The sequence below is a fragment of the Brassica napus genome, chromosome C8, assembly GCF_020379485.1.
Source record: "Brassica napus cultivar Da-Ae chromosome C8, Da-Ae, whole genome shotgun sequence".
NCBI classification, from domain to species: domain Eukaryota; kingdom Viridiplantae; phylum Streptophyta; class Magnoliopsida; order Brassicales; family Brassicaceae; genus Brassica; species Brassica napus.
Genome location: NC_063451.1, coordinates 38,166,667 through 38,234,803, shown reverse-complemented (window position 1 = coordinate 38,234,803; position 68,137 = coordinate 38,166,667). Strand labels below are relative to the sequence as shown.

At 35.9% G+C, this 68,137-nt stretch overlaps 12 protein-coding genes and 2 pseudogenes across 15 annotated transcripts; 8 read left to right on the top strand and 6 right to left on the bottom strand.

Annotated features, from left to right (window-relative positions):
- Positions 1-2,803: 2,803 nt before the first annotated feature.
- On the bottom strand, positions 2,804-3,352 carry LOC111209040 (uncharacterized protein At4g02000-like). The gene has a single exon (XM_022708766.1). It carries the CDS (start codon positions 3,350-3,352, stop codon positions 2,804-2,806), a length of 549 nt encoding a protein of 182 aa, XP_022564487.1.
- Positions 3,353-5,380: 2,028 nt separating this feature from the next.
- On the top strand, positions 5,381-7,007 carry LOC111208740 (peptidyl-prolyl cis-trans isomerase CYP19-3). Its single transcript, XM_022708110.2, has 2 exons — positions 5,381-5,688; positions 6,252-7,007. The coding sequence occupies exon 2, from the start codon at positions 6,282-6,284 to the stop codon at positions 6,813-6,815; it is 534 nt and encodes a 177-aa protein (XP_022563831.1). The 5' UTR covers positions 5,381-5,688; positions 6,252-6,281; the 3' UTR covers positions 6,816-7,007.
- Positions 7,008-14,719: 7,712 nt separating this feature from the next.
- Positions 14,720-18,642, top strand: LOC106360820 (annotated as a pseudogene).
- Positions 18,643-22,855: 4,213 nt separating this feature from the next.
- Positions 22,856-26,233, top strand: LOC106360817 (protein HOTHEAD-like). Of its 2 annotated transcripts, none has more exons than XM_013800487.3 (5): positions 22,856-23,133; positions 23,229-23,873; positions 24,936-25,339; positions 25,422-25,960; positions 26,039-26,233. In XM_013800487.3, the coding sequence occupies exons 1-5, from the start codon at positions 23,052-23,054 to the stop codon at positions 26,100-26,102; spliced, it is 1,734 nt and encodes a 577-aa protein (XP_013655941.1). In that variant the 5' UTR covers positions 22,856-23,051; the 3' UTR covers positions 26,103-26,233. The 2 variants fall into 2 exon arrangements, with proteins under 2 accessions (XP_013655941.1, XP_048620640.1); XM_048764683.1 differs by having other exon boundaries at positions 22,896-23,133; positions 23,242-23,873.
- A 200-nt stretch (positions 26,234-26,433) lies between these two features.
- On the top strand, positions 26,434-30,474 carry LOC106360819 (protein HOTHEAD-like). The gene is made up of 5 exons (XM_048764684.1): positions 26,434-26,649; positions 26,747-27,388; positions 29,168-29,571; positions 29,651-30,189; positions 30,267-30,474. Exons 1-5 carry the CDS (start codon positions 26,568-26,570, stop codon positions 30,328-30,330), a joined length of 1,731 nt encoding a protein of 576 aa, XP_048620641.1. The 5' UTR covers positions 26,434-26,567; the 3' UTR covers positions 30,331-30,474.
- Positions 30,475-32,766: 2,292 nt separating this feature from the next.
- LOC106360816 (probable inactive receptor-like protein kinase At3g56050) lies at positions 32,767-35,736 on the top strand. The gene is made up of 6 exons (XM_013800486.3): positions 32,767-33,190; positions 33,282-33,327; positions 33,935-34,347; positions 34,444-34,634; positions 34,717-34,849; positions 34,921-35,736. The coding sequence occupies exons 1-6, from the start codon at positions 33,082-33,084 to the stop codon at positions 35,514-35,516; spliced, it is 1,488 nt and encodes a 495-aa protein (XP_013655940.1). The 5' UTR covers positions 32,767-33,081; the 3' UTR covers positions 35,517-35,736.
- Positions 35,737-36,354: 618 nt separating this feature from the next.
- On the top strand, positions 36,355-41,640 carry LOC106360814 (UTP--glucose-1-phosphate uridylyltransferase 3, chloroplastic). 2 transcript variants are annotated; one of them, XM_013800484.3, is made up of 17 exons: positions 36,355-37,218; positions 37,654-37,831; positions 37,914-38,063; positions 38,226-38,387; positions 38,487-38,659; positions 38,752-38,818; positions 39,078-39,244; positions 39,385-39,543; positions 39,770-39,861; positions 39,946-40,040; positions 40,160-40,237; positions 40,382-40,477; positions 40,604-40,678; positions 40,770-40,861; positions 40,939-41,101; positions 41,188-41,251; positions 41,343-41,640. In XM_013800484.3, the coding sequence occupies exons 1-17, from the start codon at positions 36,530-36,532 to the stop codon at positions 41,462-41,464; spliced, it is 2,622 nt and encodes an 873-aa protein (XP_013655938.1). In that variant the 5' UTR covers positions 36,355-36,529; the 3' UTR covers positions 41,465-41,640. The 2 variants fall into 2 exon arrangements, with proteins under 2 accessions (XP_013655938.1, XP_013655937.1); XM_013800483.3 differs by having other exon boundaries at positions 36,356-37,218; positions 41,337-41,640.
- LOC106360815 (pentatricopeptide repeat-containing protein At3g56030, mitochondrial) lies at positions 41,402-42,687 on the bottom strand. The gene has a single exon (XM_013800485.3). The coding sequence runs from the start codon at positions 42,685-42,687 to the stop codon at positions 41,680-41,682; it is 1,008 nt and encodes a 335-aa protein (XP_013655939.1). The 3' UTR covers positions 41,402-41,679.
- A 1,091-nt stretch (positions 42,688-43,778) lies between these two features.
- Positions 43,779-44,879, bottom strand: BNAC08G26940D. The gene is made up of 2 exons (XM_013800482.3): positions 44,648-44,879; positions 43,779-44,501 (listed from the first exon to the last, which is right to left on the bottom strand). Exons 1-2 carry the CDS (start codon positions 44,681-44,683, stop codon positions 43,914-43,916), a joined length of 624 nt encoding a protein of 207 aa, XP_013655936.1. The 5' UTR covers positions 44,684-44,879; the 3' UTR covers positions 43,779-43,913.
- A 742-nt stretch (positions 44,880-45,621) lies between these two features.
- Positions 45,622-48,260, top strand: LOC106359637 (probable glucomannan 4-beta-mannosyltransferase 14). 2 transcript variants are annotated; one of them, XM_013799300.3, is made up of 8 exons: positions 45,622-46,311; positions 46,399-46,497; positions 46,587-46,839; positions 46,928-47,038; positions 47,128-47,264; positions 47,350-47,463; positions 47,546-47,928; positions 48,003-48,260. In XM_013799300.3, exons 1-8 carry the CDS (start codon positions 45,997-45,999, stop codon positions 48,160-48,162), a joined length of 1,572 nt encoding a protein of 523 aa, XP_013654754.1. In that variant the 5' UTR covers positions 45,622-45,996; the 3' UTR covers positions 48,163-48,260. The 2 variants fall into 2 exon arrangements, with proteins under 2 accessions (XP_013654754.1, XP_022564164.1); XM_022708443.2 differs by having other exon boundaries at positions 46,105-46,311; positions 46,399-46,492.
- A 936-nt stretch (positions 48,261-49,196) lies between these two features.
- LOC106360812 (xylan O-acetyltransferase 1) lies at positions 49,197-51,995 on the bottom strand. The gene is made up of 5 exons (XM_013800481.3): positions 51,284-51,995; positions 51,019-51,190; positions 50,707-50,906; positions 50,464-50,622; positions 49,197-49,706 (listed from the first exon to the last, which is right to left on the bottom strand). The coding sequence occupies exons 1-5, from the start codon at positions 51,880-51,882 to the stop codon at positions 49,358-49,360; spliced, it is 1,479 nt and encodes a 492-aa protein (XP_013655935.2). The 5' UTR covers positions 51,883-51,995; the 3' UTR covers positions 49,197-49,357.
- An 8,069-nt stretch (positions 51,996-60,064) lies between these two features.
- On the bottom strand, positions 60,065-62,424 carry LOC106360811 (zinc finger CCCH domain-containing protein 47). The gene is made up of 2 exons (XM_013800479.3): positions 62,206-62,424; positions 60,065-61,931 (listed from the first exon to the last, which is right to left on the bottom strand). Exon 2 carries the CDS (start codon positions 61,889-61,891, stop codon positions 60,266-60,268), a length of 1,626 nt encoding a protein of 541 aa, XP_013655933.1. The 5' UTR covers positions 61,892-61,931; positions 62,206-62,424; the 3' UTR covers positions 60,065-60,265.
- A 2,720-nt stretch (positions 62,425-65,144) lies between these two features.
- On the top strand, positions 65,145-66,000 carry LOC111208490. Its single transcript, XM_022707527.2, has 2 exons — positions 65,145-65,657; positions 65,733-66,000. Exons 1-2 carry the CDS (start codon positions 65,265-65,267, stop codon positions 65,898-65,900), a joined length of 561 nt encoding a protein of 186 aa, XP_022563248.1. The 5' UTR covers positions 65,145-65,264; the 3' UTR covers positions 65,901-66,000.
- Positions 66,001-66,118: 118 nt separating this feature from the next.
- Positions 66,119-66,890, bottom strand: LOC106360810 (annotated as a pseudogene).
- Positions 66,891-68,137: the final 1,247 nt, after the last annotated feature.

Here is a 68,137-nt window from a genome sequence, read left to right as displayed (position 1 = left end):
ACTACTTGATCTGATTCAGTAGTTGTTTGATATGACCGCGTGTAGGTTTGGCATAGGTGGACATCAGAGTTGTCCAGACGCTAGCAGAGGTTGATGCCATGGAGACCAGCGGTTGAATGTTTGGAGAGATAGCACCAAGGAGCGCACTGAATATCAGTTTATCTTGTCTTTTCCAGAGAAGAAAGGTTGGATTTGGTGCAGTTACGCCTTCTGTGGTGATGGTTGCATCAGGAACAGGCGCAGATTCATCAAGAAAATGAGCAAGTTCATACCCATCAAGAAGAGCATGAAATTGTCTACTCCAAACAAGGTAGTTGGAAGCAGTAAGCTTAACGATGTTTGCCACGTTAATGTTGAGCAGCGAGGTGGTATTGGGCACAATGGTTTCTGCAATCAAAGTTGCAGTCGGGAACGTAGAACTGTTGTTTGAGGTAGACATGGTGAAAAGAAATAGAGGAGAAGTGAAGAAGCAAGAAGATGACGGCAGAAAAAAAAATATGTTTAGGTTAAAACCTGCTCTGATACCATAAAAGATGTAAAGGATGATTTGTATTGATACCTTTCTGTACATATTTATACAAGACAGATGAGCTATTCTAGGACATGATTTATATGATTGATACACAATGATGTACGAGAATATATGATAATAATGAGATGATATTGTTTCCTTAATATTAACATGCCTTTAAACACAGTCCCTTGACCACCTCGGCCAAGCACCCTCCCCAAACTGAAGCCTTCTGTCGCTTTCTCTAACTCTTTTGAAGTGAATACCATAGTATTCTCTACAGAGTCTTCTCGACTAAGTCATCTCCGTTCGCTAATGGTCTCGGAAGATCGATTTGGACCGCACCTCCTTGCTGATCCTGGGCAGAAACGGGACGAAATTCTTGCATTTGACCTCGTACCAATCATTGTTTCCAATTCCGAAGGGATACGGTATAGCAATCTTTCCACAGTTCCTTTGACAAGAACTTGAAACGGTGATTTCTGCTGAAAAAGATTTCAGTACAAGTAGCAGAAACAAGTGACAGAGTATACACCTCATTTTCTCTCTCTCTCTCTCGTCTGTTATGTGTTTTATTTCTTTTCATATTCACTCTTCTTCTTCGTGATATATACATCATGAGTGCAGGGGTTAGTGAGATGTCAGTAATACCTCTATAGCATGTCCATATTTCTACTCCACATTTAATCTGCATGGGAAGAAAAAAATGACCCGGCCTCGCGAGACAAACCACAAGATCACTCATTACTGCTGCAATATGGCATCTTCAGACCTGCATGATCCATGTTCTTTAATCCACATGCTAGCCTTTTGAATTTCTTTAAGCTAGGTGTAGAGTTTTAAAATGGTTAATTAATTGATTTTATAACTTCTCGTGACTTTTCAGTTTGATGTATGATGACTATGATGCAGATTATAGTCCGACTCAACCACACGCAACAAGAACAATTTACAAAAACTTTATTTGAGACTATAAACTTAGGATTTTTGCAAAAATGACTCGAAACTCAAAATCAAACACAAAACTAACTTATGAATTTTTTGGAGTTTTCATTTGTCTTGTTTATCCCAAAGTATTAGATTACTCACGAAAATGCATTACTTTTTGTTTGTTATTTTTCTTCTAAAATGAACATTTTATTTTATCATCCTCATCTTCAAGTATTTACGATATTGTTTGTGCCATCAATGCACCAACCACCATGAACACAACCAAACTAAAGCTCTTAATGCACCTAAAAATCGATTTTCACTCTTCCTATATTATTTCTTAGGCACTAAACAACATCTCTTTCACTTTCTCTCTTTATACATCCAAAAAACCCAAGATTTCGATTCTAAACTTTTAAAGGTTCATAGAGCCATTCAAGCTCAAGATTCTTGGTCATTAACAAGTGGGTCGCTTTCGCGTTGAAATTCTGTGTGCTTGGAAAAGCTAAACAAGTTATCTCTTTGGTTGAATGTATGAAATCAATTTTTTCCAGATCTGTTTGCCAGAAAACTTCCGTATAAGTCTAGAAGATTTTTACATAAGTCTTCTGGTCAATGCATAAGTTAGTTTTGCAGTTGAATTTATGTTTGTTTCTTAGAGACGACTTCCTTGGAAGTCTTCCAACTTTTCTTTGTTAACAAAAAAATCTCGAAAATATCTGAGAAGACTTACGTGTAAGTCTTCTCGGATAAGCAAATTAGTTTTGCAATTGACTGAATTGTGTCAGAAATTTGACTTTTTCTAGAAGAGTTACATGGAAGTCTTCCACCAAAATACTTCCGGGAAAGTCTTCTCAACTATCGGTGAAAGTCTTCTCACCGTAAAAAATTTCTGGTTATAGTTTTCTCTGAGATCATAGGATAATATGCTTTCCACGAGCATAGGTTGTTCCAAAATATTTGGAGACGATGAAGCTGGAGATACCTTCATGTTTTTGCCAACCGCTCTTATCTTCCAAGATGGGGGCTGTTTCCTTTGAGCTTTGCTTGTGCCCATGTTCCCGGTGACTCGCACTTCCGAAAAAGGGCCAAGCTGAAAATCCGTCAGAACCACTGGGGCAGTGCAAATCGACAACATTGGACCAGAGGACTCTACTTCCTCATCACTCTTTTCATTACGTTGAATAAGAAGCATACTGTGAATCTGAGTTAACGCTCCTCCTTGATGCATATTAGAAGGATCATTGTAGGAAAAGACATGACCTTTCCCTTTATCTAACTCTTTTGTGATCTGACTACTTTTGTGATACGAGTCAGATGAACATAAGCTGCTGCCATGTTCTTTTCTATTCCTTGTTTGACTCATTCAATACGAGCCAATCTCTCAGTTTCATAAGAATGAGAAATGTATAACAAAGCCATCTTACGATCCTCATTAGTCAGTTCAGGAAAAAGTATTGGAAACCCCGGTGGACCATCTAATCTCTCAGTTAGCACCGGATAGCCATGTGGTAGTATTGGAGTTTCAATTGTCTTTAGCTCTTTGTTACCTCCTCTTCTAAGTAACGGACATTTCATCTTCTCATGAGTAAGCCTTAGACAATGGAAGCATCCCTTATGAATCTTCCCATATTCAAATTCAATTGTAACAGTCCCGCCTTTTATAGTGAGTTTCCGAGATGCTTTGGCCAGATTGTTAGTATTGAAAGTAACCAACGATCTTATGTAAAACTTGGTGTGGGACACTTGAGGATCATAGGCAATTTCCTCCACCTTACCCACTTCAGAAGCAAGATGATGCATAGTTTCAGCGGTAAAGAAATTGAACGGATTATGGCGTATGCGAATCCAAATCTCTATGTTTTGGAGGAAGTATTCCGGTGGGTTAGTTGTCCACCTTTCTAGAACCATCGCCCAATGATTGTAAGACCAAGGCCAACACTGTCTGAAGATCCTCCTCACATTGGAAAACATACTAGAACTTGTCACGGGATAACATGATTCCTCTCACCCTCCCGTACACTCTCCATACCGTAGGAATGTAGTCTGTCATCTTTGCCATAGATTGGCAATCAGGGTTTAGCAGGCGACCCAGCAGACTTGTCTCGTTCTCATCAAAAACTCGAAATCTTGGGCTATCTGGAAGGGTTAGAGATTCATCCTCTTCAAGTGACATTGACTGGATCGCTTTCTGGAGAAATTCAGCTATGGATTCACGACAGTTGAAATTTCCGACGGCGAAGTCACATAAATGTTGCAAAATCTTAAGTAAAGATCAAGCGTGATTGTAGTAAGCTTCCTTGTATAACACAAAATTATGTCATAATTTTTTGTGATATCATTCGTAAAAAGAAAGCTTGTGGAGACATAAATTAGATGGGAAATAAACAAAAAGTAAAGAAAAATGAAAAAACATGAAAAAGAGGAAACGAGAGTAAAGATTGAAATTTTGACTTTCTTAAAAAGAGACACTGTGGCCTATGCTGGTAATTGGAATCCACTCACGGTGAGGGAATATATATTTTTTTTCCAGAAAAGGCAATATACTTCTTAATGAACCATACGAAAAATCTCTTCCATACTCTTGCATTTCATTCCTTAGTTTAGTTTGGGTTTTTAGTGATTTAAACTTCCAACTATTTTTAGATCGGATGAAAAACCCCCAACTAAAAAATTATGTTTTTAAACCCCCAACTATTAAACCGTTAATGCCATTAACTCTCCGTCAACAGAGTCATCTTTTCTGGACGGAGATCCGTTAAATTGAAACGAGGAGTTTCATTTAATCACAAAACGACATGAAATACGTAAAACCCCTTTGGTTTTTAGTGATTTAAACCTCCAACTACTTTTATATCATATGATAAACCCCCAACTAAAGTTTTATGTTTTTAAACTCTCAACTATTGAAACGTTAATGCATGTAACCCTCCATCAATGGTGTCGTCTATTCTGAAAAAAAATCTGCTAAATTGAAACACATCATTTCATTTAAGCACATAAACGACATGAGAAGTTTTAAAACAACACCATCGGAGCAAAAAACGGCTCGATTCTTTGAATCCCCAAATCAGTATGAATAAAGGTCTTTTCTCTGGTAAATCAAACTTTTATCTTTCGAATTAGGCTGAATCAAAAGAACTATCCACCTGAAGTCTCTTCTATTCAACTACAAATCCACATAACCTCTCGAAACTCTCAGAATTAGAAGTTTTTTTCGCAATGAGGGTTACTGATTTGGAGATTTCTTAGAGTTATGTCACATGAGGGGATTTAAAATCGGATTTAAAAAATCATGTCGTTTTGACACATCGTGTTGTTTTAAAACATCGCATGTCGTTTTTGTACTTAAATGATTTTTCACGGGATAACGTGATTCCTCTCACACTCACGTATACTCTCCGTGCGGTAGGCGTGTATCCTATCTTTTTTGTCATAGATTGGCAATCAAGGTTTAGCAGGCGACCCAACAGACGTGTCTCGTTCTCATCAAACACTCGGAATCTTGGGCTATCTGGAAGGATTAGAGGTTCTTCCTCTTCAAATGACATTGATTGGATCACCTTTTTGGAGAAAGTCAACCATGGAATCACAACAGTTGAAATTTCCGACACAGAGATATTGCAAAATCTTGGGTAAAAGATCAAGCTTGATTGTAGTAAGCTTCTTTGTATAACACAAAATTTATCATAATTTTTATGATATCATTTGTAAAAAAAAAAAGTTTGTAGCGACAGAAATTCGCTAGAAAAAAAAAAATAAAGGAAAGTGGAGAGACGTAAAAAGAGAAAAAAAGAACGGGAGTAAAGATTAAAATTTTGAAAGGAACACTGTGGCCTAGGCCGGTAATTGGAATCCACTCACAGAGAGAGAAAGTACAACTTTTTTTTAGAAAAGGCAATATAATTCACAATGAAGCATACCGAAAATCTCTTCCATACTATTCCATTTCATTCATTAGTTTAAGTTTTTGAGATAAAAAGGGGGAAAATCATTGTCCATTGCCAAACTCAAGTTTTCTTAGATGGTAATTTTGGCGGTGGGCCTAAATCATATAATGGGCCTTTTAGATGAGCCTATCAACTGATGTGAAAATAAATCTCTGTCTCAATCTGTGAAAAGCCCTAGTAAAACCCTAGCTCCCAATTCCCTCAGTCCACTGAGCCGTTATATAACTGTTCACCTGCATCATTGAAAGCCAAAATCAACAGACCCGTGTTGAGAAGACGACTTTCATCTGCAAAAAGGTACTCCCTTTCAACAGTATTGAATTTTCTGTACTTCAATCCGATCCACTGTTAGTTTATATCTCTGTAACTTGCGTAAAAGCACATATCGAAGGCTTGTAGATAACGTATAGTTTAAATCGCCTGCGAGCTCAATATTTGTGCGAAATCTTAAAACCATTCATTGAGACCAAAAAGTCTCTGTGTTATAAGAATCTCTCTCTTTCTTATCGACAATTCTAATGATTGGGACATTTCTTTCACTGTTCTGTATGTTTTTAACTAACTGATTAGAATCTGAATAGATCTGGTCTGAATAATTGAATCCCTAGTGACAATACTCTACTTTAAACTGTTCGCTAAGTTATATATAGCTCCAAAAAATTTGTTGTTGTTTGAACAGTTTGGGACATTGGTTGGATGGTTCGATTATGTATTTTTGAAGTGTTCGGTTAAATTATAGTTCCACAAGTTTTGTTATTTGAACTGTTTGGGACATTAGGTTGATGAATCTTAGATTGCTGAGTTCAAATGTGTAGTTTTATGCCTTGACTTTGCTTAATCGTACACATTGTTATTGGCAGGATTTGGAGTGAAGAGATCTGTGAGGAAAAATGGCAAACCCGAAGGTCTTCTTTGACATCTTGATAGGAAAGATGAAGGCGGGTCGTGTTGTGATGGAGCTATTCGCAGATGTGACACCGAGAACAGCTGATAACTTCCGTGCTCTGTGCACAGGAGAGAAGGGTATTGGGCAAGCAGGGAAGGCACTACACTACAAAGGCTCAGCCTTTCACCGTATCATCCCAGGGTTCATGTGCCAAGGAGGAGACTTCACCCGCGGGAATGGAACCGGTGGAGAATCGATTTACGGGGCTAAGTTTCAGGACGAGAACTTCAAGTTGAAGCACACTGGTCCGGGGATTTTGTCTATGGCTAATTCAGGCCCCAACACGAACGGTTCTCAGTTCTTTATCTGCACTGATAAGACAGCTTGGCTCGATGGGAAGCACGTGGTGTTTGGGAAAGTCGTTGATGGGTACGATGTGGTGAAGGCGATGGAGAATGTTGGGTCTGAGAGGGGAGCTACTTCTGAACCAGTTGTGATTGAAGATTGTGGTGAGCTCAAGAACCAAACTTCAGAATAAGTTTCAAACAAGGAATAGAGTTCATAAACCTCGATCATTATGCTGTGAAGATCGTTGAGATCAAAACGTTGGGGTTTGACATTATTATCTTATGAAGTGGCCAAACCTTCTGAGTTTATTTTTTTATTTTCAAAAACTCCATGTAAAAGAGTAGGATGGATAATAAAATAATGGCAAAACTCCTTTGTTTCATGGCCCCTTTCAACTTCATTGGACTAAGATGGGAACTAAACTAATGCGAGAACTTTTCAATTTATCATGCTTTTGTCTAATGTGGTACTCCAAATGATATATAGAAACCATACGTGGATCGTGAGAAACAATATGTATCATCAATAGTCAACGGTATTTTTGTATACAATAGACCTTTGTTAAAGAAATAGGCCCGTTTGCCTTTTAATTTAATAAATAGATTTTGACCCGTTTGAAATTGATTTTTAGATTAAAAATGTTAGTTGGTATTAAATATTATTTTTAAAATTTTAATTTACATAGTTATGTTATTAAAATGAATTATATATTTGTCAATAATTTTATTCAGTTTTCCATACCCGATCCGGATCCGCAGTTAAACAGGTAAACCTAAAGATTTGCATGAAAAATAGATGGATCGGTCAAATATGAATGAGTGCTAATTTTTGGAATAGTATTAATATATAATCCAATATTCAAACGATATACAATTTTTGGACCAGATATTTACGAACCATCGATAGTACAAAGAATGGAATATCTATTCTATTAAAAGAGAATCATTCTGAAAAAAACTATTTATGAAAGGTTGTTAGACCATTTCATTTACTAGCAATATATTTGGTCTTACCATAATATTTGATTAACAATATCTAACCTAAAATTTCTCTAACAATAATTTATTACACCACATCTTTTTGAACATGACAAAATTATACAACAAATAAAATTTTATTTATTAGACCATATCACACGACAATGATATACACAATATAGTTTTTATACTTTATTATACTCTTTTCTAAACATACAATATAGTTTATATACTTTATTACACTATTTTCTAAACATCTATATAGTTCCAAAAATTTACAAAATCAAATTTAATACAAACACTTTAACAAACCATATGTAAAAAAATAAAACTATATATTTTACGTTAAATTATTTTTTTATAGTTTAAAATAAAATTTGTTATTTAATACAAGATTAAAAATTATTAAAAAATTTACAAATCTATACTACTAAATTAACCAAAATCAACCAAGTAAATCTTAAGGCTCACAAGTTCAACAAATGTAACTCTTATAAAATGCACACAAAATATAACGTGAGAGAGTAGGTATGGGCATCGGGTCTTCTGGTTGGGTAAGGATCGGTTCCTTTCGATCTAAGTATTTAAAATTTTCTGGTTCGGATTCGGGTCGATTTCTTTGGGATCAAGGTCAATAATTCAAATACCTACAAAATACCTATAGTTTTTGGGTATGTAACGGTCCAAATTGGCTTGGGGTTTTTAGGACTCGAAAAATATTCGAAGTACCCAAAAATTAAAAAAATACTGAAACACAAAAAAATCCGAAAACACAAATAAATACCTGAAAAATATTTAAATTCCTAAAAAAACCCAAAGTTTACGGTAAATATGACATGAGGAACCTAAGATACCTAAAAACATTTCTTCATACCCAAAAAAAATTGAATTTTACCCGAAACTATAATCGGAAATCTGGATCCGAAACTTAAAAAAATATTCATAATACTGAAAACACATTCGAAATACCAAATACATATATGAAAAAATCAAATATACCTAATATACTTAAAACATTTAATATACTTTGAATACCCAACTGGGTCTCGGATAGGACTAGGAATCAAATAAAGACCGCAAGTCGACGAAAAAATCAAATATGTACTTTGCCCTAAATCCAAACCCAAACCACAACTATATTTCTTGATTGATTTTGGTTTGGTTTTTCGGATCCGGTGAAATATCTAAGACTAAAAAGAATTATATAATAGTCTACATACAAATATTATATAAACTAATATATTTTGAATACCCAACTGGATCTCGGATAGGACTAGGAATCGAACAAAGACCGCAAGTCGGAGAAAAAATCAAATATGTACTTTGCCCTAGATCAAAACCCAAACCACAACTATATTTCTTGGTTGATTTTGGTTTGGTTTTTCGGATCCGGAGAAATATCTAAGACTAAAAATAGTTATATAATAGTGTACATACAAAATATTATATAAACAAATTCACAAATTATATAATTTTAAACAAGTGCCATTCTTCGATATAATGACTTTGTAAGAGAATAATGTACGCCAATTCTAAAATACTAATTCACAAATTTTGTTTATAATCCAAAGAAGAACCCGCGCTTTCGAACCGCAGATCAAAATCTAGTTAATGTTTTATAAGGAATGGAGTATAATGTTGTATAAGTAAAATAGTGGTTACTAAGCAATAGTATAAGGGAAGAAGTATTAATACTTTCGGATGAGTTTAATTTTATAATAGAAGGTTGTATTTAATTTTAAAACTAACAAAAAAAGTTGGATCCAGCAAAATATTTCTGTTTTAATAAGCGAAATTAGATCATGATCTGCAGGATAGCACATATTTTATTTTAAATTGTCTGGTGTTAAGAGAAGTTTTAGATGTGTAATATTTATTTATGTGGCTTAATTAACATTATTATAATTATTTTGTGTAATTTATATTGCTAATAATTTGGTTCATACTAATCAGTTTAATTTTTTTCTTTATAATTAATGTTAAGCACTTAACTTCAGATAATATATTTTGAAAAAAATTATAATTATTTTTGTTATTATATATATTGTACAATGTAGTTATTTTCAATGTATAATGTATATATATATATATATATATATATTATATGTAGTGGCTATTATTGAATTCTTATATTACTTAAATAAACTATATAATATTAATTACGTTTCATGTACATACTCTTATGCTCTATATACTTTTTTGCTCTATATATTTTAATTATAAAATAAAATTAAAATTTTTAATTGATTAAAATGTATGTAAATTTTACTCAATTAACTATATAATATTCTTTAACGTTATTTTCGTATATATTTATTTTATGAAATCATTCATTCTGATTTGTTTGAAAGAAATTGACCCAACAAAAAACAGATATGTAAATAAATAGAGATTTGGCCTAACAGATTTTGTAATTATCCATTTCTAAATTGAAGATATCATCTAACAGCCTTACGTGAAGAAAGAAAAACAAATAAACATATGTATAATCATTTTATGTTTTTTTTTTCTTGGACATGCACAACCATGCAGATTATTTGTTGTTTCAATATAAACTGTTTTTATAGATTTTTAAAGTGGGAGAATATTTTTTAGGAAAATATAATTTACAAAATCCAAATTTTTTACATTTTATTTTAGTGTATATGAATATTTATATACATAATTATATTATTTGTATTTATTAAGTATGAAATTATATAAGATATTCTTTAATTTAATTTTTAAATTATTTCAACTCTTTTTTTATGAATCTTTAATAATTTATTTGTAATTTATTTGAATAATTGTATGACATGTTTTGATAAATTTTTTATTATAGAATTTAAATAAACTTTCATATAAAATTAAATAATTTATATAAATAAAATGCAATAAAATCAAATCAAATAAATCTTATGACTAAAAATTTATTTGGTTTCATTTTATTGCATTTTATTTATATAAATTATTTATTTTAATATGAAAGTTTATTTAAATTTAAATGACTTTAATTTTTTTATGAAAATATAAATAGAATAATCTATTAATTTAATTGATTTTATATTGATTGAATTATTTTTTAGTATCTAAACCTGCAAAATAAGTTATACTTGTTTATCAATTTTACATAAATTATAATATTTTATATATTTTGAACACAAAATTAATTATTATGTTGTTTGGAAACATAAATAACAGTATAATATTGTTTCCATAATTACTTTATAATATAAATATGTATTTAATTTAAAATTCTATAATAAATATTAGGTACAAGAAAACATTTTTGTTTGAATAAGAGAGATGCATTTATAGCAAAAAAAAACTAGCCAATTATTTGGTATAACTTAATCGTTATTCAATATTTAACCATTATTTTAACATTGGTTTTGTTTTCATTATTATTCAATCCATGAACCAGTTGTCATTGAAGATTGTTTTTGAACTCAAGAAACAAAATACATTAATCTTTGTAATCTATCATGTGTTAGAGAGCCGAGACATATAGTTGTGGACGTTTGATGGACTGATTCATGTTTTGGTTTTAGTTTTACTATTAATTTGTATGCAAAACTATGAAGTGTTGAATATTCGAAACACTACAAGAAAATGATCTTACCATTAATTTGTGACGGTTAGAGACTATATTTCAGTGGTAATCTAGAGACGGAATTAGCACGTTGTGATAGTCACAAAATATGACAAATTTGTTATGTTAATTGTAGTTGGTAATTGTAACATTTTTATTACTTTTATATATGGTTGCTATTTGTGACGGAATAATTACTATATGTAATGGTCGTAACATTCTAACGGTTTTTGTTACCAAAAAAATTTGTGACGACTGAATTGATAACACAAATATGTCACAATATTTTTATTGTGACGAATTGTGTTTTATTGTGACAAATAATTTGGTCACAATATAACTATTTTTTTTGTAGTGAAATGGGAAGATCATCTGCAAAACTATACATACTTTCTAATCATATGGGGATTATATATCATATAGTTATTGTTTCCTTCTTTTACCATGTGAGTATTTTCATCATCAGTATACAACAATATCCAACAACATTTTTACAGGTCTCTTATAGGATCTCCAACTACCAGCTTGCCCTTGCAATTAAAAGTGTACCAAACTTTTTGCAGTATAGCTTCAGTATTAAATACATTCAATTATATCAGCGACATTTTTGAGACGGGTTTACCGGAGGTGACAACACATAGTTAATATATATGACATTAAGACAGACTACAATATTTTATTTTCTGATCTTTAACATTAGTCACCATTAAAAATGATATAAGATTCATCTTCACAACCACAAACGGAAGACCTGCCGTCCTCTACCATCTCAATACGATTTTTTTTGGTTTTATCTAACATATTGATAAATTATGTGTAATCGCCAGTTATCTTTACTTTATAATGTATATTTACTGTAGCGTGTTCATTAAAATATATAAGTAGGAATAAATTGATACAAATGATAGTAATTGTATGTTAGAAATATAAAATATCTAAATTGTGAAATAAATATTGCAAGAAAATCACAACTAAAAAGAGAAAAATCACAACTTGAAACAGGAGTACAATTATTATAAAGTTGATAAATGTAAAGTATATATATATATCATATATATTTACCAAAAAATATATATTCTTTCTGTTTCATTTTAAGTGTTATTTTGGATTTGTGCATACAGATTAAAAAAATAATTAATTATGTAATTTTTATATAAAAACACAATTACTTATATACATAACCATATCTCAACCAATATAAAAATAAATTGTTGATTAAAATTAATAAATTTTGCATTGAAAGTCGAACGACACTTATTTTATAACGAAATTTTTTTGTACAACGACACTTAATATGAAACATAAGGAGTATTATATATATGAAACATAAGGAGTATTATATATATATATATATATATATGTTTCTCAAACCAATCACTCTTCTGGATATAGTAAAATATATCCAGCTATTCATCCTAATTAGTTAATTGTCTTCATAACTATGAAGTATGAACAACGTGTTGTAATTAACTGACAGTGTACACAACGTTTTTTTTTTAAGATAAAATATATAGAAATAGCGAACAAGTTTGTTTATGGTCAATTTAATTTAATGTTACATATGTAATATTTGCATTATAAAAGTAAGTTGAACTCTTGAAACTTACGTTTTACAATTTTAATATTCTGTTAATGTCTTCACGTGTTCATGCAAACGATGATTTTTAATCTGGCCAACCAGAGTAGATTAGATAGATAATCTGTGAAAAGCATGTTTCACAAAAATGTGAAAATCCCCGACTAATAAAATATCAATAGTCTGTCAATTAGCAAATTTTGAACATGTGATACTTTCATGCAATGTGCTATCTTATTATACAAAATGGACAATTTATCAAATAAATGTCCTGAAAAGCAAATCTTATATCCCAAACCATGATCAATATCCTTAATTTAGTAAATTAAAATTCCATGTAAGATTGAAATAATTAGACAAATCATGACTCCCTTGACATCATTGTTGTTTCTAAAAATATGTCCGCATACTTATATATACATATTAACATATTTGTGTAGACGAGAAAACGTGCATAGTAACGCTGACTATTATCACTATATTAATTAGCGAAAACAAAAGTTATCCAACAGTGGAAGATATAGACAGGTTTGTGATATCTTGTGAATTTACATGTTTTTAACTTCTTATTCTTGCATGGTTTGGTCATTTAGAGCATCATTTAGGCACATTTAGGTTGCATATCATTGCATTTGTACATATCAGGTGTTGGAGAGCACCATGGATGAATTAGAGGACCATTGGTGGGATTTTGAGTGCGATTGGAGTCCAAAAGAAATGTTAAAAGTGATCATTGGGCGAGCACCTTACCAGAGCGACCAGCTGGGAGCGACACCGTCAAGTCGCTCTGATCTCCCTATCAGAGCGACCTTACTAGAGCGACAGGGAAGAGTCGCTCGCGTATTGATCACCCGGAGACAACGAATCCGGAGCGACCTCTCGCAGCGACACAGCGAGGTCGCTCCCGAATCCGGAGAGTGAAAGATGAACACGGATGAAAGCCTTAAAGATCTTTTCTGAAGCTCAAAATTTGTGGAGACACTGGAAATTGAGTTAGCTTTCCAATGGAAGTGGTTTCAAGTCATTTGGAGCTGTATTGGATAAGTTATAATCGATTTACTACAGGTGTATCAACCCTTGCCGGGGACCACTGGAAAGTTGATGGGATTAACCAACTTCCCACTTTCTTCCACCCACCTTTCCTTTGCACGATTTTTCCTACTTTTATGTATAATATCTGCTTTCTTTTTATCAGGAAGGGTGGGCAAGAAACATCATGATCCAACTTTGTAATAATTTAACTTGTCAAAACTCTCTCTCTTTGAAATATCATTGTTCTTAGTGTTCTTGAGCTGTTCTTCAATTGTTCATCATCTGTTCTTGAGTCTTAATTTCGTTTTGCTTGTTTAATCCTTGTTTATCTTTATTCTCTGTTGTATCTACTTGAATATGCTTCAATCTATTATGAGATTAAGTGTTTTCATGGAGATTAGTGAGTAGTTTCCTTAAGAATTCATGGGTTAGGGAGATTAGAGTAACTTAGTGAAGATCTATGGTGTTATTGTATTAGATCTTTGTATGAACTTGCTTGTTGAGTATTTTTAATGCTTGTTTAGTCTTGATCACTCTAAACCTGATTTCTAAACACTTCTCATCAGACATGATTATATGAAGTGTTTGAATCAACTCAACTAAGCTCTAGTGAGATTAGCCAAGGACACTTGATGTTAAAATTGCTAGATAGTTATTAAACTTGAACTTAAAGATTGCTTGATTGAATTAAGCCAAAGACATTTGATGTTTAATGATTTCTAAGCAAATGGACATTTACCTAGACATAGGACTTGTCTAAAATTGTGTTTAGACTTAAGAGATTACTTTGATTGAAAGCTTGTCACCTAGATTGGATCTTAGTTACTTGAAGTCAATTCCCTTAGCCCATGGATTCACTTGTCTAAATTGATTAAAATCTTGTTGTATTGCTCTGTTTGCTATTGTTACTTGTCACACACTCACAACTATTGAATCTGCTTAGCTTAAGAAATGACTTGTATTCTCACTGATTCACATCACTAGGACTGGTTCGACATTCACCCCTCTACACTACAACATTTGCAATAGGCAGAAAAACCTATTATCAGTTTGACAAGAAGAAACCATGTTGCACAACTAGAAGAAGAAACCAAAAGTCCAAAGCCACCATCGTTGGGTCCGTGGTCGGTATCCATGGGGTTAATATAAAGGATCTTTACATTTCCCCCATTATTTCGGTGAACCCTAGTCTTGGTTTGCAAACCAAGATCTTACAGTATAATGGATCTATACATTTCCCCATTATTTCGGTTAATTCTCGTCGCAACTTTCATCTTCCACGACTCGTGTTCTTCAGATAAAGGTACGATTATTATTTCCTCTACCAACCCATTTAGTTTATGCATATTAGGACACCATTAGTATACAAACTCAACCTTTGTTGAAATGTTGTTGTTGGTGAAGCTGGTTATTATAGTTTTCTGAAAGATGCTACATCGGCACCAACGTTATCTCACTTTGACTACATAATCATCGGAGGAGGAACCACCGGATCTGCACTAGCCGCAACACTCTCTCAAAACGCCACCGTTTTAGTTCTCGAACGCGGCGGGTCCCCTTACGACAACCCGGCAGCCACGGACATCGGAAACTTCGCAAACACACTCATAAACATAACCGACCTAAACTCATGGTCGCAGCTTTTCATCTCCGAAGACGGCGTTTTCAACACACGCGCACAAATGCTAGGAGGAGGAACGATGCTAAACGCTGGATTCTATTCACGTGCGGAAGATGAGTTCGTGGCGGAAACTGGTTGGTTAAGAGAAGAGGTCGAAGCTGCTTACGAGTGGGTCGAGAAGAAGTTGGTGTTCGAACCACAGATTAAGGGATGGCAAACGGCGTTTATAGATGGTCTTTTGGAGGTTGGAGTGACTCCCTACAATGGTTTCACCTACGAACATGTTCATGGGACCAAAGTTGGTGGTACGACATTTGATACGGATGGTCATAGACACACGGCGGCTGATTTGTTGGAATATGCTAATCCGAATACGATTGTTGTCTACTTGCACGCTTCTGTCCATAAAATCCTCTTCACCACTAAAGGTATAATATTGATTTGTATTCATTGCATGCATGCGATGTCAAACTAAAATTAATGCATGTCTTCGTGATTTATGACTCTGACGGGATGTCTCGTGACTCGTGAGGGTTAGGAAGGGCGAGAGAGATGGCGTAGGATACACGTAACTAATCTTCTGTTTAATTATGATACAACTTGTGTTTGTAGTTGACATGTTCCTTTCAGAATAAAAATATCTAGTCGGAAAGAAAAAACAAATTATAGAAAACAAATATTTTTTTTAACACTTCCTTAATTTATTAACTTTTAATTTATTCATTAGTTAGATTTTAGATATGCTAATAATGTATCATTATATTTAATGAGAACATATATTGTTGAAAAATATTGTAGCATGAAAATGTTATATAATATTATATTTTTAAGCAATAAACTAAAGAATAATCTATACTATTAAAACTGGAATACATTTTTTGACATTCTCTTGATTTTCTTCTAATATTACAAGTATGTCATTGCCATTTAATTTAATTAATGAAATAATTTATTTAAATTAAGGAAACAAATATTCTCATATTATTCTTATTAACTTTTTGCATTAAAATATCCTACCAAAAAGATATATTGACAATTTTATTAACAACTTAAAGGTCGGACTAAGTTATCATACGAAATTGACATGTTCAAGATAACTTCATAAGTGGACTTGACTCTATAAATTAAGAATGCGAGTATTACATAAATCGCACACCGTCATGATATTTTTTGTACTAGGTTCTAGCATATATTTTGTATGAAGATGGGTTCATTCTTAAACTTTTCTTATTTTCTAGCTTGCATAGAAAATATAGAATAGCAAAAGCTGCAAAACTATATATGCTAGACGCAAAATATTTCATATTTAATAACTCTTTAACTAAAAATGCAAAAAACATAAATAAACGAAAAATTCCCAATTGTACATTGATATAAAGCGTATTTAAGATTTCCTTCAAAACTATATCTTTAATCTTTTTTTTGAGCAACTACTATATCTTTAATCAAAACGTTATCAGCAGGATGTCATTCTAGACAAAAACGTTCATATCTAAACAACTTTTAACGATGTTTGCTTATTTTAATATCTAATTTTTTTTTTCTGTTTTTAAAAAATAAAAATAAAACTTTTAAATAATACCCGTAGAGAAGTTTTGCTTGATCGCGAATTATTTATCCTAAACATTTGTGCATCTATGTATTTTGTAGATTTTAATCTTAAAAAATGGTTCAAATCTATTTTATAGAACCTATACTTATTAAAAAAATAGGTACAAATTTTAAACTAACTGTGTTCTTACGTACTATATACAAATTATATCCATTTTAATAATTGATATACTATTATTTAGCATAAATAAATAAAATAAAATTATATCTTAAAGTTAAATAAAATGTTATATCAAACAGAGATGAAGACATGATAAATAACTAAACAAACTTAAATTTTACAAAAGAAACTTCTTTTTATAATACTAAATCTCAATTCAGATCGAAATCGCGACTTTCAATTATTACTAGCTTTGTTGTTGACTTGTTTCTAAGTTATAACGTATCATTTTATTATTGCAGCCATTCTCTGTTGAACATGACCATAAATTCTTATCTATCATCATTTGGATGTGAATATTTTTGTTTTACAGGGAACTCAAGGCCCAAGGCATATGGGGTGATATTTCAAGATGCAAATGGAGTGTTCCACACAGCTGAACATACGGTACAAGACGCAAGGAGTGAGGTGATCTTATCAGCGGGCGCCATCGCAAGTCCACAACTATTGATGCTGAGTGGTGTAGGCCCTGCAGCCCATCTTGCAGTCCATGGGGTGAATCCTATCATCTTAGACCACCCAATGTTGGACAAGGGATGGGTGATAACCCAATGCACCCGGTCTTCATCCCTTCTCCTAAACCCGTAGAGGTATCCCTTGTCCAAGTCGTTGGGATACCTAACTTTGCTAGTTACATTGAAGGTGGAAGTAGCTTAAGTCTCTCCATTAGTTTGACTCGTACCTTCTTCAATGGCGTTTTAGATCTTCTTAATAAGGTAAGTAATTAATTAGGTTATAGAGATTTCATATAACCTAATTATTATAAATTTGGTTTAACACATACTATTTTTTTTTATTATGTAGCTAAAATTCCCTAGCCAATCCATCTCAAACCTTTTGAAATCGCTGGATCTTGGATTAAACGTGACGACACAAGCGGGTGTGATTATTCAGAAAGTGTCTGGACCTCTCTCTCGAGGTCACTTGGAGCTGCGGAACACAAATCCAGATGATAACCCTTCGGTGACATTCAACTACTACCAAGACCCAGAGGATTTGAATAACTGTGTTAAAGGACTTAGTGCTATCATAAATGTGATAGATTCGAAGGGATATTCCAGTTACAAGTACCCTGGAGTAAACGGGCGTGGACTATTAAATCTCATTCTTGCTCTTCCTATCAATCTGAGGCCAAGGCACATAACTTCTACGTTTGATTTGAAGCAGTATTGTATGGATACGACGATGACTATTTATCATTACCATGGAGGTTGTCAAGTTGGAAAAGTGGTTGATAATGATTACAAAGTATTAGGGATCGATGCTTTGAAGGTCATCGATGCATCCACGTTTCTCAAGTCTCCAGGGACTAATCTTCAAGCCACAATCATGATGCTCGGAAGGTAAATACATGCATAAACCTAATGAAACAAACTTATTCAATATAAGATGTGATTGTTGGAGAGTTATAAAATGTGTAGGTATATGGGACAGAAGATTCTTCGAGAGAGGGAGGCTTTCTGAGAAAGTAAAAAGAAAAACATGAGATTTTAATGATTGTCAAAAGTCTGGAGAATGAGAACACTCCTCTTCGACGTCTGAAGAATAAGAGATTTCTGATGGCATCAATTTAGTGTATAATGTTGTTTTTGAACAGGAAAGATGTGAAGGTATTTTGTTCATGAACAAAGTGATTACTTATGTTGTTTTTTTTTTTTGTCATCAATTACTGATGTTGTTAATTATTAGTAATCTTGACCAGAAAATGATATGCAGTTGCTGATTATTTTTTTGTCTACATCGTATATTTTGTTATGTATGAACCTAAATAATTTAAAAGATCACCATTTAGAAGTTAAAGACGAATGTGTATAATGACCACAGAGGCACTGACACATATTCTGGACCAGCATACCTCGTCACAATCCCCATAATTGGCTTTGGTCAGTTCATCATTATTTTATTTTATTGTGAACAAGTTCCATCATCATTTTATATGGAATGTATCTCTAAGATAAATATAATTTTTTAAAATTTTTTAATATAAATATTTATTAACCCATCCAAGAATCGGGATAAAACATAAATTTAGTTAAAGAAAAAGATAAAAATAGAAATTACTCCGATTCTTATGTTTATTACTCCCTCCGTATCATTTTAAGTGATGGTTAACAATATTTATTTTGTTTCATAATAAGTGATATTCTTATAATTCTAGATAAAATTTAATATCATTTGAAACTTGTGACCAATTACAAAATACTACATTTTTTTATTGGTTGAATTGATTGTATTTAATGTTATTTTATATGATCAAGATAAAGTACATAAGATTTTGTACTTTTTTAATATTTGTGCAAAAACCTTAAAATTACTTAAAGTGATACATAGTAGAAATTTTGTTTTGCACTTCTGATGCAACTATTGCATAACATTTTTGAATCTATACTTGCAGTTATTGGTAGGTGAAATAGTTCACAACTAATGAAAAAAGGTCTCTACCAAAAAAAGAAAAAACCGCGTGAACGTGTAAAACATGTAGGATGTAGCATTGTGAAATGGATGGATAAACATTGACAATAACCCTTGTATATGACATGTATCATTAATATAATAGTTTCTAGATTTTAAAAAAAAAATAAATTGGTTTATCTACGTATACTATATTTTTTACAAAATTAATCATAAAATTAATTAAAATCTATAAAATATTTTTTTTCTCCGTAGATAAAAGTTACGGAATTATCTAATGTGATTAAAATATTTATAAATAATAGTTTTAAATAATAAAGATTTGATAATAGTTTGTGTATTTTTTTTTCATTTTTGTTTACTTTATATTTTTGTTTAATTTTATATTATTAAAATAAAGTAGACAATCACGTTAACAATATAATAAAAGTGATTATAAATTACAAAAACTGTAGTTCTATACTGAATTTTTTTTGTTATAACAAGATACAAAAATTATCATAAAATTAAATAAATAGAAATCTTATTTAATATATATTCAAATTAAAAAAATTATTTACTTTAGTATCATTTAAATTAAAATATACGCCATATAATAATATGCTAATTTCAAAATTTTAGAAATATGTATCATACTTGAATTGACAAAATTAATTTTTTTTTTTGATATTTGAATTTGATCAAATGAATAAACTATAGGGGAAAAGACTCTTGTACCCTTGTTCATAAGAGACAAAAAGATTCTTATACATTTGTCTTTATATATATAATAAATAATTATTTAAATAAATAACAAAAAAATATATATATAAAAAATTATGTTTTCGAATTATACTTTTTCAAATTCTAAATTTTTATAATTTTTTTTCGAAATAATTTTTTCAAATTTGTTTTTCAAAATTTGTTTTTGAAACTAATTTTTTAAACATTTTTTAAGTATTTATTTATATATTTATTAGAATACTAAATTTCACATTTCAAAAACCCTACTCACTTCTCAACTCTAAACCCTAAGTTTATATTAGTTTATCGATTTATGGTATTATGAATGTCATATTTTTGGCAAAATCTATTTTATTATCTTATTGATTGCGTCATATTTTGTACCAGTCTAACTTAGGATCAAAAAATTTATTAATTTACCATGTTTATTAACTTATCGAGTATTAATTTATGGATTTTGTATTGTATATGTTAACAAAATATAGTATTAACTAATTTAATTTAGCTACATATCAACATTTCAAAAATATTAAATTTCAAACAAAAGTTCAGATAAAATTAGTAATAATTCATATAAAATTAATGCATAGAAAAAAATTCTAATATAATGTTACATTTTTAAATAAACAAACTAACAAAGAAACAACACAAGTGGTTAATATATGAATAGTACACTTTTACTAAAAACAAATTTCACCAAATATAAAAGTTTTAAACTTATATACAAAATTTACTTTTATAAGTTATATTATATAAAAACTAAAACCAATATAAAATATACACTCTTATAACTTATCTTATATTTAAAATATTATTAAAAAAATAAAGATATCTACGCGGATACGCGGATTCAACTCTAGTTACTAGTTTAATCATAGCGGTAACATCCCACTTTTATGATATCATTTTTTATCTTTACCACCACTAAAGGAACATTTTCAAAAATATCTTCTTCATTAAGTGGCAAAAAACTCTTATACCGTTGTTCTCTAAATATATAATAAATCATTATTTAAATAAATAAATAAAATTTAAAAAATAAAAAATAAAAAATAATAAAAATAAAATGTTTATGTTTTCGAATTATTATTATTATTTTTTAATAATAATAATAATTCAAAAACATAAAAAACATTATATTTTTACTTAAAAAATAATAAAAGATAATAAAAATATTGTTTTTTTATGTTTTCGAATTATTTATTTTTCTATATGTTTTCGAATTATACTTTTTCAAATTTGAACTTTTTATATTTTTTTAAGTATTTATTTATATATTTATTAGAATCCTAAATTTCACATTCAAAAAACCCTACCTCACCCCTTAACTCGAAACCCTTGTGTTTAGTGTAAAGATGAAAAGTGATACTATGAATGTGATACTTGTGAGAATTTGCCCACATTTGAGAAGTGATTTGACACATGTCATCTCTACAATCACTTTCTCTAAAAAAAATGACTTGACATGTTAGAATTAATAACATGACTTATGATAAATATGATTTGGAAATTACATTTAATGTAAATTTATATTTTGGTAAACTTTAGAATACGGTAATAACTCATAAATTTACATTAAAATAAATATATTCAAATATGTCATTAAATAATATAATAATAGAAATATAAATATTTTACAAATTTCAAAATATTATTTTAGTATATTTTTATAATCATATAATTTTTATTATTAACAAGATTTTCCAAATTTTATACAATATTGTAAAAAAACTATAAATTTTAATCCTAATATCATTTTTTCTTTTTGATATCTACCAATTTTAGAGATTCTATTTAGTTTTATATTTTGATAATTATAAAAAAATATCTTTTTTTAATTTATACAAGTTTATTTAATATATTTTAACCAAAAAATAGATAAAAAATCTATATAAATATAATTTTAAATAAATCATATTATTCATTTTATTATAATTTTATGTTCAAATAAAATATTAATATTATAATATTGGTATAAAAATAAGAAAATCTAAAACATTAAGAAAATTTTATTTTTAAATTTAAATTTTTTTCGCTGCACAAAATTGAGGAAAATACCCAGTCGACCATATATTACTAATCATAAAACAAAAATCTTACACGGAAATTTACTTACCAAACTGATCTGAAACGGACAAGTTGAGTATGTGGACTAAATTAATCGTGTCAGAATTTAAAAAAAAAGTCTAAATATTAGAAGAAGACAAAACCACTGTAACAGATCATGATTGTTGGAGGATTCTTAGAATAAAGATTTTAGCAGAATATAAGAACTCGTCTCTTAACTTTTAACTAAAAAAGTTAAGAACCGGCTCTTAAAACTTTTATTTAAAAACCGGTTCTTAGCTTTTTTAATTAAAAATTAAAAAATAAATTCTTATATTCCGATAAAAATCTCACCCTAAAAACCTCCAATAATAATGCTATGACTTTGTTCATGCTAGTTTTTCAAAGAAGACAAAGGGTGGGTTTGTAAAAACCACATAAAAACAAAAAACACAAAAAATTTAAATATTGCAAAAAATAGTTCAAAAAAAAAAGAGTAGTTCGCTCGAAAAATAATAAAAGGCAGTTATGCTACATTTTTGTTTCTTTAACTTAAATATATTATTATATTAGTAATTTATTGATGAATTTTTCATTGAGGAGAAACTCTAGTTAACGTTGATAATTAATATACACTTCACCATTATATAAAGCGCATGAAATCTGGTCTTCTGATGCCAAAAAGATATACAACATAATGGATTTTCATATATTCCGATTATTTCGTTTGATTAGCGTCGCAGTTTTCATCTTACATGGCTCGTGTTATTCCGACAAAGGTACGATTATTACCTCCTTCACTAATCATTTCTGAATCTTTAGGTGGTTATTTGTGTATACTTTAAAAAATTAATGAACTTTTGCTATCGTGAAGCTGGTTATTACAGTTTTTCGAAAGATGCTGCTACATCAGCACCAATGTTATCTCACTTCGACTACATAGTCATCGGAGGAGGAACCGCCGGATGTGCACTAGCCGCAACGCTATCCCAAAACGCTACTGTTTTAGTTCTCGAACGTGGTGGGTCCCCTTACGACAATCCCACGGCCACAGACATCGGAAACTTCTTGAACACATTCTTGAACACAACTCCAAACTCGTGGTCTCAGCTATTCATCTCCGAAGACGGCGTTTTCAACTCACGCGCACGCGTGCTCGGAGGAGGAACGGTGCTAAACGCTGGATTCTACTCACGCGCGGAAGATGAGTTCGTGGCGGAAACTGGTTGGGTAAGAGAAGAGGTCGCAGCTGCTTACGAGTGGGTCGAGAAGAAGTTGGTGTTCCAACCACAGATTAAGGGATGGCAAACGGCTTTTATAGATGGTCTTTTGGAGGTTGGAGTGACTCCCTACAATGGTTTCACCTACGAACATGTTCATGGCACCAAAGTTGGTGGTACGATATTTGATCCGGATGGTAGAAGACACACGGCAGCGAATCTGTTGGAGTATGCTGATCCGCAAATGATTACTGTCTACTTGCACGCTTCTGTTCATAAGATCCTCTTCACCACCACAGGTATTTGATTAATAGTAACTAAAGGTCCATTTTAAGGTTTTCCATTATAAGAAGTTCGAGAATGATGAACCAAGAGGATCTTAGACTCAGGGCCAGTTTGAGATTCTGTGGCTGTAGATAATTTAGTAAGGGTTTTAATTTTTCTTTTTTACAAACTTAGGATTTTAATTCTATATAATTTTTTTCAGAACTATTTAGAGACTTTTTGCCAGTAATTTTTTTTTTTTTTTTTGCCAGTAATTTGATTAGTCTATGCCCATGACCGACCATTTGGACTAGCTAGCTTAGTCCTAACTTAAAGACACTCCAAATGTTCTTTCAGTTGAGCCTTTGAAAGAGAAACAAATGTTTTCCCATTTGGGAGAGATGTTGGTGTTTTAATTCAATGTGAAAACGTAGGAATTTTGGTCTAGCTAGAAATGCTCGATTAATAATTAAAAATGTTATTATTGAAGAAGGAGACGACATGACTGTAAGGTGTGGAAGATATAGATAGTCTTATCTTATCTTACATGTAATCAGATTATGGCTCTAGAAAAAAACAAAGAGAAAATTGTCGGAACTTGTTTTTTAGTTAGCAATTTTCTTTTTTTTCTTGACCAAGATAAATAAGAAAAAAAACTAAGTGCGCTACTGCTAATTATGATTTTTTATGTTTATTTACTGGATGTCTTAAGAGTATATGCTAATTATAACATGTTTTGTGATACATAATTAAAACAAACTCAAGATTCAAATTATAAACTAAGTGTGCTACTGCTAATTATGATTTTTTAATGTTTATTTACTAGATGTCTTAAGAGTATATGCTAATAAGTAATAACATGTTTTGTGATACATAATTAAAACAAACCCAAGATTCAAATTATAAACTTCGTCTTTGCCCTAAATCTTCATTTTAAACGGTGACTTTCAATTGCTCGCGTTGGTGTTTGTAAGGAAAATGTAATTATTGTTATCATTTTGGTTGTTGTCATTTGTCATCCGTCACAGTCATTCGTCGTTCACCATACAAACTATATTTCCACGGTTCAGATAAGATTTTCTTACGCTTTTTTACAGGAAATATGAGGCCCAAGGCAAATGGGGTGATCTTCCGGGATACCAATGGAGTGTTTCACACGGCAAAACTAGCGGCACATAGCGCACTGAATGAGGTGATCTTATCAGCCGGGGCCATCGCTAGCCCTCAGCTACTGATGTTGAGTGGTGTTGGCCCTGCGTCTCATCTAGCAGACCATGGAGTGGAACCGGTCATCCTAGATCAACCCATGGTGGGACAAGGAATGTGTGATAATCCGATGAATGCTGTCCTCATCCCTTCTCCTGAACCCGTAGAAGTGTCACTTGCCCAAGTCGCTGGAATCCCTCATTTTGGTAGTTACATTGAAGGTGGGAGTGGGTTAAGTGTCTCTATTAGTTTGTGGCATAGCTTCTTCGGTGCCGTTATAAATCTTCTGAATGAGGTATTTCATATAATATATCTCCATTACTAGTAGAGTTATTTAAAAGACTATATGTTAATTTTTTATATGATGTTTTATGTAGATGAAACTTCCCACCAAAACCCTCTCACGCTTTTTCAAGTTATTGGATCTTCGAGTTAATGTGACAACACAAGCAGGTGCGATGGTTCAGAAAGTTGATTGGCCGATCTCGAGAGGTCATTTGGAGCTGCGGAACACGAATCCAGACGACAATCCTTCAGTGACATTCAACTACTACCAAGAACAAGAAGATTTGAATAACTGTGTTGAAGGACTTAGTACTATAATTAAAGTGATAGATTCGAAGAAATATTCCAAGTACATGTTCCCTGGAGTCACGGGGCGGGGATTGTTGGAATTCATTCTTGGTCTTCCCATCAATCTGAGGCCAAGACACATTAATTCATTGTTCGATTTGAAGCCATATTGTAAAGATACCGTGATGACTATTTATCATTACCATGGAGGTTGTCAAGTTGGAAAGGTGGTCGACAATGATTACAAAGTATTAGGAATTGATGCTTTGAGGGTCATCGATGCATCCACGTTTCTCAAGACCCCAGGGACTAATCCTCAAGCCACGATCATGATGCTTGGAAGGTAAACCCTTGCACATTAATGATCTACACAAAGTTATTAAATATAACATATATAATTCTTGGAGAGTTAAATGTGTAGGTATATGGGGCTGAAGATTCTTCGAGAGAGGGCGGAATTTCTCGAAACTAAAGAAGAACTATGATAATTTAAATATGCTCAAAATTCTTGTTACTAGAGACTGTTCCTTGCAAGATCACATATTGCAAGTGCATTTTCTCTTTTACGTGACGAAATGTTATTTAAGAAAAATTAAAATCTAAAGATGCTAAGTTATTTAAAATCGAACCTAAACCGAAAAGCTAGATCCATTCATCCATATCCGATCTACATCGACCATATATTACTAGGAAAAAACCTAACGTGGAAATTTACTTACCAAAGATCTAAAAAGGAACATAGTTGTGTATATGGACCAAATTAATTGCGTCGGAAATTAAAAAAAGTTTAATTATTAGAAGAAGCCAAAACCACCATCGAATAAGACTTTACCGTGACCTTGATGATATACACTTCACCATTATATAATCGCATGAAACCTAGTTCTTTTTACCCCAAAAAGATATACGTAGAAAGTAGAAAGAAATTTAGAGTATAATCTTACACCAGAATGGATTTCCACATATTCCGATTATTTCGTTGTATTAGCGTCGCCGTTTTCGTCTTCCAAGGCTGGTGTTATTCTGATAAAGGCACGATCATTACCTCCTTCTCTAATCATTTATGAAATTTTACGTTTTTTAGTATATACTTAGTCCAAATTTTTGATGAAAATTTTGTTCTGTGAAGCTGGTTATTATAGTTTTTTAAGAGATGCAACATCAGCACCAACCTTATCTCACTACGACTACATAGTCATCGGAGGAGGAACCGCAGGATGTGCACTAGCCGCAACACTATCCCAAAACGCCACCGTTTTACTTCTTGAACGCGGTGGTTCCCCTTACGACAACCCCTTGGCTACAGACATAGGAAACTTCTTGAACACATTCTTGAACACAACTCCAAACTCCTGGTCTCAGCTTTTCATCTCCGAAGACGGCGTTTTCAACTCACGTGCACGCGTGCTAGGAGGAGGAACGGTGATAAACGCTGGATTCTACTCACGTGCGGAAGCTGACTTCGTGGCGGAGTCTGGTTGGGACATAGAAGAGGTCGAAGCGGCTTACGAGTGGGTCGAGAAGAAGTTGGTGTTCGAACCACAGATTAAGGGATGGCAAACGGCGTTTATAGATGGTCTTTTGGAGGCTGGAGTGACTCCATACAATGGTTTCACGTACAAACATATCTATGGGACGAAAGTTGGCGGTACGATACTTGATCCGGATGGTCGGAGACACACGGCAGCGGATCTATTGGAGTATGCTGATCCAAAAAAGATTACTGTCTACTTGCACGCTTCTGCTCATAAGATCCTCTTCACCACCACAGGTAATTTGATTGATAGTTTCTGTTATGAACAAATGTGAATTAAGCACGATTCAAACAAGAATATTGATAGAAAGAAAACTCGATTGAGGCAAATATTCATTTTAAAATTAGTATATTGATTATGTGAATTAATAATTTACATCCCTTTAGATCCGTATATATACAACTTCTATACCTGATATTCTTTTTCTTCAGAAAACTTCTTTATCTACTAAATGTGGTTTTAACAAGAGTTATTCTTGGGTTCAACCAGTAAGATTTCATTATTTCAAACCCTAAATTCTAATCTCTAAACTTTAAATCCTAAACCATAAACCCTCGGGTAAACCCTAAACCCTTGGATAAATCATAAACTCTAAATCAAAAACACTAAACAGTAAAACCATAAAACCATAAACCCATGAGTGTTTTAGTGTTTAGTGTTTTTTATTTAGAGTTTAAGATTTATCTAAGGGTTTAGGGTTTACCCAAGGGTTTAGGGTTTAGGATTAGGATTTAGGGTTTAATGTTTTGCTGACGACATTAAAAATATTTTTTTTGTAATTACTACTTTTTTTTTTATTTTTTTATTTTTATTCTATTTTTTTAAAAACATAACTTGACAATATTTTGTTTCTTTTTATAAAAGATATCAAATATGAAATAACACAATACTATTGGTTGGTGAATCCAAGAATAAGTCTTTTAACACTGCATCAACTTATTGGTTCACTAAAATTTAAGTAACTGCATAATCAATAGTTAATAGAGGTTTTACTTAGGTTTTCCATTAAAGAAATTTAAGATTGATGAACCAAGTGGATCTTGGACTAGTTGTGAGCTTCCAGACCCTCCAAATGCTCCTTGCGTTGAGCGTTTAGCTTGGTACCCCGTTTGGAAGAGAAACAAAAAACAATCCATGTTTCTTTGAGCTCCTTGATTGATTCCTATTTGGAAAGATATTGAAAGCTTTTAGTTGAATGTGAAAACGTATGGATTTGAGTCTACAAACTCCTCGATTAAGCTTATACAAAATTATGATCGAAGAAGGAGATACCATATGACCGTAAGGTGTGGAAGAGCATGTAATCAAATTACGTGTGGTGGAAAATATTTTATTTTTAGTTAGTAATTATCTATATATTTTTTCAAGACCAAGCTCAAGAAGAAGGGGAAAAAACCTCGTCACTTTGTTTGCTAATTATGATTTTATGTCCATTATTAGACGTCTTTCGAGTACATGCTACTTAGTAACATATTTTGTGATAACATAGTTATAAAAAAAGTTTCACAAAAAAACATAGTTAAAAAAAACTCAAGGTTCAAATTAGAAACTTCTTGTTTTGTCTAAATATTCATTTTAAGCGCTGACGTTCAATTGTTCGCTTTAGTGTTTGTAAGGAATGTATCCAGAGCCGTGCATAGTGAGAGAAACTAGAAACCTTAGTTTATGTCAAAATTATTTGTATGTTTATGTTTCATATTTATAAATTAAACATACACGGTAACTAAAATTATATACTTTCTACCAAAACTTTATTTCAAAATATTTTGATGACTTACCATATAATTTCATCATAAACAATTTTATTTTAAAAAAATTTGGGGGGACATCAAAAATTATTGGCACGACTTTGCATGTATCATATAATTTTTTTATATGATACATTCATGGAAAAAAAAATTATATGACACATGCAGAGCCGTGACAATAATTATGGTGATCATTTTGTTCGTTGTCATCCGTCGTTCACCATACACATTATTTTCCTACGCTTCGGATAAGATTTTTTTTTACAGGAACTATGAGGCCCAAGGCAAATGGAGTGATCTTCCAGGATGCGAATGGAGTGTTCCACACAGCAAAACTAGCGGCACATAACGCACAGAATGAAGTGCTCTTATCAGCGGGTGCCATCGCGAGCCCGCAGCTACTGTTGTTGAGTGGTGTTGGCCCTGCGGCCCATCTAGCAGACCATGGGGTGGATCCGGTCATCCTAGATCACCCCATGGTCGGACAAGGAATGGGTGATAATCCGATGAACGCCGTCGTCATCCCTTCTCCTGAACCCGTAGAAGTTTCCCTTGTCCAAGTCGCTGGAATCCCTCATTTTGGTAGTTACATTGAAGGTTTGAGTGGGTTAAGCCTCTCTATTAGTTTGACGCATAACTTCTTCGATGGTGTTATAAATCTTCTCAATGAGGTATATAATCAATTAACACATTATACAATTTTGCCACTTACAAGACTATATGTTAAAATTGGTATGGTGTTTTATGCAGATAAAACTTCCCACCAAAACCCTCTCAAACTTTTTCAAATTATTGGATCTTCGATTCAACATTACAACACAAGCAGGTGGGATGATTCAGAAAGTGTATGGACCGATCTCGAGAGGTCGCTTGGAGCTGCGGAACACGAATCCAGATGATAACCCTTCAGTGACATTTAACTACTACCAAGAACCAGAGGATTTGAATAACTGTGTTGAAGGACTTAGTACTATAATTAAAGTGATAAATTCGCAGAATTACTCCAAGTACAAGTTCCCTGGAGTGACCGGGCGTGGATTGTTGGATCTCATTCTTGCCCTTCCCATCAATCTGAGGCCAAGACACATAAATTCATTGTTCGATTTGAAGCAATATTGTAAAGATACCGTGATGACTATTTATCATTACCATGGAGGTTGTCAAGTTGGAAAAGTGGTCGACAATGATTACAAAGTATTAGGGGTTGATGCTTTGAGAGTCGTCGATGCATCCACATTTCTCAAGACCCCGGGGACTAATCCTCAAGCGACGATCATGATGCTCGGAAGGTAAACAATTGCGCATAAATGATCCACACAAGTTATTAAATATCACATATATAATTCTTGGAGAGTTAATTGTGTAGGTATGTGGGGCAGAAGATTCTTCGAGAGAGGGCGGATTTTCTCGAAACTAAAGAAGAACTATGATAATTTAAATATGCTTAAAATTCTTGTTACTGGAGACTGTTCCTTGCAAGATCACATATTGCAAGTGCATTTTCTCTTGTACGTGATTTAATGTTATATAAGAAAAACATTATAAAATCTAAAGATGCTAAGTTATTATTTATATTTTTTTTTGTCTAAGATGCTAAATAATTGAAAACAAAGCAATCATCAATGTCAGGTCATACTTTAATTAAAAGTTTAGTGATTAATAATATCAATATTCACTCATGATGCCTAAGTTATTTTGCTCAGGAACATGAGTGAATATTGATGTTATTAATCACTAAAACTTTTAAAGTATGACTAGGAAATGATGACCTGACATTGTTGATTGCTTTGTTTTCAGTAACATACTAGTACTATGTATGGGGTATACTTTTGTTATATGTGATCTTAGAAATCTAAGAATTTTTAGAATTTAGTTTATTTTAATATTTATAAGGTTTTGAAAGAATGCATATCAAATTCCATTCTAGAGCCTAGAGGTACTTAAGAAACAAATAAGATCTGACGTAAGGAAAAACAGCGTAACATGTATATGTACGCTAACGTGTGATTGCAACTTCAATAGTTTATATTATTTTAAAAGAATTATTCAATGTTTTCAGATCTTTGTAACAAACTTTACTATGGTCCGAAAAATATTTTACTATATAGTATCAAATATATTTATATACGACAATGGTTGATGATCCTAGACCATTCAGAGCTCCCATATGCATGGTTTGTAGCACTTAATAAGCCAGTGACAAAATTGATGAATGCATGGCCTTTACAATTTCAACTTTTAAAAAATTTCAAACGCAGTCACTATGAAAGTTCATGTCTTATGCGCATTCACATGGAAGCGAACATGCACTCTTGTTTTTTTTTCTAAATAAACAAAAATAAAAGTTAAAACAAAGTTTAGAGGTCAAAGGGAATCACGAATTAGGTCAACATGTGAACGTAAAGACAGCATATTACGTAAGATGAAGTTAGATTGCCAGGACATGGCGGTGCACTGCAAAACATTATAATATTTATTATGATTTGGTCTCTCTTCACCCAATCAATTCCGATGGCTTTCAGATTACGGCGAACCCGTTAAGTCAACCTTATATACTATACTTGTTATATTTAGATTTATTCCAAAAATTGGTTTTTTTTTTATTTAGTTTTTACTTTTCATATATATGCCCTTGCAAGTAGATGGTCATATAAGATCAAAGTTATATTTGGAGTCTTTTTTGGGTCCTCTTCTATCCACTCTCTCGAACAAGCATATGCATGAAACGTATAGTTGCATTGGATGCATCAAAGACAGTAGTTAAACTGATGAATGTCAAAATGTGGTAAAAGTCTATGCATGAACATATGCGTTTTTGTTTGAAACAATGAATATATACATATTAGTTTTGTAATTGTTGAATATGGTAGTGTTTATGCATAGATTGGTTGTTATCCACTCGCCCGGATTTTTTTTCCTTCCTAGAAGCTGTTTCGGATTACCATTGGTTCGTGTAAAGACTCCAAGAAAACAACATCAAACGAGTAAACATATAAGTCATAGATAGATTTTTTTTTTTTTGACGGCAAGTCATAGATGGATTGTGTGTAAATTTTCCTTTATTTTATTTGGATAAACACCACAAAACGTGGGCGGTGTTGATAACAACAATCATGGGACACTTCTATAAACTACTATTTTGTGTATTAGAAAAACTTCAAATATTGTAGAAAATGGGGGTATTCCCATTACATCCATGACTATACTACCCACATGGCAACGGAGCTGGATTGAAAACGAAGAAACTAACAGCGAAGCAAAAACCTCCACGTTGAATTTGTCAGAAACTCCTCCACGTACTTATTACATTTTTTTTTTTCAAATACTATTATTAATCCACAAGACCATAACAATAACACAATCATTCAACTTCAATCATCCATCACACACCAAAACAAAAAACCACGTGGCACGTAGACCCTACCATCATTTTCGTAATTATATGGTTTTCCCCTCATTTTCTGGTAAACAACATACAGAAAAAGAAAGAAAAAAACATTTCCACAGGCTAACGGCAAAAGTCTTAATCGACGGTGGTGGGGTGGCTTTGGCCTCTTCTTTTGAATCCTTTTTAGCTCTGGCATCTTTTAGGTCCATAGATTCTCCTCTTAATTTTTACATGTTGTCTTGTGTTTGTTTTTATTATACACTAAAAGTTAATATAATATAAACCGTCATTATCCTACACGTTTAAAGAGATGCCGCGAATCAAACATTAATCTTTACAACGATAAATGCTAATCTCATTCTCTATTATCGCTAAACATAATTAAAACAAAAAATCATTTCATGAGAAGAAAAAAAAAGAAATTATTGTTGATTTATTTTATTTATTTTGAGTTGTGTGTTTGTCAACAAGAAGAAGTTATTGCTTACATCCTTTATGGAGTTATTTAATATCGGCCAAACCACGGGGACACGCGCTTTAAAAATACTTTTAATTTTGCCAAAGAAAAAAAAATAAAAATCTTCAAAAGTCGTGTTTGCTGCTGCTGCTGCTCTCTCTCTCTCTCTCTCTCTCTCAAATCAGCCATGCGAACTCAACCTCTTAGCTAGCTTTCTTCTTCTTCTTCTTCAGATCGAGATTCGATTTTCTCAGCTTCCTTAGCTTACTTCGTGCCACTTGATTCCTGTTTCCAGTTGTCTGTCGTCTTCTCGTTTTTTTTTTGGGTGTGACGACGATGAGTACGAACTGGAAATATGTTCGATTAAGGCTCCAAATGCGTACTCTACTGTTTCTTCTAGCGATTTTGAGCTTCGATTCGTGTTTTTCGCTGGGAAACGAAGAAGGTAACAGTCGGTTCTCGTTTCTATTTTTGTTCACCTTGCCTAATAAATCGAGGCGAGTTGCTGATTAAACTTGTTTTCTCTCCTCTTTCAGGTGTGACGAGAGATCTACGGATTGATGATAGAGACGCCTTTGATTTGTAAGTCACAGCAGCTTTTTGGATTTTTTTTTTAATATGTGATTGCTTTCAGTTAAGTTTTAATCTTGAAGGCAAACTCGCTTGTTTTAGTATCTGCCATGTGTTCGTCTGAGTAACACCTTCTATTGATGATGAAGCGTTTTGGTGTTTTATTTTCTGCTAGTCTAAGATCTAGTGTGCACTGAACAAATAATAGTTTGGTTTAGTGGCTAAATCTCTTGGATTAGCTAGGGTATTCGTGTTTGTAGGGGTCTGTTTTCGAAAGAAGAGTTAATTTAACATCGTTTGTGTCTCGCTACTAGCTCAGAACTTCCTAGTTATATAGAAATAAAGAAGATATTACACTGCAACTTGATTGATTTGAATGTGGAAGTTGAAACATGTGTTGAAAAATGAATTCTGGTTGAGCAATCAATATCAATGTAGTTGGTTGGTATAGTAGATCTACAACTTCAACACTATTCTTTTAGATTGTTAGAGAGTGAACTTATACTCTTTCTAAATCTTATATCTTAACTTATGTACAAAAAAAAGTTGTAGTCAATCATTTTGCTATCTCCTCTGTGTTTACTCATTTTACCTTTGGTCTCTTTTTCTTTCTTTCTAGGAGAGACATTAGTTTCCACAGGAAATTACTTGGCCGTTTCCGTAACCCCTACACCCATTTGAACACGCACAAGGACCGTCCTCCTGTGGCAGCTCTTGCACCAGCGTCATCTTCTGTTCCTTCTCACAGAGGTACTACCAGAAAATCTTCAGCATTGCCTCCACCACGGAAAAGTCCACCTGCCCTGCATGTTTCTTCTGCTCCACCTCCGTCTGTGCCTCTTTCAAAAAATCCTAGTGTAAGAAGAAGTTCTTCAAGCAGCATGGTTTCCGTTGTGGCTGGCTGCGTAGGCGGTGCTGTGTTTTTGCTTCTTTTAGCTACTGGTGTCTTCTTTTTCAAAAGTAAGGCTGGCAAATCTGTGAATCCTTGGAGTACAGGTCTTAGTGGACAGCTTCAGAAAGTGTTCATAACTGGTAATCCAATTTGCTTACTCACTTGATACATTATGTAAAGTGGCATTGTTTGTTTTGGAATATTGAAGTTAAACCTTGTCTGATTGTCTTACTCAGGTGTCCCAAAACTGAAACGATCTGAGATTGAAGCTGCTTGTGAAGATTTCAGTAATGTCATTGGATCTTGTCCTATTGGTACATTGTTCAAAGGGACACTATCGACTGGGGTGGAAATAGCAGTGGCTTCTGTTGCTACTGCTTCTGCCAAAGAATGGACTAATAACATTGAAATGCAGTTCAGAAAAAAGGTATTCACTGTCCACCAGTTCCCTTCTATTTTCTAAAAAGGGTCATCGTCTAATCCTTGTTATGTTCTTTTGATAATTTCAGATTGAAATGCTATCCAAGATAAACCACAAGAACTTTGTCAACCTTCTCGGTTACTGTGAAGAAGATGACCCTTTCACTAGGATCTTGGTCTTTGAATATGCATCAAACGGATCTGTCTTTGAACATTTACACTGTAAGCAAAAAAAACTCTTTACTCACATGAAGTGTCTCTTTTCCTTAACAATATTACTTTTTATTTTGCAGATAAAGAATCAGAACACTTGGACTGGATAATGCGGCTTAGAATATCAATGGGTGTAGCGTATTGCCTTGACCATATGCACGGGCTCAAGCCACCTATAGTCCACAGCAATCTTATCTCATCGTCAGTTCAACTCACAGAGGATTACGCAGTCAAAATCGCAGATTTCAATTTCGGTTACCTAAAAGGCCCATCAGAGACAGAAACCAGCACCAATGCACTCATAGACACGCACATCTCAGTCACAACCCAAGAAGACAACGTCTACAGCTTCGGTTTGCTGTTGTTCGAGTTGATGACCGGGAAACTCCCAGAGTCTATTAGAAAAGGTGACTCGGTAGATACCGGTCTAGCTGATTTCTTGAGAGGAATGACTTTGAGGGAGATGGTGGATCCAACGCTGGAATGTTTTGATGAGAAGATTGAGAGTATAGGCGAAGTGATCAAAAGCTGTGTAAGGACAGAGCCGAAACAGAGACCGACGATGAAGGAAGTTACCGGGAGGTTACGAGAGATCACAGGATTGTCACCAGACGATGCTATTCCGAAACTTTCAGCTCTCTGGTGGGCAGAGCTGGAAGTTCTGTCCACTGCGTGAGAAAAAGAGTACTACGTTGCTTCATAACGAATTTGTAAGTATTATTATTAATGTGAAGTTTTTGTGTGTGTTCTTGCATCTCGTTGGAGCTCGTTACTTGTCTTTAGCCCTTATATATAAATCTATGCTAGTTTATATAACGACTCAAAAATTCTGGTGAAGAGAATTCGTGATCACGGTAATACTCGTTTTTGGTAATGCATAATGTTGTGTTATTGTATTTGTGAATTAGTTTTTTTTTCTTAAAATTCCTTAATCAATCAAGTTCCGAAGTACCAATGGGTACTGTACCATAGATAAAACCATCAGAAAGGTTTGGTCGATCAAAAAATATAGCTGATGATGATGCTTGGCATTGATACAGCCTACTAAGTACTACAAAAGATTATTGTGATGCTTGAGACAAAACTAGTACGGCATGTTGGTAATGGACCGTGAGAAACTACAGATAGGGGTTCGGACAGCGAGAGACTGGTTCAAAACGTTCTGATAATTCAAAAAATAAAGGAGAGAAAGAAATACACGAACTGGATTATACCTCTCAATCGATAATTCATGAAGTTTTGAGTGAGTGAAATTGATAATTTTCAATCCTAATACTCACAAGTCATAACCATCTTTAAAAATCACATGCGAAATTTCGTAGCTTATAATCAAGCAACATATATAGGAAAATGTTGATAAAACAAAACAACATCGGAAAATGTTGTTTGTCGGCGTGAACATGGCCCCATCGGCGTAATCCAAAGCAATGGCATGTGGACCGTCAGATTAAAGATTGCACCGCACGACAATCACACATCGTCTACACAATCAGCTCCTTCGCTGCTAATTGGATTACATTCAAAAAAACAAATAAAAAATAAAAAATAAAAAAAAAGGAAGCAAAATCGAAAGAGCTTTGGGGAGGAGGAGAAAGAGTATATGCTTCGAGTATCTCTCCTTATCCCTCCTCCGGGTCCTCTTCAAAAACCCCACACACACTCCTCCTCCTCTGTTACCTCCTCTCCCCCATGGCAAATCCTCAAGCTTCTCCGCTTCTCCACAACCACAATCACCTCTCCTTCTTCCGCTTCCGAACCACACCGTCTCCTCCTCCTTCCTTCACCTCTCCGCATTTCAAAAAGCCTCTGCTCTTTCTCCCTTCTTCGTTTCCCTCGCAGCAATGTAATCACCAGGTGACACGTGTCTCCACCGTACCCGTCGAGTACTCCACGCCGACTCCTCCCGAATCCGACGATTTCTCATCGGAAATCGATCGGCTCAAGGCTCTCTTAGCGAAACTCGACGTTTCCAAGGACCTACGGAGGAAGGAAGCGGTCATCGACTCCGATTCCAGAGTCCGTCGATTCTTCAGCGAGAATCGAGGCGGTTTATCGAAGGTTTTAGGCTCGCTTGGTTTGGATTCGAGAGAGATGTTTCTCGTCAAGTGCGTGATCGCTGCGGGGCAAGAACACGCGCTCTGTGTAGGTTACGAGGAAACATTTGAGGAAGAGGAAGAGGAGGAGTATACAGTGAGAAGCTCCGTGAAGACCGCGCTTTACGCGTTGGTTGAGATGATAGAGCGTTTCGATGTGAACAGTAGTGGCTATAAAGATAGAAGTACAGTTTTAGACGCGGAGAACGTTGCTCACTTTAGAAAGTTCTTGACGTTTCTGGGTGAGATTGAACAGTTCTACGACTGCATTGGAGGAATCATAGGGTACCAATTCTTAACCTCCTCTATTTCAGAAACTTCCACTAGGAGTAGGAAGAATGCTTAGGCCTGGGTGTTTGGGTTTCTGGGTACAACTTCTTAGGCCCCATTTGGATTTTAATACATTTATGGCTGGCTCTGGTTAGTTAATAATATTTCGGATTCGGATCAAGTTTCTGGATACATTAGGCCACCACCATTTGGGGGTTTATATATGTTCGGGTTTGGTTAATACTACTTCGGGCTCAAGTTTTTCATGTACGGATTGGGTTATAACCAAAAAGTACTGTCCTACATGATCCAATTGGGTATTTTTACAGACTGGGTATGGATTTAGGTTTTTCGGTTGGGGTTTGGTTCGGGTTCAGTTACAAATGCTCTTTGAATGCTATTTCTCTCTTTGATGTATTCACTAGTGAGACGTGCATGATTGTTTGTCAGATATCAAGTCATGGTTCTTGAGCTTCTTCACCAATCGACTAAGAGGCATAATACTAACCGGTCACATCTTGTTGAAGAAACTTTGGGTTGCCAGTACTTAGAAATGCATACTCCTAGCGTTCTTGACCTTACTAAAGAGAAAGAATATGCCTCCCAGGCTGCACTTTGGGGAATTGAGGTTAGTATTGGTGCTACTGCTTTCAGTCAACAACATTAATTGTTTTTTGGCTATCTTGGTTATAAGTTGTTATATATATTAGGGATTGCCAGACCTAGGTGAAATATATCCCCTAGGAGGTGCAGCAGACAGATTAGGTTTGGTTGATCCGGAAACAGGAGAATGCCTTCCTGCAGCAATGCTTACTCATTGTGGACGAACTTTGCTGGAGGGGCTTATTAGAGACCTTCAGGTACATGTTCACTAATTACTTGAGTGACTCTTGGTAGGTTTGTTTGTATTTTAGTGAATGAAATGGAAAAAAAAAATTAGCATTCGAGTGATAAACAACTGTATTTGTTCATGTGAGTTAGTAATGTTATTTCTTTATCTCTTTCGTTTTATAATTTTATAGGCTAGAGAGTTCCTTTACTTCAAACTTTATGGAAAGCAATGTGTCACACCTGTTGCCATTATGACGAGTGCTGCAAAGAAGAACCATGAGCATGTTAGTTCGCTTTGTAAAAGGCTCAAATGGTTTGGAAGAGGTGAATCAAATTTCCAACTCTTTGAACAGGTACAAGATTTTTTTTTCACTTTTGATTCATATTACCTTTTGGCAACAACTGTATATATTAAGTATGCTCACGGTTGAAAATTGGCTTTGGATCTCTAGCCTCTCGTCCCAGCTGTCAGCGCTGAAGATGGCCAATGGATAGTATCAAAACCCTTCGTGCCTGTTAGTAAACCTGGTGGTCATGGTGTGATTTGGAAATTGGCTTATGACAAAGGTGTCTTTAAATGGTTTAATGACCATGGAAGAAAAGGAGCAACCGTTCGGCAAGTTAGGTTAGTCACTTGTACTTGTGTAATTGTTCATTAAAGTAAAATCAAAACAACTTGGAACTCTGGATTTAGTGTTGATAGTTGTGATATTGCAGTAATGTTGTCGCTGCCACAGATGTGACTCTCTTGGCCCTCGCTGGGATTGGTTTACGATATAAGAAGGTAGGCTTGCATTCTTCTTTTGTGCACCCAATAGACATAGATTCGAAAGATCAATTATGTCACCAAAAAGGATGAGAATCTGGTGTTTATTGCAAATGGTCCCATGTTCGCTGGGCTTAAAGAAGATTCCTATATCACGTAGTAAAGTTTCTTTAGCGTATATGATGGATAACTTCCTGTAGAAATATGAGCTATGCTTTCCAGACTTGCTTACTAGTTGTCAACAAACCTTGATATATTGTGAATCTTAATATGACAGAAACTTGGGTTTGCATCCTGTAAAAGGAATGCTGGAGCAACCGAAGGAATTAATGTATTGATGGAGAAGAAGAATCTTGATGGAAAGTGGGAGTGTGGTATATCGTGCATTGAGTACACAGAATTTGACAAATTTGGAATCTCCAATAGAACACCAACTTCAAATGGGTATGAGATTTCTATCATCGAGTTTGTACATGCTTAAAAGTGCTTACTCTACTCTTTTGTTGGCTGACGTTAGTTTAGGTGTTCGTTCTTGTTCACTGATTAAATCTAGTTCTTATTATTTTATTTTTTCGCTTCTGAAGTTTGCAGGCTGATTTTCCTGCCAATACAAACATTCTATATGTAGACTTACATTCTGCCGAATCAATTGGGTCGAGCAGTAACGTAAAAAGTTTGCCAAATATGGTTCTCAATACAAAGAAGCGAATTGAGTACATTGATCAGTACGGAGACTATCACAGGTTTGTACATTTAAACACTTACGTTGACTGCTCTTCTGTGTTCCCTTGTTATAGTCACCATTTATCTCGTCATAGTTTGCTTCTAAATAGAAGCTTCGGTCAAATCTAGACTGCTGCCGCTAAAATGGAATCATTCCAGTTCCTCTGGACTCCTAATACCTTTTTCTAAATCCCAGTTACTTTGAACATCGTCAGCAACGTTCTTACTATTTTTCTTCTTGGGCAGCGTTATGGGTGGTAGATTAGAGTGCACGATGCAAAACATAGCAGACAGTTTCTCAAATAAATTTTCATCTAGATGCCAGGGCAGCCTAGAAGGTAGAGTTATTTAAATAAGTTGCGGAGTTTTTACTGTATGCCTGGAAATAGGTGTTGCTTACTCCCTTAATATGATCTTACCAGATAAACTGGATACATATATTGTGTACAACGAACGTAGGAGGGTCACTTCATCAGCTAAGAAGAAGAAACCACACGCAAGTGCTGCATTACACCAGGTTATCTTTCTCTTACCACTTGCGTAGCCCTTCTTTGTCTTATTCTCTTGTATCATTGCGTTAATTTATTTACTCAAATGTAATTGATCTAATTTTCAATTTTATCTTTTTCCTTACAGACTCCAGATGGTGCATTGTTGGATATACTCCGAAATGCATATGACCTCCTTACAGAATGTGATATTAAAATTCCCATGGTTAGTTCATACATACATCTCTCTAGACGAGTTGTTTTTATTATCACCGCTATTTTATTATCATCTCTTTATACGACTTGTTTTACGTGTCTTATCAAAAAGGAATTCAAATCGAGAATTAATTTTGGTATTCTACTTCTCCAGGTTGAACCTAATGATCAATATGTGGATTCCCCACCACCGTATCTAATCCTTCTGCATCCTGCTCTTGGTCCTCTTTGGGAAGTTTCAAGACAGAAAGTAAGTCAATAAGTCGATTCTTGACACTAGAAAGTGCACTCTGCTTTTGTTTTATGCTTTTTGAAAATCGTAGCAAAGCCTTTACTGTAATTGATCTTCTTCTTTTTTTTTTTACCATTGTTGCAGTTCAAGGGAGGGTCAATTTCCAGTTGCTCAGAACTGCAACTAGAGATTGCAGAGTTCTCATGGAACAATGTTGAGGTTCTTAATATTTAATTATCTGCTTACTATATTCAGCATTGCTTTCTTTGTGATGAATTTCTTAAACACTAAATCAGCTTATGTGGCATAGGTTCATGGTAGCCTGATTATCAATGCTGAAAATGCCATGGGTTCAACAACAATTAACGAAAAGGCTGAACCAATATTACAATACGGACTAAGGTTAGATCAGTTGTTGATAACATTCTTGTACTTGCATTCTGAACTCGCAAGAAACTCTTTTTTTTTTTTTTTGGTAGGTGTGGGAAATGCAAACTGCATAACGTCAAAGTCGTGAACAGAGGAATCGATTGGAACAGTAAATCAAATGTTTACTGGAGAAACGATGTGAACCGGCTCGAGACTTGTAAAATCATATTGCACGGAAATGCAGAGTTCGAAGCCAGCAATGTAACTATAGAGGTACAGTAACTCGAATGTGCAAAACAGAGATTAGAGTCTCAACTCTAAATGAAGTTATATATACTCTCTCTTGGTGGATGATACAGGGAAACCATGTTTTTGAAGTACCTGATGGCCACAGACTGAAGATCACACGAGGAAGAAGTCCAGGTCAGTGAACTCTATTTAAAAAAAAGGCAATGATACATAAGAAACCAGGCAAAGCTGACACTAGTATTGATTGATTTGGTGATAGATTCAGGTTTAAGCATCAATCTGGAAGCAATAGAAGAAGAGGTGATGGAAACAGGAAGCTGGTACTGGAACTACAAACTCAATGGATCTCACATTCGACTTGAACAAGTACATGTTTCTCGAAACTAACTCTATCCAACAATCTAAGCCTCCCAGAGTAGAAAGTTTCATGTAATACAGCACATATGCTGCAAATAAACAGTAGGTAGTGTCTGCCTTTAATGTAAATGTTGCTGCTTCCCTTGTAAATTAAACACCAATCGTTCCACCATTCTATATCCAATGTGTTCCGCTCTGTTTCTTAACTGTTAAGTGACAAGCTTGTGCATGTTTTGCCCTTTGAATCAATCACATTGTTTCTCATAAAACTCACGCAAAGCAGTTCCCATCCTCAACCCTCTCACACTCATCTCCTTCAAAACCAACTTGGCTTCCTTAAACCTCTTCCTCTTCACAAGCTTACTAGCCAAACTCCCCATACTCTCCTCATCCAATCTCTGATCTTTCCCTGCGTACGCCATCACGAACTCCACACCCTGCGCATAATAACCACACTCCACCATCTCCCCTATAACGTGCGCATGAGTAGCGTACAAAACCGGCAACCCTTCCTCCTCCATCCTCCTCAAGATCGCCATCGCCGCCTCCACTTTCCCCGACTTACACGCGCCCAACACAAGCGCGTCGTAAGTACGCGTGTCACCTTCCATCCCTTCCCCCTCCATCTTCCTCAACACCTCGCTCGCCTCCGCCACGTCACCGTCGTAACAGTGCGAAGTCAAAAAGTAATTATACGCCGTCACGTCCATCGGAACCGCGTGAGATCTCATAACTTCCACCACGCGCCAAGCTTCCTCGATCTTGCTCTTCTTCGTGAGCGCGTTCAGGATCGGATGGAACGTGCACGACGAGAGACCGAATCTCCCAACTGCCATATCGTTGATCAGGACCAGCGCGTCGTCGATGCGTCCGAGTTTGCAGAGACGAGCGATGAGCGTTTCGTAGGCGTGCCTCCGCGTGTAGCCGACGTCGGTCTGAGGTAAAACGCGGCGGAGATCCTCGAGCGAGGAGGCGTAAGAAGCGGTGTTGGTTAGGAATTTGAAAGTTGCGGTGGTGTTGAAACAGGCGTTCACGACGCGGGTGTTTAGGAGACGGCGTACGGCTTCGAAGTCGCCGGAGTTTCCTGCTTCGTAGATGAGGTTATCGAACTCAGTGGTGGTACGGCGACGAGGAGGAGGAGGAGGAGGAGCAATTGGATTGGTGTTTACGGTGGAGATTGAACGTCCGGAGATTGATTGAAGGAGGAAGCTTGAATTGGTTGCTTCTTTAACGTATCGCCGGAGAAGAGACATCGTCGAATTTAAGGCGCCGGAGATTATTAGTAAAAATGAGAGTTTGCTTTGGCGTCGTAGGGTTTAACTGGAACATTAAGGAAGGAAGAAGACAGTATCGATGGGCCTGTGATTAGCGTAGCTGGGCCTATTACGCCCATAATAAAACAACAGGCCTTTGTTAAAAGCTTCTGTGTATTTATATCAGGGAAAATGAGTGTTTCTTTTTCTCTAACTATTTGTAATAGCTTAATAACCAACTTGTTTGTTCAAAAAAAAAAAAAAAGCTTAATAACCAACTTGTTTTTGTTTAAGCCCCACTAGGTCCAAACTCTAGTGTTTTGAAAGTCATGATTTTAAATAAAAATAACATTTTGTATTGAAAATGGTCTAAACCCCTAGACACAAAAGAACCACAACTCTCTTGTAGTACCAAACTACCAACATTTTAGCAAAGTATAAATAATTTGGAGTGTGTCCTTTCATTTAATTTTTAATGTGAAAAGTACCATAACAGCATGATTATTGGAGGTTTCTTAGCGTGGGGTTCTTAACGGAATATAAGAAACCGTCTCTTAACTTTAACTATAAAAGCTAAGAATCGGCTCTTAAATAAAAAATACCATAAGAGCATGATTATTGGAAGTTTCTTAGCGTGGAGTTATAAGAAACCGTCTATTAACTTTTAACTAAAAAAAGTTAAGAACTTGCTCTTATATAAAAAATATCATAAGAGCATGATTATTACGAGCCGGTTCTTAACTTTTTTAGTTAAAAGTTAAGAGACATTTTCTTATATTCCGCTAAAAACCCAACGCTAAAAAACCTCCCAATAATCATGTTCTTCCTCTTTGTATTTCATTTATCCAATTTTTGTATGGAGTAATCAGTTTTAAATAATTTTAGTAAAATAATATGTTATAGAAAAACAAATACCCTTTATGCTTATCTCGCCCAATTCCCAAATCTCTAAATAACACTCTCAACTTTTACTCGTTATAGTTTGGTGGTAGAACTTCGAAGACTTCTTTCTTGGGTCAGGGTTCAAACATACGGATGCATGTAAAGGTTAAAACTTAAAACTGAATATAAAGCAGGAAGAGATTATGTAATAGACAAAATTATGTGTATTACTACTACACAGTATACAATCAAACCATCTTTGCCAAGTGATAAACTTCCCCCAAGTATACATTTCAACTACAACTCTTTCACTCTCTGTTCAATAGTTTCCAAACATCTTATCTTCAGTTTTCATTGAAGTGAATGCCACCAAGTTTCCAGACAACATAAGTGGTAGCAAACATCACCGTACTTATGAACACAAATGAAAAAGCAATAACCAGTATATCTGCACTTCCAGGTAGATCAAAGGTTAATCCTTTCTTCGGCATACCTCTCTTGCTATCATCAAGCATGTTGGTTGGTGCCTCGGGCAGACCCGGTTTCCTATTCGATTTCTTGTCACTCTCCTTGAGCACCTCCAAGATTTGGCTACCCATTTTGGGCTTTGATGGTTTCGGTGTCGCTTCCGTGTATCGGCTAAGGACACGAGCTGCTCTTAGCCTCTCTCTTGCTGTCAACGGTGCTCTTTTGGCAGAACCGTTGTTGCTGCTTGATTCAACGGGTTTACTTGCTGAATCCGGAGAGGGTGGAGGAGGGTCATTGACCGATGTTGTTGCGATGGAATCCTCATTTGACTTCAAACAAGACGAAACCAATCTCCTTTTGCTTGAAAGTAACGAACTTGGAGATGTGTGGAACGTTAAAGGTGAAGGCTTTAACGTTGTGACTTGTGTTGAGAATCTTACAACGGGGTGGGATCTGTTATGAAGCTTCAAAGAGAGAAGATTGGTATTGTTAGTTTCAGCAAATCAAGCAAAAGCTCATATAAAAGTATCAAGCTTTATCAAGATTAAACCCAGTTCCATGAATCTTATGGTTATTAAAGAAGAAGAACAAGAAGAAGAAGAATACTTACAGGAGAACTGAAGCCGGCGTTGACAGCGACGGCCATTTTGAATAGAGATGAACGTAATTCTTAAGAGCGATGCATATGGTAGAAGACGAAGAGGGAAAGGGCTTTGTGTTTTGTGGCAGTGAAGCTCTAAGCAGAGAAGAGAATACAAGATTAGGTTCCCTTCTTTCACTCGCTTTTTTAGATAGAGCGCGTGGAAACTACGAGAAGAGTAACACAACCGCAACTATAGTATAGCCCATTTGACGCCTTTTAGTTTATTTGGGTAAATTTTAGGCCTTACTGAAAAGCATTTATTTTATTTTAACTTTTTATCTGGCTAGAATATTTATTTTTAAGTATTTGTCTCGAAAATAGACTTAAAAAAAATGACCAAAATAATCTATTTTTATTTTAAAATTTTTAATTTTTAATTTTTATTTTTTTTAATTTGAAATCATATCTCCAAAACACCATTTTTTAACTCTAAATTAATTAATCCTAGGATAAAAATACATATTTTTATCATTTTTGTTTTTTAATAAAATTTAGTTTGGTCATTTTCTTCGTTGAGGTATATTTTTACGACAAAAACAAAAAAAAATGTGCTATCTAAGAAATTTTTTTTTTATCTACTAAGGTACAAGTGCTCGTGAACAAGTTTTCTTGAACTTTTACATTTTTTCTATCCTGCTATGGTCCACTAATCATTGACTTTGCAAGTGATTAGTCGTTGGTTGCATTGATGAGAGAGGGCCCGTCTAAACCGCTTGTCTTTAGTGACAATTCACACATGTAAATAATTGAATGAAAGATTTATGTGATTAAGAAAATATTAAAGATAATATAATCTATAGTATTTTTTTAGCTTTTTTTCTTACCAAATATTACAAAATTTGGATAGCTATCCATTGGGCATATCTATCAGTTATCTCTTGAGGGTGTAGTTGTTATGAGCATTTAAACTAATTTAAAAGAGTAGCTATCATTGATGGGTCCAACTATGCAGCGATTACTAATCTAATTAGACATTTAAATCTTAACAAAAGTCAGAGATTCTGATTATCTCATAAAATATACAAATCTCAACATAAAAACTAAGACATGGTGAGATGTGGAAACAACCAATTCCAGCTCAACCAAAACACATTTAATTTTAACTTTTATGATCACGTCTATACATGTCTACTTTTATTATTTTAATGAAATAGACAAAGACTTTTAATAAATCAAAAAGACATGGTAATAAAGCAAAAAAGAATGTCTCCTGATCTTCCTGAAGCTCATTTCTCTTTCAGGAGGAAGAGATTTTAAAGCTTTCTCTTACTCTTGTCTCTTCTGTGTCTGTGTTGTCAAGTCTCAAGTGTTCCGCGATGGCGACATCTTCGGATGGTTTGTTCGCTGACATGAACTTCTTGGGAGTGATCGGATATGTACTAGAGCAAACAAGATTCATCTTCCTCGTACCGATTCTGAATGTTTTGGTGAATCTATGTCAGGTCATCTCTCTGTTGTTGTTTATAGATGCATCTTACATGGCTATAGTTGTTGCCATTGTCAAATTACGTGGACGAACGCCTGAGAAAGTTCTCAGATGGGAATCTTTTAAGACCGATGACGTCGAGCTAGCTCCTTCAAGTAATCATCCAATGGTTCTCATCCAAATCCCAATCTACAACGAAAGAGAGGTTTGACTTAGTTTCAAACAGAAAAAGCAGAGCACTCTGTTTCAAAAAGCAGAGCACTCTGTTTCACTACTGATAATTTTTCTACAGGTGTGCCAACTTTCGATAGGAGCGGTTTGCAAGCTATCATGGCCATTGGATCGGATGATTGTTCAAGTGCTCGATGACTCAACTGATCCACACAGTAAGGTCCTTTCGTTAAACCCGTTTGAATCTTCATTGATCTTTGTGTTCAGCCTCAGTTATTGCAATGTGATTAAGTGTCTTATTGAAAATAGGAACTGGTTAGATTAGAGTGTAAGAAATGGGCGAGCGAAGGTATAAACATAAAGTCAGAGGTTAGAGACAGTCGAAACGGGTACAAAGCAGGAGCCCTCACTGCAGGAATGAGGCATAGTTATGTGGAAGGATGCGAGTTTGTTGTTATATTCGATGCAGATTTTCAGCCTGAACCAGATTTTCTTGAACGTACTGTTCCTTTTCTTGCACACAACTCTGAGATAGCTCTTGTACAAGCCGGCTGGAAATACGGTAAGATCTTTCTTCTTCATGAGTTAGCTAAAGACCGGTTACTAGTCGATTAGTACAATTGATCTTTGCTTTGTTTGTGCTTTGACAGTGAATGCAGATGAGTGTTGTATGACAAGAATACAAGAGATGTCTCTTAACTACCATTTTGCTGTGGAGCAAAAGTCTGGATCCTCCATACATGGGTTCTTTGGATTCAATGGTGGGACATCAATGTCCTTGTACTTTTTATGTTTTGTATAATCTGATTATAGTTTTGAGTTATTATAAAAGGAACATCGTTGACTTTAGGTACTGCTGGGGTTTGGAGAATCTCAGCTTTGAATGAGGCTGGTGGATGGCAGGACCGCACGATCGTTGAGGATATGGATTTAGCAGTAAGGGCTTACTTAAACGGCTGGAAGTTTGTGTTTGTCGACAACATTAAGGTCTATAATCAATAAACTTTCCACTTGTAGTAAGACCACTGACTTGACTTGTACTTTAAATTACCTAAAAAGTTTGGGGTTTCAGGTGAGCAACGAGCTGCCAAGCTCATTTAGAGCATATCGGTATCAACAGCATCGTTGGTCTTGTGGTCCAGCGAACCTCTTCAAGAAAATGGCCATGGAGATTATCCAAAAGGAGGTTAGTACATCACATAAACCCTTAAAACTAACTTTCTTGGAGAACAAGCAAGGCTAAATGAACCTTATATTGTTTGATACAGAATGTGTCTTTATGGAAGAAGGCTTATTTGATATACAACTTCTTCTTTGTAAGGAAGATTGTTGTACACATCTTCACATTCGTTTTCTACTGTCTGATCTTGCCTGCTACCGTTATATTCCCTGAAATAGAAGTCCCTAAGTGGACAACTATCTACATTCCAGCAACCATCACTATCCTCAACGCTATTGCAACACCAAAATCATTCTACCTCATACTGTATTGGATCTTGTTTGAGAATGTAATGGCGATGCATAGAAGTAAAGGAACTCTCATTGGATTGCTAGAGACTAGTAGAGTTAAAGAATGGGTTGTGACACAGAAGCTAGGAGAGTATAACACTCTCAGAGAAAACCTACTTACTCACTACAGCTTCCCCGAAAGGTTTGATTTCTCTTCTTGCACAACAAGTATTTAGAAAGATAATGTGATTGTGATGTGGTTGAATGTTTGTGCAGACTCAGATGGCGAGAGATAATGGTTGGGATGTATCTATTCATATGTGGATACTATGACTTTGTGTTTGGGAAGACATACCTTTATGTATACCTTTTCTTGCAGTCCACTGCTTTCTTTGTTGTTGGAGTGGGATATATTGGTATGTCGGTTCCGAGTTGATCATCACTAACACGTTTTAACTTCTTCTCTTCTACTACACATTCATTCTTACAAAAGGGTCGATTGTATAGAGATTTAAAGATGTGGGTTTGTCATCAGGTTACACAGTTTTATTGGAAGATTCTTATTTGTCTCATAAATAAAGAATTAACAATTTATCAAAATATCACAACTGACCCCTCTTTTCCTGTCATCTGAATAATACTTTGATTGATCAAGAATTTGTTACATGTTTAGCCAAAACTGATGATCATAGACAATCAAACATGAATCTACACACGAGCATTACATCCCAACAATACTACTTTCTCTCTCTCACTAAAATTTTCTTATTCGGGATAAGACACAACCAATGATTTTATCTAAAACACTGAATCTATAACATCAAGATTTTGGGAGCCATAAACAATTTATATTTATATGTTAGTACAAAAAATTAATTCAAATATTTTTAAATAAATGAAGCTTATATTTATATGTTAGCTTCTAAAATTTTGAAGATTCAATGTCAATATTTCACTTGGTTATGTCAAATCTGAACTGACCAAACTTATCTTTTGGCTTAAGGTGGTTATCAACTTCAGTCCTAAACCTTTTTGAACACAATCCATTGTTCCCATAAATAGCATATCGACCACTTAAAGACACGGTCGAAGTTGGGTAATTTTAACTTTTACCCAATCAATTGACAAAAAGGCAAAAACATTTGGCATCCTTTGCTTTCGACCTCACAGGACCGTCTAATAGCATGTGCTAGTGGAGCGGTCGAACAGGACTCGAGTAAAGTAAAAAAATATTAAGAAAATTTTCAAAATAAATATATAAATTTAGTTTAAAATTTCAAAATTTTAATGTATTTTTAAATTTATAGTTTATAGTTAGAAGATAAACCTCAAATATATATAGATAAAACTATTAACTTTTAAAATGTTTTCATTACATTGTTAAATATATAATTAATATTTTTTTTGAACAGGATCTTGATATAATTTGAGACGGCCCTGTCACCTCACTCCAAAGTTCAAGAATACAAAAACAGTTAAAAGGTCCCTTCCATTTTCATCCTAATAGACACTCTAATAACCATAAGTAAAAAAAAACATTTCACAATTACAATTCAAGAAAAATTATGAACATTATGATATCAAATTAATACAATTTCAAGATATTCCAAACTTTTTGTTTGTCTCTTTGGTCAGGAACGTGAAATAATACGTGTGTAAAGGAACTCGTTCCACGTATCAGGCAAACCGGGAAGACACCAATGGATACAATCAGCATAAGTGTTGGGATCAGCTTGTTGCTCCGGCGTCAGCATTTTGCCTTGTCGGATTGTGTGAACCGAAGTGTGAGCATCTTTGCGGAACTCGGAGAGTCTCGTAATGTTGAGGAAGTAAACCGGAACTTTAAGAGAACGCGTGACGTTTTCCGCTACTGAAAACAGCCTGTAGTCTGTTCCTACGCTGAAGGGCATTGACATGTTGAGAATCGGCGTCGTCTCTAAAGCACACTTTATCCCATCTGGATTCTCCCAATCCAAGCTCCTATGGTATGAACAACAGTAAATAAATTAGATATTCGTAAAGATAAACATAGCACGGTTAAAACATATTATATGTGGTGGTTACACCAACTCTATAAAATACAAGATTATAGATAATTTATGGTTTATGTTATTTTGTGGGGATTTCAAAGGACAAAGACTTGTTATCTCTTTTTCTGGTAGTTGCTTGGTTTTCAAGTTACGTTAAGTCTGCATGAGGTTAATAATATGTGGTCCTTATAAATGATTTGTACATGTGGTTGTTATGTGCTTTGGGAGGCAGACAATGAAAAATGTTATATGTTATAACATAAATAAACGAATAAGCTAAGTTTCATTGTAATTGTCAATCTATTAATTACCTAATACAAAGAATAATGGTTAAGCAAGAACTGTATTAAAAATGTTAAAGAAACAAAACAGATCAGTAGATTGTATTACTATATAATTCTAGTTGATATACTTGTTTAGCAGGTCAGATGAATAAATGGTATATATGCGCTAGGTTCTAAGAAACACACATCACATATAATAGCACTCAAAACACACACAAAATTACATTCTGTTTCTATCTCTGAAAATGGTACCACTACTCGTCAAACATGGAGACTAGAGTCTAGAGAGTGTGACCACTCAAGTTGTGAGTAATTTCATATTGCAAGCAAAGCATCCCTTAGTTCAGATCAGTTGATTAAGCAACTAAGCAAGACACAATTTATTAATGTAAAATCTAATTGATAGTTAAGGTGATTGGTTACTTGATGTGCAGAGGAGACATGCTAGCGAAGAAAACAGTGGTATGTAGAGGATCAATATTTTGTTCCACCCAATCTCCCCACGTCCTTAACACTCTCTGATACGCTACTGGCCGTTGGATCTCTTCGTACTCAGTGTCCCCTTTATCGAACGATCCTCGTCTGTTTTCATCAACTCCACAACCTCAGTTCATAGCTTGTAAATAAAATATATGTATACAAAATTAACGTAGTAGCAGCACTTACAGAACTTTCATATCGAATGTGTTCATCCACCAAATGTAAGTGTTGAATACAAGAAAGTCAACGCCTTTCCAGTTGACTCCATGCTTTTCTATGGACTCGGGCATTATTATACGGTTAAGTATACTATGCATGTTTGGATCATCTGAATTCGATTCCACCAAAAATGGCGCCCAATAAAATTCCACCGTTGCATTATAATCCTTTTCATAACAAAAAAAAAATATATTAATTACTAGCAAAGATCCAAGCTTAACTACTCTCTCATAGTCAGCAACTCCACCAAATACGTTATCTTATATAGTTGTTAATTACCTCGACTCGGAAGACGGAGAGAGAACCGGTTTTGTTCAAGCTCTTTCTACCGGGAGGAACCACTGATTGAACCAAGCAAACCATCGATTCCCATTGATTCCGGTTAAGTGAATCCCCAACGAACATCATTCTCTTGTTTCTTAGCTTCTCCAGTAACAATTTCGCTTTGAACCTTCACCGGATCAAACAAAACCAAGACAAATTTAGACTAAACCAAACTAAACCAATTCCAATAACCGAAGTGAAAAACAGCTTTTTGGTTTACTTTGGTAAAGAACAATCTCTTGGCTGCCATCTCCAGTTCTGATACAGAGAATCCCTTCTTCCGTTTCTCATGCAAGTCACTTGCGCCGTCAAGAACTCACAGTGATCCTCTTTATACAACGGATGCGTCTCGTTATCGAACACCCATTCTCCGGTGAACAAATCACACTCCTCCGGCGGCAACTCCACGTCACCTCCGTCGTCTTCTTCCTCCGTCACAGCAAACAGCTCAATCTTCTTCCCTTCCTCTGTTTTCGATACCTCTTCTTGAACTGGCTCTGTTTCTCTCACTGAATCTTGATCCGGGTCTGGTTTTTTGACCGGTTCCTGAACTGGGTCTGAGTTCTTGATCGGTTCTTGAATTGGTAGTGCGCTAACCTCTGTGGTCGGTTTAGCCTCTTCTTTGCTCTCTTGGACGTCGCTAGGTTTTGAGCTGGAGAAAGGAAAATCGGCGATGGACTTGACGTCTTCGTTGTACAAGAAGATCCCGAAGAGGAAGACAGAGAAGACGACGGCGAAGATAGAGAGGTTACTGTTCTTTCTTTGTTTCATTGTCACTCCTGTTTCGAACAATGGAAATTTTCTTCTCCAGGGTTGCATTTGATTTAAAAAGAAAGAGTATAAAAACAAGAAATAAAAAACAAAAAACAAAAAAATCTTCAGAGGCTCTCTAAAATGCCAGTATGTTTGTGACAGAGGGAGAAAGATCGAGGGAAATATATGAGCAGCTTACAAAGGATTAGGTAATAATATTTTTTTTTAAATGAAATTGTTATTGTTAACGTTAATTAGTTTTGTGATTATAATAGTTTGGTGAGGGGTTTTTATCTTGCACTGGTTTTCAAAGGTTTTGATAAAAAAAACTAAGTTGTTCAATGACATTAAAACGTAATCTAATTCGCTTAACTAATCTATTTTGAAATTGTTGTTATAGCAAATAGAGTTTGGAGAGAAGAGTGGTTTCAAAGATTCTTAAGATTGTCTCAATCCTCACCTAAGAAAAGGACTATAGAAAGAACAAATTGTAGAAGCAACATCTTATTGATTACATTTATACTTCAACACTTTTAGAAGCATACTTCCTTTCATTTTCACTATCCACTTTATTTCCCACTTCTCTACAACCTGAGTTTATGTTCTATCCATTTATATTTTCAGATCATGGATTACAATTTTTTTTAAAGGATTTGTTTGTTTCCAAAACATAGCTTTCTATTCAAAATTAGGATCAAACCTGAATGTTATGTCTCATGTGCCAGGTTAACCATGTTTCAGCATCATTCACGTATGCAAATTTGGTTTACAAAAGATAGATTAGGAACTAAACCAAAATTCTATTATAGATTGTTGTATGTGCATGATAAATTGTCTATGGTATCACTGTTGAAGATTCAAATCATTTCTTGAAAAGGGCTTGCGCGCAATGTTTTATTTGTCTATAGCAGTCTGTTTTTATTTTATTTTTCTATTTTTTCATACAAATATGCGTATAAGCATAATTAAGAGATTGAAACAAAAAAAAGCAATATGTATCTTGCGTCTAAATCCAAATTAGCTTCACCTTAAGCAGCAGTCTTAGTACTTGTGATACGTTTACATATTTTTGTGTCAAACGTACAATTTATTCCTCTAATCACAACTTAAAAACTAACTAGCACAAACCTAATATTTCTTTTTCGAAAAAAAAAACTACTCTTTCGTTTTGTGTAACAATCAATCATTCGTCTGTAAGAGATATCTCATATATCTCGAAAATATCTTCTATGATTTGAATTCCTCTGTTTTAGGAATGTATGGTTATGGGATGACCTATGAGCTTTGTATATATAAATCCTCATGTATATTGTAAAAGATATATCAAATACATTCTTAACATGTAAGAGATATTCCATATATCTCGAGAATATCTTCTATGATTTGAATTCCTCTGTTTTCTCGAGAATATTTTCTATGATTTGAATTCCTCTATTTTCTCGAGAATGTTTTCTATGATTTGAATTCCTCTGTTTTAGGAATGTATAGTTATGAGATGACCTATGAGCTTTGTATATATAAGTCCTCATGTATATTGTAAAAGATATATCAAATACATTCTTAACATGATATCAAGAGCTTAAGATTACCCTAAAAATTTTTTTTTTCACTCGGGCGCCACCTTCAAACCTCTTCTTCTTCGTCAAGCTTCAACCATGGCCACTCCTCTTGCAGAAACTGTTCAAAATAACCAGAATCTACTCAACATTAATATGGTGAATATCACCAAGCTCACGACAACAAACTTCATGACTTGGAATCTCCAAGTAACTGCTCTCCTCGATGGTTACGACCTCGTAAGACACCTTGATGGATCCACGCCGGCACCGGAACAAACCATCACCGTCAATGACGAAACTACTGTGAATCCAGCCTTCACCAAATGGCGTCGCCAAGACCACCTCATCTACAGTGCCTTGATTGGTACCTTGTCTCGATCAATTCAAGCGATGGTGACCAACACCAAGACATCGCACGATGTCTGGAAGTCACTCAGCACCACCTACGCCACGCCAACTCGAGGTCATATCCAACAGCTTCGTCTCCAACTCAAGCATTACACCAAAGGAGACAAGACCATTGACGACTACATGCGCGGTCTTACTACAAGGTTTGATCAGTTGGCTCTCCTTGGCAAGCCTCTAGATCTTGAGGATAAGATTGAATTCATTGTTGATGGTGTGCCATAAGAGTATAAGACAGTCACTGATCAAGTCGAAGGTCGTGAGATCTCGCCTTCTATCATCGAGATCCATGAGAAGCTGATCAACAAGGAAGCAAATATAATGGCGATCTCCACTCCTCCAGCCAACTCGGTGGTTCCAGTTACAGCGAACATGGCGACAACTTGCTCAAAGCCACACCAACATCGAGGCAGCAACTCCAACTGGAACAACAATAACAACAACAAGCCAAACCAGTTTCAGAAGCAGGAGTACAAGCCATCGAAAGGATACCAAGATCGCTGCCAAATTTGCAGTGTCTTCGGTCACAGTGCCAGGCGTTGTCCACAGATGCCACAGACGTCTCAACTTCAATACAACAACGTCAGCACTTCTCCCTTCCGTCCCTGGCAGCCACGAGCTAACCTTGCTCTCTCGGCTCCACACCCCTCCACAGCATGGCTTATGGATTCAGGTGCGACACACCACCTAACTAGTGATCTTCACAACATGTCGCTCACTCAACCATACCATGGCGATGACTCTGTGCTGATAGGAGATGGCTCTGGTCTCGCCATAACACACACTGGTTCTATTACTCTGCCCTCAGCTATAAGAAACTTATCTCTGAACAATGTTCTCTGTGTGCCAAACATTAAAAAAAATCTCATTTCAGTCTATCGCCTATGTAATGCTAACAAAGTATCTGTTGAATTTTTTCCTGCATCGTTTCAGGTGAAGGATCTCAGCTCGGGGGTCCCGTTAATCCAAGGCATGACCAAGGATGAGCTCTATGAGTGGCCAGCCAACCCTTCAACCCTTCAAGCCTTTTTTACTTCTCCTGCACCCAAAAATAAACTGTCTGATTGGCATTACCGCCTAGGACATCCGTCTGCTTCTATTCTTAAAGCTATTATTTCAAAATTTTCTTTACCTTGTACTCAATCTGTATCCCAAACTACTTTGTGTTCAGATTGTGCCATCAATAAAACTCATAAATTGCCTTTTCACCAAAGCTCTATTCTTTCTTCCCCACCCCTACAATATATATTCACAGACTTATGGAGTTCTCCGATAATCTCAGTTGATGGCTTTAAGTATTACCTTGTTCTTGTGGATCATTACAGCCGCTACACATGGCTATATCCTCTCAAACTCAAGTCACAAGTCAAGGAAACCTTCACAGCGTTCAAAGCTCTAGTGGAGAACCTATTCTCGACAAAGATAGGCACGTTGTACTCCGATAACGGCGGGGAATTTATTGCTCTCCGTCAACTCCTTACTGAAGCAGGCATCTCACACCTCACCTCTCCTCCGCATACTCCTGAGCACAACAGGGTCTCTGAACGAAAGCACCGGCATATTGTCGAGACCGGTCTCACCTTACTCACCCACACCCACATGCAAAAAGCGTACTGGTCCTATGCGTTCTCAACGGCCACTTACCTCATCAATTGTCAACCAACTCCAGTCCTTCACATGGATACTCCGATACACAAGCTTTTCGGGAATCAACCAAACTACAATAAGACTCGCGTCTTCGGGATCCTCTGCTTCCCTTGGCTACGGCCGTATACGAGTCACAAGCTTGAGGATCGATCCACTCCGTGTGTCTTCATTGGCTATTCTCAGACACAAAGTGCATATCTTTGTCTTCAACAGAACATTGGTCGCATTTATGTGTCTCGCCATGTCCGGTTTGACGAACATGTCTTCCCTTTCAAGACGAGAACGCTTCCTCACCCGAGTACACAACCACCACCAACCTCACCTTCATACCCAACTCCTCTAGTAACTACGATTCCTTTCACTCCTCACCCACCGAACCCACCTCAAACTACACCACAACCGCCACTCATGGAGCAAACGGGCACCTCGGGCTCTGATTCTCACTCGACGGAACATGTTAATTCTTCAAACTCTTTGCCTAGTGTTACTAACAGTGATAGTGTGAGTGAAGATCCTATACCAGACGCCACCTCTGACGCGTCTCACGCGATCCCTTCGGCTCAGTCTCAACAACAATCGGCATCAACTACATCATCACCTCAAGCACCTCCTGCCCCTGCTGCCGCTCCTCCGTAACCAAATAACCATCCCATGGTCACTCGCAGGAAGAATCAGATCACACGACCTAATCCTCGCTACAACTATTCCACAACTCTCTCCTCATCTGCTCCTGCTGAACCACAGACTGTGGCTCAAGCTTTGAAAGACAAACGATGGAGAGCGTCCATGTCAACTGAAATTGATGCTTTTACACGCAATGGTACATTTGAGCTTGTACCACGACAACCTCACCAAAATGTTGTTGGTTGCAGATGGCTTTATACGAACAAGTATCATGCCAACGGCACTCACCGCTGCTGCAAATTGCGCCTAGTTGCAAAAGGATACAACCAACAGTTTGGTCGAGACTATGTTCAGACCTTCAGCCCTGTGATCAAGTCTACTACACTGCATCTTGTTCTGGATATTGCCGTCAGCAATTCATGGCCTATAAAGCAGCTAGACGTCAACAATGCTTTCCTGCAAGGGACGTTAACTGATGAGGTATACATGGATCAACCTCCAGGATACATCGATGTTGAAAAACCGGATCATGTCTGGCGCCTTCACAAAGCAGTGTATGGCCTTAAACAAGCACCGAGAGCTTGGTATGTTGAACTACGCAACTTTTTACTCAGCCTGGGGTTTCGCAACTCATTAGCGGACACTTCTCTGTTCATCCTTTGCTCGGGAAATCAGTCCCTCTATGTTCTTATCTACGTTGACGATATCCTAGTCACCGGCAACTCCGCTGAAGGCATCCAACGGTTATTGGAACTTATGGCGGAAAGGTTCTCAATCAAAGACCCAAAAGATCTAAACTACTTTCTTGGTATTGAGGCTCATCGGTCTGCAAGTGGCCTTCATCTCAATCAAAGGAAGTACATATTAGACCTTCTGCATCGATACGACATGATGAACGCCAAACCTGTCACCTCTCCGATGGCCTCTTCACCGAAACTGCATCTCCGCTCTGGCACTACTCTATCTGATGCGACAAAGTATCGTCGGCTGATAGGAAGTCTCCAGTACCTTCAATTCACACGCCTCGACATTGCCTTCGCGGTTAACAAACTCTCACAGTTCATGCACATGCCCACGGAAGATCACTGGCAGGCAGCAAAAAGAATACTCCGGTACCTCGCTGGAACACCAACGCACGGTATCTTCTTCTCTGCGCATAACAACATGGTTCTTCAGGCATATTCAGACTCGGACTGGGCTGGTGACTCCGATGATTATGTCTCCACCAACTCATACATCATCTACCTTGGCAGACACCCTGTTTCTTGGTCCTCACGGAAACAAAATGGTGTTGCGAGATCTTCCACCGAAGCTGAGTATCGAGCTGTGGCGAATGCAACTTCTGAGATAAACTGGATATGCAGCGTCCTCTCTGAACTTGGAGTATCTCTACCATCTGCCCCCGTAATCTTTTGTGACAATGTAGGTGCCACATTTCTCTGTGCAAATCATGTGTTTCACTCGCGCATGAAACACATAGCCCTCGATTACCACTTTGTGCGGAATCAAGTTCAGCGTGGAGCGCTATTGGTCGCTCACATTCATACTCGCGACCAACTGGCTGATGCGTTAACTAAACCGCTACAAGATTCTTGGAACTAAGAAACAAGATTAGAGTGGTTTCACCGGCTCCATCTTGAGGGGACGTGTAAGAGATATCCCATATATCTCGAGAATATCTTCTATGATTTGAATTCCTCTGTTTTAGGAATGTATAGTTATGGGATGACCTATGAGCTTTGTATATATGTCCTCGTGTATATTGTAAAAGATATATCAAATACATTCTTAACATCGTCCATCGGCCATCGCATGTTGGGTGAAGCATCCGTGGTCCTTAAGAGGATAAAATTATATTTTCCTCTTGGAAAAGTAAAAGTAAAAGTAAAATAAAAAGGATAAGTAAGATATTCTAAATGATATATGAAGCTTTCTATTTGAGAAAAGTAAAGGCTAAGGAATCTCCTCATAATACACATACATTATAGAAACAGACCAACCATTACCAATCCATTTTATATACATCATCATATTCTACATATTTATAACATATCTATATTTTTTTGGCAGGTATTGTGAACTTTAATACGAGTGCATTTAGCTTTAGTTGTTAGTTCAATATTTGACTCCTTGTTGCTTTGAACCAAAGCCAGAACCTAACCCTAACCTTTTGTATTTTTGGTTTGTGTGAGTCAGACACACACTGACACACTTATACATGTCCATTTTATTTCGACGACTATTTTGCTTGAAGTTCACCATGTGCGTATGATGTGTCTGAGGCACACGTTTGTCTTATAAAGTCTGTAGCAATGTCTTATTAAGACTATGAACACTCTACTATATTGATGAAAATTTTCAAAATAGACTTTATTAAACTTCACCTTATCCATTTATTTAATGATCAGATATATCATGTCTGGAAACTATGTTTCTAAATGTCCAAAGGGAATCTAGACTCTACATTCCCAAAGACATTGTACATAGCTTGTTTTATTCGGATGAGTGACTAACCAGTTGCACTCTTTATAATATGTCAATTTGAATAATGTGAAAAAGATGGTGATGAAAGAATCTGAATGATAAACCGATATATAATATATGGTGGAGTCAAGCAAAACACTAAGAATTGAATGTACTTTTACTTTACACACTTGTCATATCAAAAGTAATGAAAATAGTTTTTTCGTTTATGCAGCAAAGCTTCTGATGGCTTGTGTACCGCGGTCTCGTTGAAGTAAATTTTATTTGAGTCTACAGAGAAGTCCATATATTAACTTGTATTCCTCGAAATCCTAATCATATTTTCCAAAAATATCACACTATGACACACAAAAGGAGAGCATAATTTCAATGCAAGTGATTTATGATAGAAGGGTGGAGAACTCCTTTTAATGTTTAAATAATTAGTTTTGTAAAGGATAAGTAACATAAGGTATGTTTTGAAGCCCATTATATGTAATCCAATCTTCTTTCCACAGTAACGACAATCTTCTAACTAGGCGCATGAACATCCATGCGGTTGGTACTGTGCATGTTATTGTGATTCGAAAGAGGAGCCCAAAATCTAATAAATTCTCATAAAAATCCCAAAAGCGAAATAAAGATCATTACAGGAAACAAGTCGCACATATGGATCAATAATGGGCCACATCTGATCAAAGCCCAAAAATAGAAAAGCATACACTCTTGCAATTTGGTTGTCTATCGGTGTAAAACGTTCTGGCCATACTAGTATGAAGTGCCAAAACATATGAAAACTCATTTGTACAAGTGGAGAGGGCAGATGAGGACCTGGACCGTAGAATCTTGTCGTGGGGAGGGTTTGGACAGCATTTTTCCGGGTTCATTATTAAGCGGGCCTCGCGAACTTGTCCCGCCCGGAATTGGGTTGAGTTTTAGTTGAGTTGAAGAGCCATTTGAGTCTTTTTGCGTGCTCGAGAGAGATGAAGAGCTGAACACGACAGAGCTTTTTCTTTCTTATCAGTCGATTCATCTTGTTTTTGCCAAGTATGACGGTTCTTCTTCTTCCCTTTCATTAAGTTATCTTCTTCATTTTTTCCACTCATCGACAAGAGAGGCTCACATGTATAATTTCTTCTTCTCAGTAGACATGATATAAGAATGTTATAAGAAGATAGGTGTACAATTCGAGGACTTCACTTTTGTTATGTCTTATGAATAATGGCAACTTGTAACTTCAATCAACCTTAATAATGTATGACTAAAGTTCGTCTCAGTTCTTGTAACAGTGACTAATTGTAACTTGAATCAAACTTATTATAAATCATGATTAATGAAACAAGTTTTGCTCAAACTAATGCTGGGTATGCGCATACAATGGAAGAATGCCCATCCCACTTGCCGACCGGCTAAGCCCATACGTTGTGCGGGGTGGGTCAAACTTTTCAGAGACTGCGGCTCCGTGGGACAAACCCACTTGACAACAAACCCCGAGGCGGAGCGGGACAATTCAGTTGTCATCACTATGTACAAGTAACAGGAAGAAGAGATAAACAGAAGTAATGTCTTTTATTATTGCTAGACAATTTCATAGTTTGAAATTACAAGAAAAATGACAAATATAGAGAGACTAATAAGCTATTAGTCCGGTTATCTTTCTATCTCATCGTGACTACAAATCATATACTAACAGCAACAATTAAAAAAGTAACAAAAGATTAAAGAATAAACAAGTTTCTCTGTGTGTGTGTTTACACCACAGTCTGCTCCTTCTCTCTGTACATCTGCTCAGCCCAAGACATTATCCTCACCCTCTCATTCATCCCAAAGCCTCTCTCAGACACCACACTGTCTTTAACCAAAGAGTTAACCCAAGAAACATCTGGCTCGTTCCTATAATCTCTCCCTGCATTGTTACCGTTGTTGTCTCCATGGATTCCAAATGAAACACTTCTTCTCATCTTACTCAGCTCATCTCCTTGCACTCCCCAGTCCAGCTTCCCACTCGGCGATCCCCAATCCGAAAGATTCGATGGCGATGATGCTACTTGAGGTTTGAAACTCAAGCTGCGTTTCGCAAACGCAGATGATCTCGCGTTCATCACTGCAGCTGCCACAGCTGCTGAAGAGTCAAAGTGGTGAGGAGGAGGCTGTTGCTGCCTTACCGGTGAAGAAGGGTAATGCTGGTGGCTCATCTGAGAGTTCCTACTTGGGGAGGAGACATAAGACCCAAAAGTCTCTTCAACATTGTTGAAACCTCTAAGTCTCATCTCCAACTCCATCTCCATATCCATGTCTCTAGCACTCAGTGTAGATTTCAATCTACTTCCACCATTGAGATGCAGAGCAGGTGGAGACAGAGAATTAACTCTGTTCTGCCACGACCCACCGTTTCTCGGAGAAGAACCAACACTACTACTCATCGGAGAGACAGGACGTGTCGCAGCACCTGAAGAGTACAAACCAGGCATCATCTCCAGCGGAGATTGAGACACAGCAGAGCCAGTCGAAGCATTAACCGGTCTCATCTCCTCACGTTTATGAGCAAAGAAACAGACTTTCCTCGCGCAACCCGTCTCATCTTTACAAAGCCGCGTCTTGTACTGAGCAGGGTGAAGCCACGACTCGAAAACGCCGTGAGCGTACTCGCAAGAATCTCCTTTAGGACAAGACCCTTTGCGGAACTCAGGACAGGGGACACAAGTGTAAGGATACTTCCTCGGATCTCTCCTCCTCGCGTTCTCGCCAGGGTGAACAAAGGCACACTCCGTCCAATCGTGAGAGTAAGCTCTCGAACACGGCTTAACCTTAAAGCTATACATCCTAAACTCATCGCTTCCGTAGACACCTTCGTTTATGTCCGGTAATGACGCATCAGCTGGATACTTAGACACTATCTTCACCTCTTCTTCTTCTTCAACAGCTTCATTGATCATTCCACCTCCTCTCAGCAGCATCTCAACAGCTTTCTTCCTCGGAGAAGCCACAAACCGCGAAACCCTAACGAACAGATCCAGAGGATGGTTCCCATTAGCATCAACGGCACTAGCCGAAGCAGAAGCATCAAGCAAAGCGTTGATGACTTCAACCATATTCACAGAGCATCCAGCGACAGCGCAGTGAAGCGCGGTGACTCTCTCTTCGCCGCAAGCTCTGTTCACGTCGGATTTTCCGGAGGAAACGATGAAAGACAGAACCTTTTTGCTTCCGTACATGGCAGCAACCATTAGCGGCGTCCTCTGTTCGAGACCCATCTTGTTAGACCCGAGCTTTTTGCAGTACCAGAGCCCTGGCTCGTCCAAGTCTAGACCTTTCTCTTCGATCTCTCTCTGGAACGATGGAAGATCATCACAGGCGGCGTATTCGAGGAGACCCATTGTGGAAAAAAAAACAGAGGTTGCTCTGTTTCTTATAACTCTGCACATGATATATGAGAAAACTGTTAATTAAAAGCTCTGTTTCTAGTAACTTTATCTGTTTTCTAAGATTCTATTATAATTAAAGTTAAGTACTTTTGTACTAAGACAAGCCAACGACCGTTTCTACTACTCTTTCTTCTTCGTTGAAAACTTCTAAATGCAAAAAAGGGGGTCAAAGATAAAGTTTCAAGAAAACTAAAATCCAGCGAATTTCTAGAAAAATCAAAGCTTGTAACCTAAACGAGATTGAAGAAGATTGAGGAGATACAAACCTTGGAATTGAAAGTTGGAGAGAAGAAAGTTTGGAGAGAGTTGGGTGATGAATGAATGAAACAAGTGGAGAGATGGGGGGGGTTTATAAGAAGAATGGGGGGTTGAGAGAGACTATGAAGGACTTTTCTTTAAAGGTGCTTGAGCTTCGTTGCGATGAAGGAGAGAGGAAGCTGCCTTCTTTCTTTCCTCTTCCTTTCTTTATTTATTTCATTTTTTTTATTTTGTTTTTTTAGTATAATATAGTTTTAATTCCTCGTCATAGAAATGGTTTATTAGGTCAAAAAGTCTAAAAAGTTGAAACCAAACTTTCAAAGGTGAGGATGTCGCTCTTCTGCTGACTTTTCTACTTAAATTCTTTTGTATTTTTTCCGTGAAGTTGACATGGAAATCAACTAATCATCTACTTGTTTTTATAAGTTTATAGTACTGATTATATTTCTGGGTGGACATGGTTACTACTTACTAGCTTGAGTTTTATTTTTTTGACAAGGAAATCAACTAATCATCTACTTGGTTTTTTTTGTTTCTAAATTTATAGTTTTAACTATATTTCTGGGTGGAGATGGTTGATAGTTTTAGTTATAACTTTTGAAAAGGAAATCAACTAAGCATCTACTTTTTTTTTTTTGTAATTTTATAGTTTAAATTATATTTCTGGATGGAGATGGTTAATAGTTTAAGTTAAATTTTTTGACAAGGAAACCAACTAATCATTTAATTAAAACTAAATATTATTATAAAATGAGAAATCGGCCAAAAAAAACACTGAACTTTTCGGAAATTGCCAAAAGACACATGTACTCTAACCTGACCAATAAAACCCTGATCTTTTGTTGACGTTTTTAGTTAATTCACAAACTTACGGTTGACTAACCAGATTAACACACCGTTAACCGACAGTTAAGACAATGTTAACTCACCGTTAATTACTGCCGTTTAGTGAAACTACGTCGTTTCATTCAGTTGTTTTGTTAAACACAAAATCTCAAGACGACGTCGTTTTGCTTAATTAAAATTGTTGTTTCCTGGACCCGAACCCGTGCACTCGTGGTCGTAAGGGGGTATTGCCACTGAGCTAGTGGACTTTTTGGAAGGTTATCACACATGTTTATTTTTATTGATCAAAAGATGTGTTTGATTGCAATCAAACAAAATGAAACCCGTGTTTGAACCTAACCCTAATTTCTCAAATCGATTTGGGGATTTCTCTTGTAGAGATGGTAAAGACGAAGTTCACAAGGAATGGAAGGGAGGTAATGATTTTCGGAGCGATGAGGAATTTCGATTATGGGAGTGACGAAGCGGTTCAAGAGTCGAAGAAGGGTGGAGAACGCGATGCTTCTGTGAGTTTGTCATCGCTGGAGAGATCGAGGATTCGTAAAAGCGTTGAAGGGATATCGATGTTGGCATCTACAGAGGTGTCAAAGGCGTCGAAGACTAGGCGGGGAACTTCATATGGGTCGCCTGCATCATCTCCGGAGAAGACCACGAGGAGGGGAACTTCATATGGGTCGCCTGCGTCATCTCCGGTGAAGGCCACGAGGCGTGGTTCAACTCTGTCTCCTAGAGTTTCGAAGAAGCAAAAGGTAAATGTGGCTCCTTCTGGTGATGACAGAGAAGAAAGGCCAGAGACTGAGATGTTGGCATCAACAGTTTCGAAGAAGCAGAAGGTAAATGTGGCTCCTTCTGGTGATGACAGAGAAGAATGGCCAGAGACTGAGATGTTGGCATCAACAGTTGCGAAGAATACAATTCGGGGAACTTCATATGGCGGGTCGCCTGTGTCTCCTAGACAATCGAAGAAGCAGAAGGTAAACTCGGAGAGGAGTCTAGGTGATGATGGTGGTGACAGAGAAGAATTTCTCCAGATTGAGGAATTTGGGAATATAGGTGATGATGGTAGGGAAGATGAGAACGGTATTGCTGGCATTGAGGAAGTTGGTTGTACAGATTTGAGTCTTTATTTTGGTGATAAAGCAAAAAATGATGACTGTGAGGTTGATGAAGACGAAGGCGATGATGATGCATGGGATGATGATAAAATCCCTGATCCTCTGTCATCAGATGATGAGAATGAAGAGGAGATGAGACCTGCGCAAGCTTACAGAGAAGACACTGATCCAGAGGAGCTCCTTCAGCTAGGCAAGACATTTTCAGATGCTGAGGACTTCAAACATGCGTGTCTGAGGTATACCCTGAAAACCAGATACAACATCAAGTACTACAGATCCAGTAGCTTGAAGATGGGTGCAAAATGTGCCGCTGAGATGAGAGATGATGAGGCTCCTTGTCCCTGGATGGTCTACTGTTCGTATGATAGGAGGAAACAGAAGTTGATGGTAAAGACATACATCAATGACCATAAGTGTGAGAGGACAGGGTATTCGAAGATACTTAAGAGGTCAGCAATTGCAAGTCTATTTGCTGAGAGGTTAAGGCTAAATCCTAAGCTCACAACAAAGGAGATACAGGCTGAGATATTGAGGGAGTATAAGATGGAAGTTTTAGAAAACTCATGCATTAAGGCCAAGACGAAGGTGATGAAAGAAAGGAGGAAGACCCATGAGGAGCATTTTGATAAAATATGGGATTACCAAGCAGAGATATTGAGAAGCAATCCTGGATCAACCATGGAAATTGAGACCATACCAGGAGCCACGGTTGGAAGCAAGCAGCGGTTCTAAAGACTCTACATGTGTTTCCAAGCACAAAAGGAAGCATGAAAGAAGACTTGTAGGCATGTTATTGGCTTAGATGGAGCCTTTTTGAAATGGGACATTAAGGGACAGTTGTTGGCTGCGGTTGGAAGAGATGGAGACAATAGGATTGTCGCTATTGCTTGGGTTGTAGTGGAGATAGAGAATGATACAAACTGGGATTGGTTTGTGAAGCGTTTGGCCTTGGATTTGGGATTGGAAAATGGGAACGGTAGAGACTGAGGTGGAAGATAGAGACCAGTCTGCGTTGGGCAATTGGGCCAGAGACTGAGGTGGAAGATAGAGACCAGTCATATGTGGTGAATTTGGAGAATGAGACTTGTGCATGTCGAAGCTGGCAAATGAATGGTATTCCATGCATCCATGCTGCTAAGGTCATCCTTGGCGTGGGAAGAAAACTCTCTAAATTTGTTGCTCCTTTCTACACAACCTCTAAGTGGCGTGAAACCTACAGTTTTGGGATCAGACCTGTAAATGGGATGATAGAGTGGCCTCGGACCAATAGATTAGGTGTGATTCCACCACCTAATCGAAATGGCAAGCCTGGTAGGCCTAAAAACCATGATCGAAAGAAGGGAACCAATGAGACAGTGTCTACAACCAAGCTGAGTCGTGCGAACATGGTAATGACATGCTCTAATTGCAAAGAAGAAGGGCGCTACAAGAATACATGTCGGAAGGCTTTTGTTGAGAGCCCACCTAAGAAACCAAGAGGCAGGCCAAGGAAATATCAGGTTAGGGTCTTAGTTTCTATCTCATTGTTTTTTAGCTCTCGGTAATGTGTCTAACAATTCATTTATATGTTGCAGGGACTACACTTTGGCGAGTCACAAGCTCAATCCTCAGAAGCTCAAACCTCACAAAATCAATCCTCACAAGCTCAAGCATCACCATGGGAAGTTCCTCAATCTTCAGAAGGTCAATCCTCACAAGCTGAAGCATCACAGACAGCATCGTGGGGAAGATGGTTTTTTTAGATGCTTGTGTGTTGTTTATGATGGTCTCTGTCTGAATGCTTTCGTTGTCTGTTGTTTATGATGATGTCTCTGTCTGAATGCTTTTGGAACAAGAACTACCTTTTTTCTTTCTTCTTCCTGCTGTTTTAATTTGAAACTCTCAATGAAGATAGTGTTGGTTATTATCTTTGTGTTTTCATCATGTTGTTTATCTTGATGGTCTGTTCATTGGTGTGTTCTTTTGTCCTTCTATAAACAATCAAGAAGTAAAACATAAACATTACTGAAACATTGTCTTAAAACATAGCCTTACATGAACCATGATTCTTACATAAACATAGCCTTACATAAACAGTCTCCTAGTAGTTATTCATAGACAACCCATCTGCTTTGTCAAACATGATCAACACAAGACATATCACAACGCCTAAACAAACCACCGAAAAACCCACTTTCATGATCACATTCAGCTTCTTAAGTTCATTGCTCGCCTTCCTGACATCTTCTTTCAAGTCGTCCTCCACGGTTTTCATGCTTTCGATCTTCATTTTAATTTTCATAACATCTGATGCAAAGCATTCAACTTTTGGCAATGCATCTTGAACCTCTTCGTAGACAGTTTCATCTACCCATTTATACAAGTGATCCTAGACACAAATCATGAACACAATCTTTATATTCAAACAATTTCTCACTGACTACCTAGCCATTGAATCTTATGTTCTTTTCTTAAACACAATCAAATTAAACACTTACATTTTGAAACGTTGGGCATCTAAAGAAAGTTCTTCCTGGATTGACCTTCGTTTTTGATGTGTATATCCCAGTTCTTCGACCACAGCCGCATTGCTCCGGGATACCACGAATTCCCATCGTATTCACAGACGAATCCTCACAACCCGAACTCATCATGCGATACTCGAAGAAGAAGAGATGAGAATCAAGATTCTAAATGACGAAATCGAAGAGAATCGAGCTTGAATCGCAAACTGGATTTATGATTTCGCTCATTTAGGGTTTATACCAATCGGAGGAGAAAACGCCGTCGTTTCTTTTTGATTCATTTAACTCGGATCCAAAGAGAATAAAAGAAACTGTGTTCGTATATCCATTGCAAAGTCCACTAGCTCAGTGGCAAAAATCCCTACCATTAAACCCGAGTGCACGAGTTCGAGTCGATGGAACCCCATCTTTTTAATAAAAAAGTTAATGTAAAACGCGTCGTTTCATTAATTTGTCTTTAACTCGGATTCGAAGAATAAAAGAAATTGTGTTCGTATATCCATTGCAAAGTCCACTAGCTCAGTGGTAAAATCCCCTACCATTAAACCCGAGTACACGAGTTCGAGCCGTTGGAAACACATATTTTTAATAACACAGCTATATAAACGACGTCGTTTGTCTTAAATCAGACAAAGTGATGAAACGACGTCGTATACTTTAACACCCAAAATTAACGTTCGCTTAATTAACAGTTAACTCGGTTAACAGTGTGTTTATCTGGTCAGTCAATCGTAAGTTTCTTAATAAACCCGTAAAGTCAACAAAAGTTCAGGATTTTATTGGCTAGCCCATATGTCCAGGTTTTTTTTGGCAATTTCCGAAAAGTTCAGTGTTTTTTTTGCCGATTTCTCATTATAAAATAGTTTTAATTATATTTTTATGGTAAGTTTTGAGTTGGGGAGTGATAAAGCAGGACCCACCATTAAAAAAATCTGACAGACTACCGGTAGCCGTTCTACGCGTGTGCGAGTCCACGACAGGCAGGAAACACGCGCTTTGAAGAACACGTGACAGAGACTCTTGCCAGTCAAACTCTTACTACTACTACTACTTGCTTTTGCGTTGAGCTGTGCTGTCCGATTTCCATCAAAATCAGTGCCAAATCCAGACGAGTGGAAACTGAGAGATTATGTTCGGCCTTTTCATTAATTGTAGTTCAATCGAATTGTATCGTATCATATAATTTGATTTCGTTATAAGAAACTCAAAAAATAAATGTTACCTTTGTTCGACTAACGTTTCAATTTCATTATTTCAAAATAGGGTAATTTAATTTTGACTTGGTTAAAATTTAAAAATATGGTAATTGACAAAAAGAGCACTTAGTTTTTAGTTAAAAGTTAGTATATATTGTTGTTATCTTGAGTTTTAATTTTGTTTATATAAACTCTCAATTCAAACTTTATTCGGTTTGTAACTGTATAAATTTTGTTATTCATATTTAGTAAGAGCATTTCAATGACCAGATATGCCTG

What these genes read in the sequence shown, in the direction of transcription:
- LOC111209040 (XM_022708766.1), bottom strand. Translation starts at nt 3,352, where the DNA reads ATGGTTCTAGAAAGGTGGACAACTAACCCACCGGAATACTTCCTCCAA.
- LOC111208740 (XM_022708110.2), top strand. Translation starts at nt 6,282, where the DNA reads ATGGCAAACCCGAAGGTCTTCTTTGACATCTTGATAGGAAAGATGAAG.
- LOC106360817 (XM_013800487.3), top strand. Translation starts at nt 23,052, where the DNA reads ATGGATTTTCATATATTCCGATTATTTCGTTTGATTAGCGTCGCAGTT. An exon ending in CTCGTGTTATTCCGACAAAG is followed by an intron (nt 23,134 to 23,228) that starts GTACGATTATTA and finishes GCTATCGTGAAG; the next exon opens with CTGGTTATTACAGTTTTTCG. An exon ending in TTATAAATCTTCTGAATGAG is followed by an intron (nt 25,340 to 25,421) that starts GTATTTCATATA and finishes TGTTTTATGTAG; the next exon opens with ATGAAACTTCCCACCAAAAC.
- LOC106360819 (XM_048764684.1), top strand. Translation starts at nt 26,568, where the DNA reads ATGGATTTCCACATATTCCGATTATTTCGTTGTATTAGCGTCGCCGTT. An exon ending in CTGGTGTTATTCTGATAAAG is followed by an intron (nt 26,650 to 26,746) that starts GCACGATCATTA and finishes TGTTCTGTGAAG; the next exon opens with CTGGTTATTATAGTTTTTTA. An exon ending in ACGATCATGATGCTCGGAAG is followed by an intron (nt 30,190 to 30,266) that starts GTAAACAATTGC and finishes TTAATTGTGTAG; the next exon opens with GTATGTGGGGCAGAAGATTC.
- LOC106360816 (XM_013800486.3), top strand. Translation starts at nt 33,082, where the DNA reads ATGAGTACGAACTGGAAATATGTTCGATTAAGGCTCCAAATGCGTACT. An exon ending in TTCGCTGGGAAACGAAGAAG is followed by an intron (nt 33,191 to 33,281) that starts GTAACAGTCGGT and finishes CTCCTCTTTCAG; the next exon opens with GTGTGACGAGAGATCTACGG. An exon ending in TCAGAAAGTGTTCATAACTG is followed by an intron (nt 34,348 to 34,443) that starts GTAATCCAATTT and finishes TGTCTTACTCAG; the next exon opens with GTGTCCCAAAACTGAAACGA.
- LOC106360814 (XM_013800483.3), top strand. Translation starts at nt 36,530, where the DNA reads ATGGCAAATCCTCAAGCTTCTCCGCTTCTCCACAACCACAATCACCTC. An exon ending in GGCTTATTAGAGACCTTCAG is followed by an intron (nt 38,064 to 38,225) that starts GTACATGTTCAC and finishes ATAATTTTATAG; the next exon opens with GCTAGAGAGTTCCTTTACTT. An exon ending in ATGCCAGGGCAGCCTAGAAG is followed by an intron (nt 39,862 to 39,945) that starts GTAGAGTTATTT and finishes TGATCTTACCAG; the next exon opens with ATAAACTGGATACATATATT.
- LOC106360815 (XM_013800485.3), bottom strand. Translation starts at nt 42,687, where the DNA reads ATGTCTCTTCTCCGGCGATACGTTAAAGAAGCAACCAATTCAAGCTTC.
- BNAC08G26940D (XM_013800482.3), bottom strand. Translation starts at nt 44,683, where the DNA reads ATGGCCGTCGCTGTCAACGCCGGCTTCAGTTCTCCT. An exon ending in ACGCCGGCTTCAGTTCTCCT is followed by an intron (nt 44,502 to 44,647) that starts GTAAGTATTCTT and finishes CTCTCTTTGAAG; the next exon opens with CTTCATAACAGATCCCACCC.
- LOC106359637 (XM_013799300.3), top strand. Translation starts at nt 45,997, where the DNA reads ATGGCGACATCTTCGGATGGTTTGTTCGCTGACATGAACTTCTTGGGA. An exon ending in ACAAGCCGGCTGGAAATACG is followed by an intron (nt 46,840 to 46,927) that starts GTAAGATCTTTC and finishes GTGCTTTGACAG; the next exon opens with TGAATGCAGATGAGTGTTGT. An exon ending in TGGGTTCTTTGGATTCAATG is followed by an intron (nt 47,039 to 47,127) that starts GTGGGACATCAA and finishes CGTTGACTTTAG; the next exon opens with GTACTGCTGGGGTTTGGAGA.
- LOC106360812 (XM_013800481.3), bottom strand. Translation starts at nt 51,882, where the DNA reads ATGCAACCCTGGAGAAGAAAATTTCCATTGTTCGAAACAGGAGTGACA. An exon ending in AGAGATTGTTCTTTACCAAA is followed by an intron (nt 51,191 to 51,283) that starts GTAAACCAAAAA and finishes GATCCGGTGAAG; the next exon opens with GTTCAAAGCGAAATTGTTAC. An exon ending in TCTCCGTCTTCCGAGTCGAG is followed by an intron (nt 50,907 to 51,018) that starts GTAATTAACAAC and finishes TGTTATGAAAAG; the next exon opens with GATTATAATGCAACGGTGGA.
- LOC106360811 (XM_013800479.3), bottom strand. Translation starts at nt 61,891, where the DNA reads ATGGGTCTCCTCGAATACGCCGCCTGTGATGATCTTCCATCGTTCCAG.
- LOC111208490 (XM_022707527.2), top strand. Translation starts at nt 65,265, where the DNA reads ATGAATGGTATTCCATGCATCCATGCTGCTAAGGTCATCCTTGGCGTG. An exon ending in GCAGGCCAAGGAAATATCAG is followed by an intron (nt 65,658 to 65,732) that starts GTTAGGGTCTTA and finishes TATATGTTGCAG; the next exon opens with GGACTACACTTTGGCGAGTC.